General features: G+C 39.6%; 1 protein-coding gene across 2 annotated transcripts; it reads right to left on the reverse strand.

The window, feature by feature from the left end:
* Positions 1–550: 550 nt before the first annotated feature.
* On the reverse strand, positions 551–36,252 carry LOC148014198 (putative NADH kinase). Of its 2 annotated transcripts, none has more exons than XM_087666687.1 (5): positions 35,954–36,249; positions 22,543–22,788; positions 1,696–1,776; positions 1,152–1,303; positions 551–1,067 (listed from the first exon to the last, which is right to left on the reverse strand). In XM_087666687.1, the coding sequence occupies exons 1-5, from the start codon at positions 36,161–36,163 to the stop codon at positions 695–697; spliced, it is 1,062 nt and encodes a 353-aa protein (XP_087522813.1). In that variant the 5' UTR covers positions 36,164–36,249; the 3' UTR covers positions 551–694. The 2 variants fall into 2 exon arrangements, 1 of the variants encoding a protein (XP_087522813.1); XR_015688634.1 differs by having other exon boundaries at positions 932–1,067; positions 1,152–1,253; positions 35,954–36,252.
* Positions 36,253–72,089: the final 35,837 nt, after the last annotated feature.

The following is a 72,089-nucleotide window of genomic DNA, read 5'->3' on the forward strand; positions in this document are numbered from 1 at the left end:
GTGCGAAGCACCTAACCAATTTTATGCATGTTTACCAGGGATATAGCAGGCCCAAATCGCCCACGCATAAACAGTGTTTCATGGATGCATAGATGCACCAGTAATTTCGTGTATGTTGTTTGGTGCAATAAACAAAATTTTAAGACACAAAGGACCCTATCATTAAGGTAAGGGGATTGATTAAGCAACAGCCACCTACAACATGACACAATATACCACTATTTAGTAGCTTTTGTGAAATGTATAATAAAATTTCATTTCTGTTGACATGTGAGATGATGCCAGAATCAATTAAAGGTTTATATAATATGATTGTGTTTATTTTTCACCTAGCATCTCTAGAGCACCCAAAACAAATGGTCCCTCGGTTCCACTAAATCACTCCCACTTTCCAGCTATTTTGTGGCCTTTGTTACTAACTATGTCTAGTTGATGCAAAACAAGCATGCCCAATATTCTGCAATATCAAATTCAATTGAAGGGATGGTAGTACAATACAATATCTATCAAGCATCCAGACGAGCTTGTGAGACAACTGAAAACCGGTCCATCCAAAAAGACCTGCAAAATTGTATAGCAGATAAACCAAAATACCAGTTCTACGTTGCCCCATATTCAAAAGTCCCAAAACTGAGTACTATACAAAATCACAGGCAGGGACAGATAATACAAGTTGAACAAACGTGATCAAATGTTATTTACAAAAAGTATCCCTCAAAAAGACTTGCACTAGTGGTGCATCTGCTGAGAACTCAATAACATCTCCAAACTTAATACCATAACATATGTGTGATCCATCAAAATAAACATTTCCTTGCCTCCCACTAAACATCATTTTAAGCATTTCATCCTGCTTTACAGAACCATGCATGAAATTTCTATGGGAAGGATGTGGCATAATGGGCTCCCTAACCATGAACTGTAAATCCACAGTTGAGGGAGACATGATGTATCCACCTGCAGATCTCATGGCACCTGTTGAACCAACCCCAGTGCATATACGCAATCCGCTTGACCGTGAGTGTATGAGAGGGGAGACCCTTGCTTGAGTTTCTTTTTTGTGAATGCTGTGCCAATGAGTATTCATACTACTAGTTAAAATCCAATGTTGCAAGCAGAATGTCAATCAATTGTCAAGAATTGCAGCTCACCTGAATGTGCATCGTGTCACAGAGGCAGGATTAGGATGCGCAAGTAAGACATCATTCAATGCAGATGTTTTGAGTAGAGCACCATTCACTCGTGAAGAAATCCTGTGCAGAAAGGTTGAGAGTCTTTTTCCGTCTAGTACTTCTTCTAAAACCTACAGAAACAAAGCATCATCTCAAAACTTAAGTAAAAAAGGAAGACAACCATTTCTATGTCACACTTAAGAGTGCATTGTTTAAATGGAATCCCTTCTGGAGTCAAACTGAATCAATTTCTGCCTAAATGTAAAGTGGAAGCAAACAGTTGTTCTATGTATACAAGACATTGGCCATTTATCTGCAGAGAGGAGTTGGTAAATGGAACTCAAAATCATTTCTTTGAGGATACTGAAGGAGGGAAAACAAAATCCAGCTTAAAATTTTGTAATATTTATCTTAAAGAGGTGGGCATAGGGATGAGATTGGCAAAGACATGATAGCTGCTCTTAAAAATGAGGACCCAAAGGGAAAGTCTGTGAATAAATCATGCAGACTCAAAAGATCTTACTTGCTCAAAATTTGCTCTGGTTGCAGCACATAGATAGCCTGCACTGCGGGTGGCGTCAAACTCTTCCAGTTTTTCTTCCACCTGTAATAGCATAAGAAGAGCCCCAATTTTGAAGACTAATCAAAGAAACAAACATGCTAAAAAGCGGCCACTCACATGAAAATACATACAATGACTGCCACAGAATGCTGACCATAGTATAATATAAACCTCATTTTTCACAGATTCTTCCTTCCAGAGTAGTTAGATGTGAAAACAACCAAACAAAATGCCAGAAACCTCTGGCGATTTGACAAAGCTGTCTGTTCAATAAACCAATGCCACATCATGTGTAGTTAAGTCATGATCAACTTCTCAAATCCTTCTTGGTTGAGCCCTCATAGACAATGCAATGCTTCTCCACAGCTCTGGAAACAAAACTTGCATTACTGCTTCGCATCAAGAATTCTTGATTCAATCAGCATTGGATTACACCACCCCATTTGGTCTAAAAATCCAAACTGCATGGGAACTTTTTACATTTCCTCCTCATGCTGGTTTGTGTGTCCTTAATTCAATACTACAAAGGTCAGCTCTCCCTGTTAATATGTGGTCAGAGGGCTATTTATATGAAAACTGTCAAAGAGGAAGATAAGAAAGATTGGAATCTGGTCACAACAAGAGTTGAAGGACTTGGGGAGATAGAGTTGGTCGATGCAACTATTCTGCAGCTCATATCTAGAACTTGTCTTCACCGTAGTTTTCTAAAGCTAAACTAAAGTGACATGCAATGTTACATTTATGGTGTAATACTTTGGGGAACAAGTGCGAGAGAAGACCGTCCGGGGGCCCTGGGCACCCGAATGGGGTCAAGGGGAGCCTAGGAAGTGAGTGAGTGCAAAAATAGTATAACTCACCTTAAGGAGACGGCTAGCGAGAGACACACGAGGAGTGAGTAGTCGAGCCAGCACTTCCTAGACATGACGGGGAGGAGAAACAGAGAACAATCTCTCGTGCTTTAATGACGGATAACAGAGGGGGCACTACGCAGAAATTCCCCGCAGCTATCATTGTATCATTGACAGGCACCTTATATTGGTATCAGAGCCGTTGGGCTATGTTTTCTTGGAAAAAGTCGAAAGGGCTTTCGTCCTCATCTGCAACCGAAGTGTGAGCGGGTCACGTCAATCGTCGCCCTTCCGGACTGAGCCTAAATCTAGCGTCTTAGACGTTTCCGTGTTGGCGGGCTTTTTCAGAAAGAGCTGTTAGGTCCTGTCTTAGCCTAGTGCGGATGCTTTTGTGTTGGCGACAGCTGCAGGATTGGCGGTGGTTATCACGCTAGTCTCACACACTAGAGGTCTCCAGTTCGAGTCCGGATTCGAATTTGCATGGGCGTCGCCTAACAAATTACGTCCGTGTTGGCGTCACGGGCAGAGTTCGTGTACTCGGCGTGGACGATAGGATGGTGCAAGTCGGGCGAAGTCCCGTTTTAAATTACAATTGTCACGAGAACAATTTGATGATCTAACTGCTCGTGTGCAAGCACAGGGGGTTCAAATGGAGTTGCTAACTCAAGCACTCACAGAAATTAAATCTCAATTAGCCTTATTACTAGAAATGGATAAAAATAAGGTAGAAACCTCAGACATTCCATCTTCATCGAAACATCTAGATGTGACTATACAAGACCCTAGGGAACCCCACCAAAAGCTGAGGGATAACCCAGTGTTAAAAGATATGAAACCCCCTCAGTTTCATGGGGAGAAAAATGATAGAAATAAAGATACTATCTTTAATTTCCTCCAAAAATAGGAAGATTTGCACAAATTAAATAATACTCCACCACATCTTCAAGTGCTGGGGGCTAGTTTAACCTTGGGGCCAAAGGCATATAAATGGTGGAGAACTTTAAAGGAGGCAAATAAAATACCTGAAACTTGGGCTCAATTTGAACTGGTCTTTCTGAAAGAATTCCTTCTTGAAAATAAAATGGAAAGAAATTGGGAAGATTGGGATTTTGTCAGACAAAAGAGAAGACCTTTGCTAACATATCTTGAGGAGTATCGTGAGATAATCCTCAAATTGAAAGAAATAGACGAATTTCAAAAGACAAGATGATTTATAAGGGGACTAGATAAGGCTTGTAAAAAGGAAGTGAAAAGAAGTTCACCCAAGACACTTGAAGAGGCAATTAAATTTGCATTAATCAATGAAGATAATACGTATCCGGGTGCACTCACTAGTCTCACTGATACGGAGCCCAAGACTAAGGAATTTGAAGCCTCAAAATTTGTAGGAAAATTTAAAAGGAAAATGCCATTCCTTAAGGGCAAGAAACAACCCTTTGAAAAGAAACAATATGTAAGGCCAAAGTTAAGCCAAGATGACTTTGATAAGGCATAAAAAGAAAGGTTGTGTTTCAATTGCCTATCCCCTAACCATGCTGTCTAGAATTGCCCTCAAAGGAAAAAGGGGGAAGATAAAGGAAAGAATAAGGACAAGGGCAAGGAAAAAGAGAAACAAATCCATGTAGTGTAGACCCTGGAATTAAAGGGGCATGAAAAGTATAAATCTTTAGCGGTCTTGCACAAGGATGTACAACACAGGTGTTATATGTCAACTTCTATGTGGCAGCCTACTTTCAGGCCACATGATTTAGTTAGAGTGCATGGATTGATAGCGGGAAAGAGGGTTAGAGTCATGATTGATGAGTCTGCCACCCACAATTTCATAAATTATGCACTTGTCAAAAAATTGAAACTTCCCCAACAAAAGAGTGAGCATCAATATGTTGTTCGTAGGATGCAAGGTCAGGATAATAAAATATGGGATACAATGGTATCCAATTTGGAAATCGAGATCCAAAGATATAAAGACAACCTTGATTTCCAAATTATGAATATGGAAAGAGCCAATATTGCTTTAGGGAGGGAGTGGCTATGGGGATTGGAACCATCCTTAAAGTGTAGTTATCATCATAATACACTGGAATTTAAAAGGGATGGTAAGACTTTTGTGATTCAAGGTGAACATGAAGTATCTGATAACCCTTTCATGTGTTCTATTGAAGTTCAGAAGCTAATAAAGAAGGAAGCTTGTGAGGTATATATATTATGGTCCCTTCCTATACAGGACACTTTTACTTTTTGTAATATAAAGCAACAATTTTCTTATGTTTGTGAGTTGAATGTAAGTAATGAATTGAGTGGTTTGTTAGATGAATTTAAAGTTGTGTTTCCTTTTGATTTACCAAGTGGCCTTCCACCAAATAGAGCCCAGGGGTGATGTAAATCACCCAATTCACATAGATAGGGATACACACCCTATTTCTAAACCACCTTATAAGTTAAGTGAAACACAGCACCAAGAAGTCGAAAGACAAATTAAGGATTATCTTGATCAAGGGTTTATATAACCCAGTAATTCACCTTGGGCTTTCCCAATTTTATTGGTAAAGAAAAAAGATGGTTCTATGCGACTTTGTGTTGATTATAGAGCACTTAATAAAGTAACGGTGAAAAATAAATTTCCTATGCCGAGAATGGAGGATCTTTTTTATCAATTACAAGGGGCAAAATCCCTCACAAAGATAGACTTAAGATCAGGCTATCACCAAGTAAGAATTAAGGCACAGGATGTTCCTAAGATAGCATTTCGTACTAGATATGGGCAGTATGATTTTTTGGTGATGCCTTTTAGCCTCACTAATGCACCAGCTACTTTTATGAAGCTGATGAATAGTGTGTTACAGCCCTATCTAGGACACTTTGTAGTAGTCTTCTTGGATGATATCTTGATCTTTAGTAAATCGAGAGAAGAACATTTGAAACATTTATGGTTAATATTCCAATCGTTAAGAACCCAATCCCTTTATGCGAAGAAAACTAAATGTGAATTTTTTGCACAATAGGTCAAATATTTGGAGCATAGTATCTCGAAAGAGGGAATCAAGATGGATCCAAAAAAAGTAAGGGCAATTATTGGAATGGCCATCTCCAAGAAACCTAGAAAAGTTACAGATCTTCCTAGGTTAATCTGGATTTTATCGAAGATTCATTCGAGATTATACGAAGTTAGCCGTTTCAATGACGGGCCAACTTAAAGGGAAAGGAAAAAGCTTTAATTGGGGAACAGACCAAAATGAAAGTTTTTAAAAACTTAAGGTAGCTATTGCTACAGCCCCAGTACTATTAATTGTGGATCCCAATAAACCATTCGGGGTTGAAGCTGATGCCAGTGATAGGGCAATAGGCGCGGTCTTATTACAAGAAGGTCAACCAATTGCTTTTGAAAGCAAGAAATTAGACCGTGCAAAACAGAATTATTCTGTTTATGAGAGGGAGCTGTATGCAATAGTACATGCAAATGAAGAAATGGAGGCACTATTTGTACAGTGCCAAACTTTTGATCTTGTCGAATCATGAAAGCATTAAGTGGCTTAATGACCAACCGGATCTACAAGGGCATAAAGCCAGATGGGCCGAACTCCTCCAAGAGTTCGTCGACTATGAGATAAGGTATAGAAAAGGAAAGTATAAGGGAAATGCTAGGTTGATCCGGCATATTCCAACATATGGAAAACAATAGAAAATGGGGATCCGAATGGAAGAGCCTCCACTAAGGAAGGAACATCTCAGGATGTTCAACAAGGAAATGGAGCATCAAGGGTTGCTCAAATGGAGTTCAAGTGGAAGAATTTTACCATTGATAATGGCTATTTACTCTACAAGGGTAGGGTATGTGTCCCGAAAGATGAAGAAATAAGGCGCCAGATACTCTTTGAGTGTCATGATACCCCTACTGCGGGACATCCAGAAGTTAATAAGACTTATAGTCTTATTAAAAGGCGGTTCTATTGGCCTCGAATGAATAAGGACGTCCTTGACTATGAGGTCAAATGTAATAAATGCCAAGTTAATAAAGCTGAAAGATTGAAAATGGGAGGACTTCTCCACCCATTAGAGATTCCTTCGGGAAAATAGGGGAGTATCTCCATGGACTTTATTGTCGCGTTACCTAAAACACAGAGGAGGCACGACTCTGTGTGGGTGATTGTGGATAGGTTAACCAAAATGGCTAGGTTTATTCCAACTTCAACTAATGTTAAAACACCAGAATTGGCTAGATTGTTCATAGAGAACATATACCGATTGTATGGTCTTCCGACAAATATAGTTTCTGATCGGGATAGAAAACTTGATAGTCAATTTTGGCATGTTGTATTTAGAAAGTTGGATACTAAACTTAGCATGAGTAAGGCGGAGCACCCACAAACTGATGGGCAAACTGAAAGGGTTAGATATGCTCAGGGCATATGTAAGTAAAAGGCAAACTAGTTGGGAAGAGTATCTACCGATAGCAGAGTTTGCATATAATAGTCCCAAGCACTCTTCCACTAGATATAGCCCATTTATGCTAATGTATGGGTTTCAGCCCAGAGCTCCTCATGGAGTAGGACAGCATAAGGAAAAGGTTCAGGCAGCCAAGGATTTTTTGGAGGATATGAATAATATGTTAAAATTTACTCAAGAAAATATTAAGAAAACTCAAAATCGAGCTAGAGCTTATGCAGATCCTTACCGAAGAGACATCTCCTTTGAAGAAGGGAAATTGGTCTATCTTAAGGTGCCTGAACAAACTAAAACCATGAAAACGGGATGATGTCCAAAGTTGTCACCCAGGTATTGTGGTCCTTTCACAATACTTTAAAGGGTGGGAGAACAGGCTTACAAGCTCCAACTACCTGCTGGTAGTAAAACAGATCCAGTTTTTCATGTAAGTAAGCTAAGAAAAAAGCTGGGTGATATGAATAATCTAATCTTAAATGATAATATTGAGGAGCTATTAGATGACCAATCTAATCCACATGAACCAGAAAGAATTTTAAATGTTTGTAACAGACGAACAAGGAATACTATTTATCAAGAATATCTGGTCAAATGGAAAGATTGTTCGGAAGAAAGCTCAACATGGGAGCAAGTAAGTACTTTATAGAAAAGGTTTCCCAATTTACAGTTGGACCTTCCAAGTATCGTTTTCGAGGACGAAACCGATTCTTAAGGGGGAGGAAATGTTACATTTATGGTCTAATACTTTGGGGAACAAGTGCGAGAGAAGACCATCCGGGGACCTTGGGCATCCAAATGGGGTCAAGGGGAGCCTAGGAAGTGAGTGAGTGCAAAAATAGTATAACTCACCTTAAGGAGACGGTTGGCGAGAGACACACGAGGAGTGAGTAGTTGAGCCAGCACTTCCTAGACGTGGCTAGGAGAAACAGAGAACAGTCTCTCGTGCTTTAATGACGGATAACATAGGGGGCACTACGCAGAAATTCCCCGCATCTATCATTGTATCATTGACGAGCACCTTATATGCAAAATTCCCCTTTAAATGATTCCAATTACATATCCATTCTAAGCAAATTACAGTTCGCAAAGTTCATGGAGAAGTGATTGGGCTCAAAAATGTGAGACTCAACATGAGAGTGATAAGTATTAAGGAGGAGGGCACCTCCCTCCAAGAAGACAGGAAGCATCTAGTATTATAACACAAAAGAAAAGACCTATTCCCCTTCGTTATAGCATCGAAAGCAAGAAGGGACCTCGCACAAGCACCTACCCTAATATGAAGATGACATAGAGTAGCAAGATCTGGCACATGTACAATAGGTGTTCATGATTGAGGGTGATTGCTCGTGCACAAAATGAAAATGGTGTGGCTGAAACCAACCTTTAGAAAACCCAAAGGGAAGTAATCATAAACTCAATTTTCAAAACACTTACCTTAATCATGAAATCAGCAATAAAACAATTCACACAAGGAGCTAGGATGCTCGTACTCAAAGACGAAAAACACAAATCGGTACCAAAGCTTGGCCCCCCTTGTGGTATATCTTTAAGAGTACTAGAGACGTTCAACTTGAGTACAAAGAACCTATCTCTACTCTAAAACCTTGCATTTCAACCACTAGCACATTCTAGCCAGTATCTTGTTCTTGTATGTCATAAGGGCATGTATTTTTGCAAGCCTCACTTAACATGTGGATTATTTTTTATAACATATTTAAATGTTACACATGTGAGGTGCAACTAAGGTTAGTGTAAATAAATGAGCTCGGAACCTGAGGAAATCAATGGTCAGATGTCAAAGGCAAAAGTTGCAATTAGTTATGCCGCACAAATTCTAGGTAGTATTTGGTGCCTCTAATTGGAGTAAGTTATTTATTTGGCCGCAAGTGTCATTTGGTGACACTAGAGATGCTAATGGTACTTAATGCCGATTCGATGGTCAAAAATGACACAGGGACAATCGGGAGATGAAGTAGCCTAGCCAATTTAATTACTGGCTGATCATACTATTTTTCTAGGCACCGAAATAATTTAGTCATGCAACTGCATCTAATAGTGCTGGTTTTCATATAAATACAGCAAATATACTCTTTTTGCAACAGTCTACTTATGATAATTTGACACCCACCCTGGCCGCCATAGGACTATGATGAAGGTGGTAAAAGTGTGAAGTTTGAGCCTTTCAATGGTGCACAAGATAGGCAAAAAGCACTTAACTTTTATTCAACAATTTGATACAGCCTATTGTGGAGGCAACTTCATAAAAGCCTTTGAGATACGCAAGGCAACCACATTCCTGAAGGGAAATACATTGCAGTGGTGGTCTACACTTCGCATTCAAGGAAAGGCAACTACCACTTGGGTCAAGTTCAAGCAAATGTTTGCTTCAAATTGGTTGACAAATACCTTTGGAGTAGACATTATGAGAGCATGGAATCAATTGGATTCCAAGGATTGCAAGAAAATGGATCAATACAATGAGAAGTTTTGGGATGCTCTGCTGCCTGTTACTTCTTATCGGTCAATACAATGAGAAGTTTTGGGATGCTTTGCTGCATGTTACTTCTTATCGGTCAATACCCCTCCATGAGCAAGTGGAGAAGCATTTTTGTGGTTTGTCAAAGGGTATACGGGATTTTTACATAAAGTCCATTGTTTCTAGCATGTCTCAACTCATAGAAACTATTACTACAATTGATGCCTTGCTACGTGGAAAAGATGCAAGGTTCCAAGACATTGAGCCCAAGTCACATGTCAAAGAGGCTAAGGCTGAGTAAATGGGCAAAAATAAAGCCTAAAAATCACGATAGATCTGAATATGGCTAGAAAGAGAAACAAATTGCAGAGAAAAATGGTGCACGACATAAGGAATTGATGGCTGTAAATAAATGCTTTATTTATGAGCAGGAAGGGCACATGTTAGGGAGATGTCCTAATAGGCAACAAGCTGAAAAAGATAACAGAAAAAAAAAAGGTAAAACCATTGCTAGTTTAGTGTTTGATATAGTAGTAGATCAGCCCAATGATGATAGTACCCCAAGGATTGCATCCAAAAAGCATCCTCATCCATGGATGTTGCACAAATATGCGAAGATAGAGCATTTCCAAGCTCTCATGTCAGCATCATTGACCTAACTCTACTCACCTCAATAACAATCCCAAAGACATGGAATCTTGAAGCTCCATTTTATCAGTATTCTTCATGATTCATTATTTCATTCACTTTCTATGTCATAGTGTTTGTCGTACACACACTATGTTCCTCTCCACAAACCCTATTGTTTCTTTAGAGAATCAAAAATAATAATGAGAATATTGGAAATCAAAGAATGAAAGAATGGGCAATGGAATCCATACCTCACAACATAAGATGTACCATATGACTGATCCAATGCAAGAGTGGAATATATATAGGCTACAATACAAGACTTGAGACAAATGGACCAGCCCTACATGAGCCACCCAACTGCCCATATAGATGCCCAATAATAAGCCTAATAAATGAGTCTTAGCACCCATGAAATGTAGACTGTTGGCAACCTCATGGACTCTATGACAATTGTATAGATGTTCACCACATCTAACTCAATCTAAAGGAGCCCCACCTATGTCTAACCAAGTGCCAACTCCCAAACTCCTATGAAGAACCAACAATAGGAAGAGAAATCTTCCTAGGTCTATAGTTGTCTTGTAATCTCTTCCAAAAGTCTACCAGAACACTAGCAAGATGCCCTACCCAATCCAATGTTGAGGAGCAACCTAATCTTGCTTATCTAAATCCTCCTCCCTAGTCCGGTAGTGTATCCAAAAATGGGGATGTCTCTAGGTCCCTATCTTGAAAGCGCTCTCTCCATACCCAAGCTAATGGATCAAATTGTAAACTCCAAAGTGATCTCCACTAATAGACATCAAAATCTCCATCCATCCAACAAACAAGTCATCAAGTCTAGGTCTAATACTAGCTCCTACCATATTGAGCCACCACTTTGGCCCTTTGATAATAGCAAAATGTGTAATTTATCTCATTCAAATCCTCTCTCATCAATCTCCCATCCTCTACAATTGAGAAGGTGAAAACACTCTTTGTGCTAGAACCAATCATGACAAGAAGGATGTCTCCTCAAGTGAATCGACCAATCCAAGACTGGGAAGTCTCTATTGCAGTTCTTTACCCAAGGAATTTGCAATAACAAAACCTTTCAACTATGTCTCTAGTACCTATGTATCAGTGCTACATGGCACACTAACCTCTGATGCCAATTGCAAGTTTATGTGCTTTACCACAAGTTTGGCACATCAATGTCCTGCTGCCCGCATATGACTTAAAGACAAAGACAAACAGCTAATGATGCTGCCAATGGTAAATTCCTCACAGCAAGCTACATTTTGCAATCACAATCAACTTCATGCTCACATCATAACCACCTTGCCAACAGCCAACACCCTCAGCAATGCAATAATCTACTGTGAATGGCCACGCTCACACATGCCATAATGGTCTGTACACATGAAACTTAATGCTACTATGGATCAAACTAGAACTATTATACCCGATCACATTGATTTTCATCTGTGTTTATGTTACACATTTTGGTCACTTACCATGCAATACACACATCTATGTGTGAACGCACTTTAAGTCACTTTCACAACCCTAAAGTCTAAGGGTTGTACTTTGTACTTATCACTTCAGATTCTATTACCCAAACTATCTTGCTATGACCATCAAAAGAAGTTATTAAGAAATATACCAAAATTTTTCTACTTCAATAAAAGCTATTTGTTTTTCAATCTTGCATGGGCATTTTTCACAAGTGACAGCCTTCCCAAATGGTTTTTTCAGCATTTTTTATAATTAAATATTAATTTTCAGGCTTTAAATACTGAAAATTAATCTAACAATTATTTTGGTGCCCTGAAAAATAATGTGACTGGCCAATAATTAAATTGGCTCAATAAGTGGCTAGTTTGGGCTACACGAAAGAGATTCAACAATCATTTATTATGATTGTTCCATCATTAGTCTCTCCCAGTCAATTGTGGCATGTTTATGCCCAACAGTATTTGAACATGTATATAAGTTTAGAAGACCCATGTAATTTACAGCCTGCCACATCAGCAGCCACACAGCTCAGAACTGGTTCTACCTGCTCTCGAATTGCCACATCAGCATATTTTCAGATCTACCCAGCTGCTACAAGTATATTTATTATTTTAATCGAAATTTCAGAGCCAAAGCAAAGGGCTTTTGCAAGAACACTTTTTGCTTCAACAAGTGCTTCAGTGCACGAAGTGAAGAAATTTGCAGATATTTGGGTCAAAAATTTTGGGGTTTTTGTACTTTTGGCACACATTGTCACATGTAACCGTCAGAGTGCAGCGATGCAGAAGCGTGGGACCAAGACTGAAAGAGAGTGAACACAGAGAGAAGAGAGAGAGAGGAGAGACATTGAAACGTAGAAAATCTGCAGTGTAGTATGCTGTATAGGAATGCAGAAATATACACAGGTGCAGAAAAAGTATCTGCGTATGTCTCCGCCTTGAGGACCTCGATCTCTCCGTCATCCTAAGTGCTGTTGGTCTCAGCAGCCTATCTCTGTCAGATCCAAGATGACCAAGTGTTGGACTGGAGTGCTATAAATAGCAGAAAATAACACGAGAAAATGGCCAGAATCAGGTCGGCTCCATTTAATGCAGCCAGCTGCACAAAAAACCTGTCCGACTGCTGCTGTGCCATGTGGCAACTGTCCGACTGCACTGCGTGGCTCCTCCTGCACTCTGCAACTGCTGGTCTGGCTCCTCCTGCGTTGTCCATACTGCCTCCTGTCCAAGGAATGACTCTCTAATAGTAACATGTTTTTAGTCTAAAATTGACTAAAACTACACACATTGGACAATTAAATTTTTGGGGCTTTTGTGTTTTTAGTGCTGCTGGGCACTCTTATTGCCTTGGACAACATGTTTTTTGCTGAAATTTGGAAAATTTCAGCACATTGAGGCAGCATTTTTAAGTGTGACATGATTTGGTGGTTCTTTTGACTAAATTTGATCAATTACAGCTTGGCATTTGCTGTAATTTCCAGGAATTTGAAGATTTCCAAGTCAGCCAACTTTTGTAATTGCTCTTTTTGCATTTGATTAAGTGACATTTATCATGGCAGCTCATGGACAGAATGATGTTTTCACTTATGTTTCGAAAGAGGATAGATTGGATGGCGACAACTATTCTCTGTGGTCCTTTATGATGAAAAATGTGCTTGTTGCAAAAGGTCTTTGGGATTATGTCAGTGGGAAAGAAGTATGTCTTGGTGATTTGGCTCCTGCAACCCCTCCACAAGCAGGTCGTGGACAAAGGCAAGAGGGTGCAGCAGCAACCTCTCAACAAGCAACGGGACGTGGACAAAGGCAAGAAGTTTTTGCATAGCCACCACCCCAAAGAATAGCTGCTCAAAAAGCTTGGGACACTAAGGATGCCCAAGCATTGTCACTTTTTTCATTGGCAATTTAGCAGTCAATAATCCCGCATATTTGTTCTGCTACTACTTCATGAGTAGCATGGCTTACACTTGAGCACATGTTCACTGGTAAGAATGAGGCACGCATTTCTTTTTTGAAGGAGCTTGAAAATGTGAAGATGGACGAAGGTGATGCTATGCAAGATCCACCTTAGTAAAATTCAGGACTTGCATGAGCAATTGATCAATGTAGATGAGTATTATTCTGATGCCCAAATGATTTCCACTACTTTGAACTCTTTGCCACCATCTTATTTGGCCTTCCACATTGCATTGTTAGCTTACTGCTAGAAGAAGAGCAAACAAAGAAGAACAGTAGTGCGGATGTAGTAGCTTTTGAACAAGCTTTTGTAACAAGGCAAAAAGGTAAGGGCCATCAGCCCAAGAATGCTCCGCAGAGTTCTAGAAATTCTGGAACTTCACAAAACAACAAGAAGCAAGGGGTACACAAACTAAGAAGGGCAAGTGTCATTATTTAAAAAGCCAAGTCATTATATCACAGAATGCAAGAAATGCATAGTCAAGGAGAAAAAGGAGTCTAGGATGTCAATTTCAAATGCACCTTCTACTTCTACTACCACACAGTCTACGTCTTTTATCATTGACCGTGACTGTTGTTTCGCACTTATGATTCTTCCTAGGCAAATAGAGCATTCAACTCTATCAAGGATGCTAGTACTAGATTTTTTAATAGTGGTGCTTCTAAACACATTATATCGAGTCAACAGCCATAATGAAGGCAAACAAGTGCACAACCTGTCAAAATAGGCTGATGTAGTTATTGCAAATAGTCCTAAAACCACTACCAAATAAAGCTGAAAACAAGGGGTACTAACCAAGTAATGAATTGTCAAATGAAGGTGACTCCTTGCATAAACAGTGTAGTAAACTACAACTACAACATGTTGAAAATGAAGTACATAAGTAGAAATCAATACCAAAGAGGGGCAATCACTAATATAAGACAAACTCCAACTACCAAGGAATAGTTCTAATTGGCAGTGAGTGAATATACAATGGAAACCAAGAATCGTCAAAGAATCAATGTGTCAAACTGTGCTCTACCAACAGGAAGATTGTATAGTAATTCTCAGCCACCTGTTGGAAGATTTCCGTCTCAATTTGGAGGTTCCATACATGGTAATCATAATCAGCCAATTTTGGGACAGCAACCCTTTCATGAATGAGAGCTTAAGGACAAAATTGTTCTAGCCAAATTTAATGGTCAGTCATCTTCACCATCTGATTTAGAGGAGTGGACCTCTAAGATGGAGTCCTACTTTGACATATTCCCTAAAACTGATGACATGAAGATTCACTTTGCTTCCTTGCATTTGGAGGGATTTGCCCATACTTGGTGGCAGTATATTAAAAAAGAAAACATACTTGTAGAGAATTGGAAAGCTTTCAAGGCACTTATGACTGAAGTATTTGTTTCTCCTCTTGAGAAAGAGAAATTAACACGGAGATGGTATGGTTTGAAACAAAGGGGCCTAAGTGTAAGACAGTACACTAACCAATTCCTCAACCTGACCATGTATGTGGAAAGCATCAATGATGAGGCTAAGCTTCACAAGTTTATGTATGGTTTGGAGCCATCTTTATCAGCTAATGTTATGGCACAAAATCCTACTTCACTCTTTAAGGCTATTGAGCTTGCGGAGCGCTATGGAAGAAAGTATAGAAAAGAATCTTCATTTCAGCCTGGTTTTGGACAGCCAAGGACTGTTTTAAAGCAGGGGCAAGTTGGTAACACTTATGGCAGTAATCATGTGCCAAATGGGAGCTTACGGATACCAACTTATCCTCCATTCAATGCTTCTAGGCCTCAAAGTAATTTCAGGACAGCAAACAGTTCAAGAGTTGATTTCAAACAGGGGGACAGCAAGCCTAAGTCCATCTCAGCTAATACAAATCCTAAATCTATTCCTATGGATCTTTATAAAGAAAGGAAGGACAAAGGCTTATGTTTCAAGTATGGGGAAAAGTATACACCTGATCATGCCTCAAAGTGTCTATACAAAAATGTCAAACCCAAGCTTCAGAGTATGTATCCAAGTGGGACTTGTGATGAGTTGCTTGCTGCCACTAATTGTTCTATCTCTATGGATCCTTGGACAGGATCTAAGAGCCCTAATACACTCCGTATGAAGGGAAGCATATGTGGAAAGCCAGTGTTCATCCTGATAGACAATGGCAGTACTCATAGTTTTGTGAATAAGTCCATCATGGACAAGATAAATTGTGTTCCCTCAGATTTACAGCAGCCCATTAGAGTTCAAGTGGCTAATGGTGAAGAGGAAATCAGTACACAGATTTGCCCACAGATTTCTTTACAGTTGGCTGAAAATTTTGAAGCCAAGGTAAACTTAATCACTCTGGAAATGGGGCCTATAGATATTGTACTCGGTTGTGATTGGTTGATGACACAAGGCAGGATCACTATGGATTTCTCACAGTTGTATATGGAGTTTATCTCCAATGGACAGCCTATCCATTTACAGGGAAGTCCTAGTAGATCAGATTTTCAACTTATCACCATTCAACAACTCAAAAGAGAGTACAAGAAGCGCTCACAAATATTTGTTTTGCATTTGAATAAAAAAACACAAGATCAGCCCAATAATTCAACAAACCATCCAGCCTTGACAGCTCTTCTGAAGGAGAATAGAGATCTGTTTGAAGTACCTACTTCATTGCCTCCTAAGAGAGCAATGGATCACTCCATTGATTTGGAGCCCAACTCAAAGACAATCAATAAGCCACCTTACAGATTATCAAAGTGTGAACGAGAGGAAGTAGCCCAGCAAATCAAGGAACTTCTTGAAATGGGATTCATTGAGCCAAGTTCTTCACCTTATGCATCCCCAATCCTGTTAGTCAAAAAGAAAGATGGATCTTTCAGAATGTGCATTGACTACAGGGATCTCAATAAGATCACAATCAAGAACAGGTATCCTATACCCAGGATTGATGATTTGCTTGATGAGCTTAAGGGGGCTCGATTTTTTACGAAGATTGATTTGAGGTCAGGGTATCATCAGATTCGCATGTGAGAGGGTGATGAAGTCAAGACTGCTTTTAGGACTGATCGTGGGCTCTATCATTTCTTAGTGATGCCATTTGGGCTTACAAATGCTCCAGCTACCTTCCAAAGCCTGATGAATAAGATTTTACAACCTTTCCTCTTTCAGTTTGTCTTGGTGTTCTTTGACGACATCTTGATCTATAGCAAGACTTCACAGGATCACTTGGCACATATGAAGAGGGTTTTTGATGTATTGAGACATCATAGGCTTTTTACTAAGGAGAAAAAGTGTTCTTTTATGCAGACTAAAGTGGAATACTTGGGACATATTGTCAGTGAAAAAGGAATACAAGCTGATCCCAAGAAGGTGCAATGCATAAGAGATTGGCCAGCGCCTACTACTACTACCTCTCTTAGAGGATTCCTTGGTTTATCTTCATTCTATCGTTGATTTATTAAGCATTATGCGGCAATTGCAGCTCCTTTGACTGACAGGTTGAAGAAGGAGGCTTTCTTTTGGGATGCTCTTGCAGATAGCAGCTTCAACCAGTTAAAGGAACTCCTTACCTCTGCTCTTATCTTAGTATGCCCGGACTTCTCCAAAGAATTTACTATACAGTGTGATGTTAGTGGATACAGTGTGATGCTAGTGGCCGTGGCATTGGAGCTGTTTTGCTTCAGGAGCATGGAGTAATTGCATTTGAGAGCCGTAAGCTTACAGATAAAGAAATGGCCATGAATGTTTATGACCAAGAGATGTTAGCTATCTTGCATGCAATCAAGATGTGACACCATTACTTATATGGCAGCCGATTCAGAGTACATAGTGATCACAGGGTACTTAAGTCTTTCCTTACTCAGTCCAATCTTACTCCAAAGCAACGTCGTTGGGTAGCTACATTACAGAATTATGATTTTGACATCACTCATACAAGGGACAAAGATAACATAGTGGTTGATTCTCTTTCTCGTATATGGGCCTGCAAAGTTTCAGCTATGACAGAATTACATAATGACTCGATTGAAGAATTACAGGAGGCCTATCTTCTAGATGAGGAATTCAGCCAAATCTTTCAGAAATTACAGCAAGGTCTTATGGAAGAAAACTCGCATTACCAGCTTAAAAATGGTATTATTTGGTTGAAAGGCAAGATTGTTATTCCCTCTACTTCTTCTTTTAAGCGGAAAATTATGGAGGAGTTACATTCTTCGCCTCCAACTCGACATTTAGGAGTTTTTAAAACCTGTGACAAGATCAATAAAAGCTTTTATTGGAAAGGACTATGGAAAGATGTCAAGGACTTTGTTATGAAGTGTATGCCTTGTCGGCAAAATAAGGACAGCACCCATAAGCCAGGAGGCTTGTTACAGCCATTGCCTATTCCTACGAGTAAATGGACTCATATTACTATGAATTTCATTATTGGCTTATCTACTACCAAGAAGGGATGGAATAGTATTTATGTGGTGGTAGACAGACTCACCAAGGCAGCCCATTTTATTCCAACCAAGATTCAGTTTACTGCTTCTCAAGTGGCTAGCCAGTTTATGAAGCAGATTTTTAGACTACATGGATTACCGCAGGTAATTGTCCATGATAGAGACTCAAAGTTTATGAGTAACTTTTGGCAAGCAGTATTTACATCTATGGGCACTAAATTGGCTCCATCTACGGCTTATCATCCTCAAACTAATGGACAGACAGAGAGAGTTAATAAATGGTTGGAGACTTATCTTCGTCATTTTTGCTATGATGTCCAAACCTCATGGGATTCTTAGTTACACTTAGCTCATTTTGCTTATAACAATTTCACTCATGCAAGCATAGGAGTTTCACCCTTTGAGGCTTTGTATGGTTATAAGGTGCCCTTACCCACAGTCATCTTTAATGAAAAGATCAATCCTCATGGGAAGGAATAATTGGAAAGAATGCAGACCCTTCTTCAGCAATGTAAGGTGAATCTAAGGAAGGCTCAAGATCAAATAAAGATGTATGCTGATGAGAAGAGGAGACTCTCAGAGTTCTAGGAAGAAGAGTTGGTTTTGTTAAAGGTGCCCAAATCCAAGTACTCTATGTTAAAAGATGGATCTAGTAATAAGCTTGCCCACAGGTTTTATGGCCCTTACCGGATCCTTAAGCGAATTGGAGATTTGGCATACAGACTAGAGCTTCCCTCTTCTACAAAGATTCATAATGTCTTCCATGTTAGTCAGCTCAAGCCTTATTATGGTGATCCAGTGGATATAGTTGATGAGCTGCCACCTATTGATGAAGACGGTCTTATTCAGTACATCCCAGAGGCTGTTATAGGTCAGCGTGAAAAGAAGCTTTAATCACGTTCTATTGTGGAATATTTGATCAAATGAAGAGGTTTACCACCTGAAGAAGCTTCTTGGAGACCTGATTCTATATTGGATGAGTATCCTTACTTGAGGGATACATTGGTGGCTGAAGCCTATTGCTTATGAAGCTAGTAATGATGCAGACTGGTTCAGGACAGCACGTTGTTTTAGAACAGTTTTTATCGTGCCTAATTTTCAGAATTAAGCTATCTACATGGGCTTCAAGTACTCTTCAAGAGCTTCGTTTTGATATATGGTACGTCCCATTTGGACACTTCTACTAGAAGTTATGGCAGATTTGGTCCAGCAGGGTCTGTTTACACAGCAAGCTGTCTACTTTGTTTCGAGATTATTTGTTGAAGACTTTATGGCTCCATATGCTTCTGAAGTATTCCAAATCATGTATATAGCTGGGACTTACTTCCGTTCTTCAATTTCAGCTCATGTAGTTAGTCATATTTCATTCATTTCCCATTTGTAAAGCTGTAACAACAAAGTAGTACTCTGTTCTATCTATCTTTTTCTAGTTGTTTCCAGGTTTGTTTTTTAGGACAAAAACTTTTGGGAAGGGATGGATTGTAAGAAGTTGGGAATAACAAATTAGTGTAAATAACATTGATATTATGCCATGTCACACTGACATTGGTATAAAAGGAGAGGAGATGTAATTTTTCACATCTTTTTGACACATTAATACAATTACAGTCTTTCTCTCCCATCTTGCTTACAACTTCTATGGCTTCCCCTTCTTTCCTGTCTTTCTCTCTCTAAATCTAGTCTTTCTCTCTCCTCGTCACTCTTCTTCTCTCTCTTCCTGCGGCCTTTCTCTCTTCTGCAGTCTTCTCTCTCCTCTTTCTCTCTCCTTAGTTCTCTCTCTGACAGAAACAGAACTTGGAGAGAATAATACTTCAAACAGAACACCTTTACTCTATTTTTGTGTCGTAAATTAAAGGCGAGTAATGAATTTGTATCATGAGATAATTCAAGGAAGCTGATTTTATATGTTGAACCTAAAGTAATTAAATAACTAAAACTACTCTCTCAAGAGAAGTGGGACGATGGACCCCCTGACGATCCAGACCTATGGGACTGGGTGGTCTCGGTAACCCAAGAGCTTTCTTAAGAAGAAATAAAAATCGCACTTGATGGATCATTAGAAACCAAAAAGATTGACTCACATCACTTTAGAATCCGCTAATATTAATTAGCTACTAGTAATAGATTTGACCAGAAAAAACTCAGATCGAGATCCTCGTTGGGAGCGGCTTAAACTTCCACTACGGGGTAGACTCAAGTGAGCCTAGTTAGCAAACTCTGAGCGAACGGTGCTTCTTAGGACATCTCTTGATGGACTACTAAGAATATACTACCGAGAAATGGCTCGGGCGGCACGTTACAAAAGATTAAAGAGGTGGATACTATAAGTAGTAGTCAAGGTAATGTGCTTTATATCTCTAGGATAGGGAATGTATTCTTAGATACTATTGATGATGAAATGTGTCAAGATTTGACTCTTGATTCAAAAGGTATCATTTTATGTTACTCCTAAGAGAGTGGTTGTAATGTGATGGACTGAGAAGCCCCCAGTGACACGATTTAGTGGCCCATCAAGAGATATTCCTAAGTGATGTCGCATAGTACTCCTTGGAATAACGTGGGGTTTGTCACCTAGGTTCTCCTGAGGTCACTCCACAATGAAAGGTTTTGACTGTGACCCACAAGAATCAATTTGAATCTGAGTTCTTAAAGTAGACTAAGGTTACCTATTGGTTCATCTAGTGTGTGTCTTTGAGTGTTTGCTTTGTGCTAGATCAGCTGTTGACCCATGTCTGTTAGTTTAAAGAGAGTGAGAAATGAGGGGGAGTGTAGTATATCAACCTCTCTTTCCATAAGGTGTAGTCTCAATCTAGTCCCCTAAAATGACACGAATTCAGGGTTCTATTTTATCTTCTAGTTGAGTCAATGCTAAGTTTCTATTTGATGCATCTGGAAGAAGGTCTAGGCTCACTAAGACCACCCAACCACCCTAAAGTCTAAGGGTTGTACTTTGTACTTACCATTTCACATTCTATTACACAAACTGTCGTGCTGTAACCACTCCCTCTCTCTATCAGTCATATTCACTTCTTTCTCCATTATAGTTTCAAATGACAACGCAAGCATCCTACTATACATAGCTAACACAACAAAACAAACAATGCCCTCCAACCAGTGTTGTGTGGAATTAGAGACTTTACAACAGCATCAATATGAAACACCATAAATTCAAGCAACCCCTCCGCACTCAAAGTGAAAGTGAAAAGATTGCCACATCAAAATGCATGTTCACATACCTTGTTACATCCCACTCATTCAGACTTTGATCTTCGATTGCAATCTCTTATACAATATTCATTGTAACATGTCATATAGTGAAAAAAGCATCGTATTTAATACATTTATAGACTACCTCATAAGTATAGGCTACCTCCTATGACAAGTTTCAATTGTGATGCTCGTTGATCTAAAGCATGGTCGCACTCTAGATATTGCCCTCAGTAATAAGGGGCATCAGTCTTTGTCATTGTAGAAAAGGCACACACAAAAAGGCACAAACAACTGCAAGCTCTTTGTCATCTACCTCATTTAAGTTAGATGATCTCTTCCCCTCCGTCCCTTGCGTTCATATGCATTTATGACTTAGATGAGCTGTTATGTAGCATAGAGGTAATTTGCAAAACACAAGCAGAGGGTGGGCAGCTGATACAGGAGAGTCTTAACAAAAGGGCAGAAATGTCAAACTTTAAATCAGCACAGAATTCAGGCTGACTACAGCCAGATTTTTTGGCTGAAATAAGAAATGAGAGACACGGTGGGCTATGGTGGATTCTATGCAAGAGGTTGAAATGCCAAATTTATAAAGAATGGTCTTGGCTACAGTGGAGATAACATATGTGGGTTGAGAAGAGAGGATGACAGTATGGGCTGTACTTAAGGTGGACAGAAGAGGGGATGTATTTTGCAGGGACACGGCAAAACAAAGAACAGGAGAATCAGAAAAAATCACAAAACAGGATGGTCCAGCAAAAGCAACTTCAAATAGATCTGCCCCTTTTTCACCCTTACAAATCTTGCATGTTTTGCCTGGTGACCATCTACTGAAAGCTGATCAGCACAACATCTATTCCTTTGCTGATAGTTGACCGTATTTACAAGGCAGAAGCAAAAAGAGAGTCTTTAGTAGGCACAATACCACCCAACCAGACTAAGTTTAGCAGTAGAAGGTTTGTGTTTACTGTTTTCTCACAGCATAATCTGCATTTTATTCTACCAAACAGCATTTTAAATGTCTCCCACTGCCCATCAGGGTTGCATTCATGCATATCACACAAAATCTCTCCTCTCTTCAACCATTCAAGCATATTTGGTCGGTTTTTGTTGAGTTCATGAGCTAATGTTGCTGCGACAAAGTCTGTGACCTTTTTCAGTACGTTTTTTACTGGATTTCGGTGTCATCATAATAGTACATGTCATTTGATAATACACATGCAATGTAGGCATACAGTTTTGAAAATTTTGTAGATAAACTTACAAAGTGAAGTACATAGAGACTCGTAAAATATATGGGATTGTAGAAGACCTTATTTTTACTTACCTCATCAGCTTGGGTTGGATCTGAGTTGACACCAAGAAGAGGAATAGTACTATCAAGAAAATGACTAGCTTGCAATAAAGTTCCATCACCACCCACAGTAATGACTAGATCAACATTGCGAATAGGTTCTGTAAGCTCATCCCTGTATAATAATTTCCAGCATATTCTCTTGTCACTGAGGACACCTTTACAACCCTCAATTGTAGCTTCATGAACCTTATGGCGATCTTCTAGATTGCCAGCATCCTGAAAAGAATGTCAACATCATCTTTGGCAATATATGCTTAAATAAGTGCAATATTAATGCCTATTGAAGCCACAAAACTTCATGCATTGAGAAAAAACCATTTCAAATGAGCTTACTTAGCCCTTGCATGTGTTGAGAATAAGACATACAAACCTTCATAATCATAGGTATGATACTTAAACTTCAACATCTTAGAGCCCTCAAAAACTCACACATTACCTTCATACACAATGTTGGTTCCTTTTAGTTCACCAAACCAACAACACATTCAAGTGCCGTAATTTAAGGAAGCATTAAAACTTTATGTTTTCTAGGGTTCTAGCCTGGTGAATGAACTAGTAATTGTGTTTGTAAAACATGCTTTCCCCCTTAGAGACCATCATGAAATATGAATTAGAACAGCTGCTTATTGTTACCCATGGAGTTAGAAGGCCCTTAAAACTGCTTGAAAAGGTGTTGGATGGATTCCACATTGCATGTGCTTTTTTAGAACTCAATTTGGACCACGTTAGAATTATTTTAGAATCAGCTTAGTGTTGGGTGTAAAGGCCCTTACGCTACTCCCGTGTGTATATTACTTTACACATGTAAATTCACCCTTGCGGGTGTAAGTGTACCATACCCTAAGTATAAATACATTCTCTTATTCTTTGTGTGTACCACACTGGTACACACCTATCAGCCGACTCTCACTCACTGTTCACTCAACCACTGCTGCACCTCGATCGACGAGCATACTCTGTTTTGCTTCTACTCGTACTCTTCAAACTGGTATCAGAGCACAAGAATCAGTGCAGTCAAGAAGTTGTAACCAGCAGTCAAGTAAACGTGACAGGCCGGTAGGTCTGTCGACGGGGCAGTTCGCGTGCAGCCAGACAGGTCAATGTCAATGGCTGCGATAATGCCTGCAACAGGCCTCTGATAGGCTAGCAGGCCTGTCGAAGGCTGGTCAACTCGACGACTACATGGACCAGGAGGACTGCAACGGCCAAGCCGATTGCGATATGTCAGGCGGACAGCAACAACTAGGCGAACTGTGGGGACCAGGCAGACTGCAAGCGACGAGCCAAGACTGCAGCAACGAGCCAAAAAGGTCAACGTTTTTACATTTTTTTCATATATATTTAATTTCTTGAAGAATCAGGCCCCTTATCTTAGCGGGTGATTGCGGCACAAGCACAGAAAGCAGATCTGTGCGAATTTACACTTGAAATTTTGGGGCTTTTCCCAGATTAAGTGCCAAACAAGCATAACAGTGACTGTGACCCATATATTGCAGACATTGGGTGCACATGCCTCAAAAAAATTTGGGGTTTTTCATGTATAAGTGAAATTTTGCTCGGTTGAGCCAATTTCATTGAAATTTGTGAACTCTTGGACCCCGAAATTTGGGGCTTTTGCAGAATTCGTAAAATTTATGCAACATTTGCCCGTATTTGATGCTCGGGAAGATGTATTGATGCAATTGGGGTAGATTCACTACAAAAATTTTGGGGCTTTTCGCATCAGTAATGCACTTTGAGTCAAATTGAGCCTTGACAGTGAAATTTGCAGCAGATTCACTGCTGAGTGGGAGAAATTTGAACTCGGGATGTTTCAAATGTTGTAAAACGGCAGCTTCTCTTGGCACATGTATTGCTGAATGCTCATTATGTAGTGAAACAGTGGTATATACAGCACTTGGGTTATTGCATTTGGGCATTATGGTGATGTATTACTGAAGTGGGAGCTGTCATTCATGCAAATGTATCAGATTTGATTTGTGTACATGATGTAATCAGTAGTTGAGACTGAAATTGCAGCAAAACATTTCCTTCTTGGACATCTTGGAAGTACAAGTGTGTGTAATTGCTGTTACCCTCAGCGACTTTGCCAATTGGCTAAAAGTATTCAACACTTTATTGCAGTTTTTATTGTTGAAGATGGCTGGCGATGCATCTACATCTGACACAAAGATTCTCTTTGAGATTCGTGAATTTGATGGCAATGGCTTTGATCTTTGGAACGATCATATGCAGGGTATACTCTTTCTGAAGAATTGTGATGATGCCTTGGAAGAACATAAGCCTGTTGCTTTGTCAGATGAGGATTGGGCTAAAATGAATAAAAAGGAAATTACTTACATTAAAATGGCTATCACAGATGATAGCTTGGTTGATATCAAGGGACTTGCTACTGCCTATGCAGTTTGGGAGAAACTCAAGGCTATGTATGAGAATACAACTCTTGTCAATCAAGTACATCTCATGCGAAAGTTGGTCAACTTGAAGCTTAATGAGTCTAAGCCTACCTCAGAGCATCTGAATGCTTTCACTGGTATTTTGAGTCACTTACAAGATGCAAGCTTGCTAGCTTTTGATCCTAAATTGAGGACTGTCTTCTTGCTCATGACTTTACCTAATTCATGGGAAGTACTAGTTGTGTCATTGAGCAACAATCCCAACTTGACATTTGATGGTGTGCATGGTTATATTCTCAATGAAGAGATTAGACGCAAGGCAAGTGGGGAAAACAATGGATCAGCCTACATGTAAGAGAAAGAACTAAAAAAAGATCAAATGTTGCAAATAAGAACAAAAATTGCAGCAAAAGCAAGGAGAAACAACAAGATATCACTTGTTATCAATGTGGCTACAAAGGGCATAAAAAGTCCAATTATAGGTACTTTAGAAAGTAACAAGAATGTAAGAAGCAGGCTAATGCAAAAGGCAAAAAGAATGAAAAAGATGGCAGCTCTACCCCTAAAGAAACAGAAATAGCAAATGCGGTATCTAATGTTGTTATATAGGAGATAGAAGATAAAGATGTTGATTTGCTAGTGGCATCGTCAAATCCACATGCTATGATAGTAGAGGACATGTATATCACTAAAAGGGATATGATAGATGCTTTGTTGTCAGCTCATGATGGTAGGTCACAATTGTGGATTGTTGACAATGGTACTTCATTTCATGTAACTCTATCTTTGGAGTGTTTCTCTTCTTATGCAAAAGGTAATCTTGGGAAAGTCTATCTAGGCAACAACCATGCATGTGATATTGAAGGAATGGGCACCATACACCTGGCTCTTGAAAATGGTCAGGAATCGATCCTTTATGATGTTAGGTATCTACTTGGCTTCAAGAAGAGTTTGCTTTCTATTAGGCAACTAAACAACAAAAGTTACTTCACTACTTTTGGTGGTGGAATGTAGAAGATACAGAAAGGGTCTATGCTAGTCGCTAGAGGTGGTAAAAAGGGCACTTTATACTATCTCTACCACAAGGCACTTCTTAGAAAGTTTGTTACAGTTGCTAAAGTGCAGTCACACATGGAGTTATGGCACAAGTATCTTGGACACATGAGCCAAAAGGATTTGCAGGCACTTTCTTCACTTGGAAGAGTTGATGTAAAAAACTCAAAGCTTGACTTTTGTGATGATTGTGTTTTGGGAAAATGTGTAAAGAGTCCATACTCTCATGGAGCCTCTAGGAAGGCACGTATCTTGGATTTAGTTCATTCTGATGTATGTACCATGCCAATAAAAACTCTTGGTGGTTTTCATTATTTTGTGTCTTTTATTAATGACCATTCTAGATAGCTATGGGTTTACTTGCTTAAGCAAAAGAGCGAGGCATTGGATGCCTTCAAAAAGTTTTATGCATTTGTTAGTACTCAAAAGGATTTAAAATAAAAATGCATAAGAACAGACAACAGGGGAGAGTATGTATTTAAAAAATTTAGTAAGTTTTGTGATGTCAATGGGATTAAACGGGAGCTTGCAGCTCCTTATAATCCATCATCTAATGATGTGGTTGAGCGAATGAATCGTACATTATGTGAGAAGTGCATGCTGTCCACGCCTAATCTCTCGCAATCCATCTAGGGAGAGGCACTTAAAACCGCGATGCATATTTGCAACCAATCTCCACATCGTGCACTTGAAAGTAGCATCCCTGAAGAGATTTGATCTAGCAAACTTGCTTCATATGACCACTTAAGAGTGTTTGACTGCGAATGCTATGTACATGTACCCGTTGATAGCAGAACCAAGCTTGATATAAAATCTCATAAAGACATCTTCATGGGTTATGGAGATAAAGGTGAAATGGGCTATAGAGTTTGGGTTCCAAGCATACAAAAGGTGCTATGCAGCCGGGATGTGGTATTTAATGAGTCAAAGCTGCTAAAAAATGTCACATCTAATGACTTAAATTTAAAAAAAGTGAAATTTCAGCATGATCAACCAAGTAGCACGTGGCATCACTCTGATCTTGCTCATTTTGAATCTCCCTCCCCAACCTAGTGATATATAAAGAGTGAGAATCCAAAGAATAAGATGTTGATAGACCAATCAAAAAAATACCTCTCACCCACTCCACTAGATTTCACTATAACCTTTGGAGAGATCTTCTTTGATAACCCCAATAAATCTGTTCATCCATTATGCAATTAACGGAGTTAGAATCTATGCACCATCTCTTATCACAATGAGTCATTACTTTGATCTTCTGAAAGAAGCAACTTGTAACCTCAACTTATTCGAATCCCCAAAACCCTTGTCATGGCACAATAAAAAAAGAATTTGTATCCTTTTCATTATTTTGCATATTTAATTATTTATTAGATTTGTTTCCTTTGCACTTAGTAGATGTAAAGAAAAGTATATTAGAGCTAGCTATCAATGAGTGGTCACAAGTTATGGCAGACCCATGCAGTGAGTTTTAAAAAAAGATAGTACATACTTCCACCTGTATGGACTGATTAAGCGTCTGTGACTGGAAATCAAGCATATCAAGGTTAAGCTTACATACAAAAAGAATTGATACCTTGAAGTGTGGGCTAGACCCACCAGAATAACAATTACAGTCAACAAGCTAGCACAATAATGAAATGTTTATACAATGTGCATGTACAGACTGAAAGCTTAAAATGCACATATCTTTACATAAGAAAATAATATGAAGATTTTAACATTGTCTTTATAATATATTCATAAAGATCTTTCACATGACACCCATGTTAGAAGATTCCTAAACTTCGGGAGGTCACTAAATTTTAGGAGCCTTAGATTGATCTAAAAATGCTAGTCCTAAACAAACATTTTTTTAAAAATGAGTTTTGTGTTGTAGTAGTCCTTACTAAATTTTGTTATTTCTATTCTTGATAATACTCAACCCAAAAAGGAAGGCCATAAAGAAGAGACAAATATCAAGACATATTACATAAGCTTCCAAGTGTCCTACCACTTGTCACACCTCATGACATATGGCTAGACACTTGTCTTTGTGTTACTCCACTTTCCTTTTTTGCATTAGCTCTCCCATTTCCCCTATAAAGAGAGCTCCTTTACCATATTCTACATCATCTTTCTTGGTTATAGACTTAAAGTGGGCCCCATCCATCTACATCATCATCCTCTACTCCTCCATCTTCAAATCCCTCCAAATTCCCTCTTCTTCTGCTATTGTTTCATGGGATAGTAGACTTGTAAATTCCTTACAACCCCTTCTTCTCAAGCTCTTCTTCCATTTCAAAAACAAAAACCAAGCCAATTCTAGAATGAAATGGTCATCAAAATCCAAACCAGAAAAGAGAATAAGGCTAAGAGTTGATGATGACCATAATCATATGGATGGATCTAGAAATAACTATAATTATTTCAATCAAGATAATAAATAAATCTAAAAGCACTTGGATTATAAGTGGATCGTAGATAGCAAAGGCATGATAGAATAATTATAAAATAATCACAAGGTGAGAAATAAAGTCTACCTATAATACTGTAAGTATATTCATCTCATAGCATCCAATGACTTGAAAGTGATAACGACATATCTAGGGCAGTATCCGTCACGAACAAAGTAAAAAACTCCATGGGTAGTCCATAAGCAAGGTGATAGCTCTTCTAGCTTAGTATGAAAGGATAATGTGTGGATCGATGTAATATATTTGAGAATTGCCATGGTTATTGATAGTAACTATGATGCATTCCAAAGCTATCATGGTTGTTGAAACAATGATGTCAATAGCTGCGAAGTGGTCTTGATTGTGACTATGGCTGGACATGATCGTCGTGACAATTTTGAGTATGACAATCTTGATAGAAAAGAAGTATGAAATCTTACTCCTTAAGCAGCAAAGAGCCAAATGTGTAAGGAAGAGAACTTAATCGCACTACATCAACTCTCTTGAAAAAACTTACCATTTTGGAGGGTATGTGAGGCTTTGATCTCAAATACTTCTTGTAAAAAAGTGACTACCTTAGCTTCTCTTCAACAATAACAAAGTCTAGTTCATGTAGGTCAAAAAAAATTATCTTCAATCACAATTACCAGCGGTTGCAAATCTAAGCTCAAATCCCCTCTCTAGATCTTTGGCTTTGATCTATTGAAAATGAAGTGGATGCTAGATTACCATTGCCCTCTAAGAATTGATGCAATGACCTCTAATCTCCTTAACTAAAGTTCTTCCTTCACCAATAAAGCTTTGCTCTAGCAATCTAAAACAATGACCCCCAAACCACCTTTGATTTTGGGCTAAATGATGACATTCCAAGCTACATTTACTTTGGCCTCCCATCTCCTAACATATAAATTGCTTTGGCCTACTCAAATCCCCTCCCTTGGTCTTTGGCTTTGATCTATTGGAGATGAAGTGGATGCTCAATTACAATTGCCCTCCAAGAATTGATGCAATGACCTCAAATCTCCTTGACTAAAGTTCTTCCTCAATTCTTTGCTTTGCAAGCGTCACCAATAAAGCTCTACTCTAGCAATTTAGACCAATGATCCCCAAACCACCTTTGATTTTGGGCCAAAAGATGACATTCCAAGCTACCTTTGCTTTGGCCTCCCATCTCCTGATGAGATAAATTTCTTGAATAAGATGCTTCACATGGGAAATACATCATCTCATAAACCACATGGTCGCTACTACTCCCTCATTAGATACCATGACCCTTCCTACTAAAGAGAGCCTAATTGCACTCTAATAAACGAGCCTATACTCGATGCTCAAAAGAAATGCAGCCTACTACTACTTTTCAATGATGTCCATAACCCACATGAGATCCAAAATACCTCACTAAGGTTCCATGAGAAACACATGTGAAGTCCTCATAAGGTCTCCAAACTCTCTACCAATATCAGAACCCCAAAGTCCATATGCCATATCTCGTTTAGTTATCATTGACTCCTCATAAAAGGAATATGTGTCATAGTACACCCGATAAATCTCTAAAGATCAAAATGTATTCTTCATGTAGTATTCAATCAAGCTCTCAAAAGTTCGACCACATTCTCCCCTTAAGAATGACCCACATCCGAACATTAACCATCCATTCTTATATCTTTTTTTTCCAGTATGTACTTGAAAAGGAATCTTTATATGATTATTGCTCATCCATTTGAAGTCTTCGAGCAATAATATGACTTTTTTTCCAATTTGTCATCAAATAAAATGTTGGTCACAAGTTCCCCCTCCCCCCCAAATAGTTACCATATTAATCATGTGATTTTATAAATGAAATGTTTGTAATATAATCTTGTGAGAGTGAGAATCACTCCTCATTCTTTGGTTGATTGTAACTAAGCAAGGGAAAGGGGCATACCCATCTCCATGTTAGCAATCATGTTTGTCGTGCCTTGTTATCTCTTGGTTGTGAGCCTCAATCTGAGTCAGACAAGGACTTTAGGAGCTCTGACTTGTCTATCACTTGTTTTGACGAAGGAGGTAGCTCATTCTAGAGCAATTGGAATAAATGAGTGCATTTCAATGCATTTTATCCTCCAGTTGGGATTTTATGTGCATTTCCTAGGGCAATTTCTGCATTCTTCAGTCTGCCTCACCTATTAAACATTGCCCACCCTTTCCAAGATTTTTCTAAGCATTTCTAGCATTTTCACCAGCATTAAATGTTGGTCGGCCATATTTTTTGCCCTGAGTTTCAAGTCGGCCAATTTTTGGGATATTTGGCTATTTATAGCCATTTCCCACTTGGCAATCATATAGATTATTCTTCTTCCCTCCTTCCTTGGCAGGTGCACACTCCAACTCCGTCATCTTTCTCCGTCTCCAATGTTGCCGTCATCATCAGCCTAATCTAGTGCCCTCACTAACGCTGTGGGCTACATGCACAGATTGATCAGTCCTCCTATATTCAGCATTTGTTCCTTGTTCAATGCAAGTTTCTTTTCTTCTTTTCTTGCAGGTTGTCTCTCTCTCTCTTCCTTTGTGTTCGAGTTCCATCTTCTGTTGCGCACTCACATGGTATCATTGTCTAAGAGAGACAAAGAGCTGACTTCTCACAAGGGAGACCACCCCAGATTGCCACGCGGCCTTGCCACATCAACATTTTGCTGAAAACGCAACTTTGCTTAGAAGCATCCGCTTTTCTTGTGCCAGGTACCCGTTTTGCTGCCCACTTCCTCTCCTACTGGAGGCGACAGGCTTTCTCAATCAGGTGACAGCATTCTACTGCAAACGCAGTGATCCTTGGTCAAGCAACAACTCTCCTTAGCAAATGCACATAGTCCTTGTGCATGCAACAATCTATCTCCCCCATGCGGACCCTCTACATCAACTTCCTTGTGATCCTATAGCTATTTCCTCTTGTTACGAGATTGTCTACCACCAAAATGTTTGTAGGGTGTTGTCACCCATCACCTTGTCTATGCTTACTCACGAAGGACGAGGTCATCACTTCATGGATTTAGGCAAATGGATCCATCCATCCATCCATCCACACACCCACTCTCTCTCCAGCAAATTCTCAAAAACAAAAAGAAGCCTTCCTTTATAAGCCTCTCATATGATCATGACACTTGATACAGTGTGACTTCCTCCGCCCGTCTTTGCCCAAAGAAGACTAGCTTAATGGTTCCAACTACTTGCTTTGGTCGTGTAAGGTGGAGTGTATCCTTGATACCTTCGATCTTTAGGAGTTTATCCACCCTATTTCCTATCTAGTGGAGGATCCCACCATTGGATCATCAATGGATCATGCGACCTTATGGGATCGGCTCAACTCTAGAGCCCAATCTTTCCGCTTTATGAGCTTACAAGATTCTATCCTAGTGCATGTGCGCTAATTGCGAAAAGCAATATAAGTGTGGACAAAGCTTGCTTCTTTGTACCATCAGAAGACATTTGCCCATCAGATTACTCTGGAGAAGAAGTTACGGATGCTTGTTGTTGATGACTAATCCTTCCACGAAATATCATATCAACAAATTGGAGGATATGAGGATGAGCTTGCATCCCTTGGTAGGATGATCTCTTCAGAGGATATGGCTATGATTCTTTTGACTCAGCTACCATCTCCGCAGTTTGATGTCTTCTACACTAGCCTTTTTATATCAAGAACCCGTAACAAGCTTCTACGGGAGGAACTTACCCTACTTGTTTTGGAGCATGACGAGTGTGCCAAAGAAGTAGCCAATGGATCCACCTCCACCAAAGCTTTTGTTGCAGGTTCGGAAGGGGGGAAGTCAAAGGCTAATAGACAAGAGAGTTTTTCCGGCTCTGACTCCGACTCGGAGAAACCTAAATGCCCATACTGTGGAAAGGGGACACATCCACAGGAGAAATGTTGGAAGAAGAAGAAAGGGAAGTCAAAGGCTAATAGACAAGAGAGTTTTTCCGGCTCTGACTCCGACTCGGAGAAACCTAAATGCCCATACTGTGGAAAGGGGACACATCCACAGGAGAAATGTTGGAAGAAGTATCCTCACCTTCGACCATGAGCGAAGGATGAAGCTAAAACATCTGAGCCATCTACCTCTACTCCAGCGGTTACCCATGAGTCCGTATTCCTTCATATTGTTGACTTGGAGAAGCCTTCTTTAGTGGTTTCTCATCTTCTGAGAGGCCTTTGCTAGTTAATAGTGGAGTCTCTAGTCATATGACTCCACAAGGTGATTTGTTGCAAGATCTATGCCCTTCTAAGGGTTCTGTCACTGTTGGTGGCATTGTTTCGATGCCTATTTGTGGTGTTGACACTTTGCCTTTATTTCTCAACCGCACGTCAAGCTCCCTTTCACAGGCCCTTTATGCTCTAGACTTGGGCTTTCCACTCCTCGTTTTGTGGCCTTACTAGGCTTGGTACCCAAGTTGTCTTCATCGAGCAAGCCGTTTATATTGAAGATTCTTCTACAGGGGCTATTATCACGATGGGTTGGCAAGAGAGCAGGCTTTATATGCTCCATTCCCCTTCTTTTATGCAAGGTCCTCCAAGGCAGTTGTCTATTGCTACACCCGTTCCTGCTTGTGCACCCTCTTTTCCACAAGTTCCTCCCCATCCCCCACCCTCTCCTTCGGTGGTTACCTCCCATCCCTTTCAAAGGAAAATGATCTCAATGATGCCGTTGTGGATTACCTAGCCCCTAGTGTTTTAGAGGGAATTTCCCAGGATCCTTAGGAGCTTCTTCATCAACAATCTTCATCGACGAACTTCATCAACATTAGCATTCCTCTTGCCACCCCAGGATCCATTTTTCCCTTGGCCTTCTGCCACATCCAGGATCTAAGAGAGGGTGTTAGCAGTCATGTTTGTCATGCCTATGAGCCTCAATCTGAGTTAGATGAGGACTTTAGGAGCTTTGCCCTATCTATCACTTGTTTTAACAGAGAAGGTAGCTCATTCTACAACACTCACTTTATTACATTTCAGTGCGTTTTCTCCTCCAGTTGGAATTTATGTGCATTTACCAAGGCAAATTCTGCATTCTTCTGCCTACCTCACCTACAGAAGATTGTCCGCCCTTTCTGAGATTTTTCTGAGCATTTCTAGTATTTTTACCAACATTAAATGTTGGTCGGCCATATTTTTTGCCCCAAATTTCAAGTCGGCCAGTTTTTGGGATATTTGGCTATTTATAACAATTTTCCACTTGGCAATCATATAGATTATTACCTTCCCTTCTTCCTTGGCAAGTGTACACTACGACTCCATCATCTTCCTTTGTCTCCAGTGTTGCCATCATCATTAGCCTGATCTAGTGCCCTCACTAACGTTGTGGGCTACCTACAAGGACTAATCAATCCTTCTATATTCAACATTTGTTCCTTGTTCAGTGCAGGTTTTTTTTCTTCTTTTCTTGCAGATTGTCTCTCTCTCTTCCTCTCTGTTTGAGTTCCTTCTTCTATCACGCACTCTCACACTCTAACCCTCAATCTTGCCTCCATTACTTTTGCACTTCCATGGCTATAATTTTCTGAATAGTTGTCATATTCAACTTTAACTATTTGTTCTCTCCATTTCTTGAAATACTAAGTCTTGAAAACAAACAAATATCATGATTGTTGAGCATATTAGGTTGTTCAGAGTGTTTACACTTCCCCCTACCATTGCAACAACCTATATGGAAAACCTCTTCAAAGAGAGATGGATCCTCCACCTCAAGGTGTGTTAGACTTTGATCTCAAATACTTGTTGAAGAGAAGTGACTACATCAACATCTCTTCAACAATAACAAAGTCTAGTTGATAAAGGTCAAAAATTTTATCTTCGATCACAATTACCAACTGTTGCAAATCTAAGCTTAAAACCCCTCCCTAGACCTTTGGCTTTGATCTATTGAAAGAAATGGATGCTCGATTACCATTGCACTCCAAGAATTGATGCCATGACCTCTAATCTCTTTAACTAAAGTTCTTCCTCAATTCTTTACTTGGCAAGCTTCACCAACAAAACTCTGCTCTAGCAATCTAGACCAATGATCCCCAAACCACCTTTGATTTTGGGCTAAAGGATGACATTCCAAGCTACCTTTGCTTTGGCCTCCCATCTCCTGACGAAATAAATTTCTTGAATAAAATACTTCACATGAGCAATGCTACTATTCCCTCATTAGCAATCATGACCCTCCATACTAAAGAGAGTCTAATTACACTCCAATAAACGAGCCTATACTCAATGCTCAAAAGAAATGCAACCTACTACTACTCTACAGTGATGTCCATAACCCACATGAGATCTAAAATACCTCGATGAGGTTCCATGAGAAACACACATGAAGTACTCATAAGGTCTCCAAACTCTCTACCAATATCTCAATCCTAAAGTCCATATGCCATATATCGTTTGATTGCCATTGACTCCTCACAAAAGCAATATGTGCCATAGTACACCCAACAAATCTCTAAAGATCAAAATGCATTCTTCATGTAATATTCAATCAAGCTCTCAAAAGTTTGACCACATTTCCCCTCCTTACTGTCACACAACCAAAAAAATATCACCTTGCAACTTACTGTAAGACAAGGTATAAGGATTAGGCCTTGCAAGTATGTTTGGCTGCTACCAAACCTATCTGAAGTTCGAGATCAGAATTCAAGCTAATCTTACTTAGCTTCCTTGAACAGGACCCAGTTGACAGCCCCGTGTTATATTTCATGCTGATGGGCCACTGTCCAGTCTAGAATCCCTATGCAGGCCAATCAGGTGCAGGAATCAGGATTCATCATTAGTTCGGTATTCTACTGGATTTGCTTTTCCCAATGTGCATGGGCCCTAAAACCCAAGCTAAGCTAGGGGTTTCTATGAGCACTTCTGTCCGGACGGAAGCCAGCTGTACCATGTACATCATACGAGAAATTTTCTTCTAGGTAGATGGATATCTCACAGACATGCCGCACACCAACAGTTGCATGAACAAAGGTTACAAAACTGAACTAGCAGTTTTCGCAAGACCCTCACCAAACTGTGCATGGTTACCGTATTAATACAGAAGGATAATCTCGCTAAATAGTTTCAATCTGCAATACAGCTCTTTCCATTCCAGCACAGCTGTTAGTAGCTGCATGCGAACAGAAAGATGCACGTCCCAGGTTTTATGCCTTCACAGTCTGTATTCACTTCTCATTTCAACTAAAGGGATGAGAGGTGTGACATGGGATCCTGGCACTTTCTTCCCTTTCCAGACCCTGTATTCATTCTTCCTCTTCTTACACGATTTTAATGTGGAAGTCCCCTACAGACTGACTGCCTTGTATTTTGCACGTTGTCTTGGAATATACTGTTCCGAGGAGTCTTGCTAACACTATTGGGGACAAAATCTTCAAAGTACGTGAAGAATAGCTCTATCATTCTAGCAATAACGCTAAAAACCATGTTAGGGTTTGGAATACAGGACAGATGCATGTTCACGCTAAGGACGAAATAGAAAGTTGGAGTAAGCTGACCTGATGCAAAGCTGTGATGGAGGCCTCCTGGTGTCGCTTGACATAGAGCTCATATGCACTTCGCTTGAGCACGAGAAGAGCCCGACGCATGACAGCTTCTTCTTCTGTTTTATTGTAGAAACGATGGAGCTGGCAGGCATGGCGGCGGCGGGGCGGCTGCTGGTGCGCCTCTGAAGTTGGCAGTGCTGCCACTTCAAATTTGGAGCCCATCTAGTTTAAAGTTGAATGCCTTGTGTCTCCATCTCTTGGGACCGCCTGGCCAGATTTAGGGTAGAGGCCAACACTATTGAGAGACCAAAATCATGGTAGAGACCAACATTGTAGCGGTCCCAAGACAATTTTGATTTCCGGTAGGGTAAAGGCACGAGTTTAAAAAACATGCGTTTACTAGACACATTTTAGGTACTGTTGGGATCTAACAATATAATAAGATGGCCAACACAGTCATAGCCTAGTGGTTTGAGTGTGAGTTGAGTATGGTGGGTACATGAGTTCAAGCCCTAGGTTCCACATGCCCAACCATACAAATCATTTCTCATCTACCAATATAATAAGATAAGACCAATAAGTTTCCACCAAGCCACTGCCTTAGTGATGTGAGTGATGTGGAAGAGCAAGAAGGCCATTTGCTAGCAAGGAGTCATCAAGATGCAAATGTTCATTAAAAATTTTCCACGAATCGTTGCATCTATGCATCGAGCAATGTATGCAAAGCTGGGTGTCATTTTACTAGCTCCTCTACCCTACTTTTGGATCGAGGTAATTAGTTCTAGTAGGAATTTCAGGTCCATCCAGTTTGTCAACGTTACTTGTTGATCCATATGCTTATACAATCATAGAGTGGTATGGTGAGCTATTAGTGAAATCTTTATTCTTAGGAGGAGGAAAAGCAACCCTTGCTTTTGGGCCTTAAAGTAGTGATATGATCTCTTCTAAGAAGCTAAAGGGCAAATGCTCTAACACATGCGAGTGCACGATTGTTTGCTTAATAAATGGTATAATCCAAGGGTGGGATAATGCATTCTCAGTCAAGCATCAATTAATTGGAGTTTTTCTACCACATGGGGGTTTTTTGCACAAGGATAAGTGGGAGTGTGTAACCACCCTCTAGTTGTTTTTTGCACAAGGATAAGTGGGAGTAACAACAATGGCAACTCATGCACCCACATGAGCTTATAATTAATTTTACATGGCAAACTACTACTGACTTGGTGAGGCAACCAGTGGCTAGTTCCTTGCGTAATGGAACAAAAACTAAGAAAAGGCCCCTCTCATCAATGGTGCAACCATGGCAAAAGCCCACATCTTCACCAATTTTGTACCCAATGTGAGCATTTGCAAGTCTCTTGATCATATTGGCATACCCGAACTAGACCTTAATTAGCTCAATTAATTGAACTACTCCATGAAGAGTATACTTGGTGTTGCCCTTTCTTTGGTTGGGCTAAGAGAGAAGGGTCTCATTAGTAATTTTGGTATGACCAATATGAGCATTAAGGCACTCTCAAAAATCACCAATGTTGGGGTTCCACTAGTTTGCAACCATGTCTAACTTACCATTTTCTTTGCTTGACAAAAGGCCCCTTACTCATGCTTACATATTACAAAGAAAGAAGCATCATGCTCTCACTATATGCCGCTGTAGTTGGGGGTGCATTGATGAGTTGATATTAAATTATACCCTTTTTTTTTAAGACTTCCAACTTGATGATATACTCTAGGGGCCTAAATTATACCCTTGTTTTTTAAGACTTCCAACTTGATGATATACTCTAGGGGCCTAAAAGAGGTTTGAGTCAAACATTATGGGTAGAAATTGTTAGATATCCCATTGGAGATTGCAAACAATAAGTCAACAACTATAGCAATTATAGCTTTGAGATAGGTAATGTAGCAAGATCTAATGTATGCCATTGTGGGATTGGCAAAATCATCATCTAGAGAACCTTACAATGTTTGATATCTCACTAGATAATCATAACCTAGAAAATATTGAGGATATCTTGAGAGAGTTCATGTCCTCAAGGAGATCTATATGAGATGAAAAGAAGTTTGCCCTAAGTGGATAAACCACCTAGTAGTAAGCTCCATATTTATAGAAGTTTATTTGTTATTTGTGTGAAAGTGTTGTATATAAGGACAATATTTCACAATACTAAAAATGTGCCTATTGTACTAACATGAGTTGTGCTCTCCTCTCTGAGATCTATTGCTAAACAATCCATACTCAAAATAGGCACCATTATAGATTAGATCTACAGCCATACTAATCATGCCTACTACATCCACATGAGTTGTCTACATCACTCCCATTAGCTATCCTGAATCTACAATAAATGTGAGTTGAATCAAATATTGGATACTATGGTCATTGTGTCAAGAATGAGCTCTTTGTTCTACTCTTGATTCATGCCTCGATGCAATTGCTAGACAAATTTACTATTTTTAGACTAAAATGCTACTCTAGATATGCGGAATATTTAGTCATTTCTTGTTGGTTATTGGTGTTAATGCTCTCCTAATTTGAAGAAAATGCACCTAAAAGCACACCATTTTCTATTGTTAGTGGTTGCTATCATCATGCTTTATCAAATCTAGGATATGAGTTGCTTCTTCACTATTATTGCTATCATCATGGTTTGTTAGTGGTTGTTATCATCATGGGTGAAAAATGCATTTTCTTGTGAGGATAAATTTAAGTGATACTCTACTAGCTCTAATACCCTACAACCCATTCTCTAACCTTACATTGCATTTAGAATGACCCCATACTCTCTCTTATAAAGGCACCAATCAAGCCATGGGTGTTAATACTATAGCATCTTTTTAGTACTTAGCCCCAATAGCATGATAACAATCATTGCATTGGTAGTTTGCAAAATTTTTATATTCATCAATGTAGTTTCAAAAGCTATCATCCATTTGAAGAATCATTATGAAAATTCATGGGCCCTTGTTGTCACATACTAGCATCCCTTTTTTCCCCAATGTTTCTCCAAATCAACAAGTTGCACCAACACCACCCTTCAACTATGTATTGTTAACATATTTGAAAGAGAGATGAGAGGAAAAGGAAGTACTCAAGTACAGTGAAGATGACTAAAAGTACAATGACAAAAAGGGATATGATTATTCATGTAGAAAGGGTGCCTTTATATAGGTTTACAACCAAGTGGTTTAGGCTAGTGGATTTGGATAGTAGTTTTAGTAGGTACATTTCTACTAGTTATTTCTAGGTGGATAAGGTTGGCAGCTAAAGGTGGATTCACACAATTCAGCGGGGGTAGCGAGACTCTCCCTTTATTGATGCATACGAAGCATAGGACAAATCAATCAACCTAGGTAGTATGACCCTTGGCAATCCCCTACATACATATCTTGTGTTTGTGATTTTAAGACCCCCTTTCAAACTCATAATTGTACATAGCTTTGTGCATGACCTTCTTCTCAATAGCTTGGTCACCACATGACTTACCAAGGATATGCACACCCTTAAGCAACTCAGAGGCACATTAGCTTGTCTCCTCAAGATGATCATAGCCATTCTTTGCTCGACCACTTATGGCTCAAAGGTTTGGATGGTTTAGGGGACTTGGGCTTTTAGGAAAGATGATTTTAACAAAGGCTGATACAAGTCACACTTATAGGGGTTTCATGGCATGACTTGAGAGAATTACAAGAGAGAATCCATGCTTTCTGAAGCAATCCTTCATAAGTTGAAACATAAAAAAGGAGCCTCCTTAACTCCCTTTTTCTTATTGAAGGTCATGGAAAGGGCTTCATTTTGGTTTTCTTCTTTTGGTTATGCTTCCCTATCTTCTTCCCCTTCTTCATTACTCTCTTGAACCAACTTCATAGGAAGTGCCTTTTGGGCTCTCTTCCTGTGATAATAGGCCTTCTCCTTGTGGCCAAGTTTGTGAGAAGAAGTTGCATTGATCTCTTTCTTGAACTTTAGTCTTTTCTCTACTTCTATAAGAAAGGCTTCAACTTCAATTAGCCCAAAACAAGGCATGTTGAAGAGTAGTGACTACATGGTCATATTCTTCAGGCAAGGATTTAAGCAAGACACCAATAGCAATGTCATCTTCAACCTTAAGTTCAATTCTTGCAAGTTGAGCTAACAATACTTTCATGTGATTCAAATGAGATGTAAGAGAAGATTGAGACTTCATTTCTAAATGGAAAAACTCAATTAGTAGGCCAAATGTAGAACTCTTGGACGGAGCTGTAAATAACTTTTTGAGTTGATCCCAAGTATCTTTTGTAGTGTCACATCCATCCATGTGATGAATGTAAGTATCATCTAGCTTTAGTTTGATGGTAACTTGGCCCTTGTCATCCTGTACTTCCCATGTAGCTACTTGGCCTACTTCTCAAGGTTTCTTCTCCTTTCCAACTGCAATACTCCATAAGCCTTTCTTCATAAGAATCAGTTTGATTATTGTGTGCCAAGTATGAAATGCATGACCTTTAAACTTAGTGGATCCATTTTCACCACTAGAAGCTATGATGATGTGTTTAGAAACATAGGATCTGAGTAAGGATATGGATAGCTCACTATATCTTAGGATAGGAGAGAGATGAACTGACTGATGCTCAGGTCTAAATACAATATGTAATGATAGCAATGGTTCCTATAGATCAATATAAACAATAGTGAAGAAGTAGCTCAGCTCATATCCTAGATGCAATAAACCATGATGATAACAGCCACTGATAGACCATGATGATAGCAACAATAGTGCGATGGTTAGGGAAAACAAGGTCAAAATGAATAGATTTGATGGACCAACCAAAAGTTTATAGCAGAATGAGAGGAAGGAGTATGCCATGAAAACTTCATCCTTACTAGAGATACTTCAATTTTTTTGCTTTACACTACAATGTCATGCTACTCTTCTAGATTCTAAGAGATAAATCTAAGGCCCAAGACTGTCATACACATTATGTACAAAGCAAGTGCACATCCACATCGGTAATTGCTTTTTGATCTCATTTTTTAAACACTCATATGTAGCCATAACAAATAAATTTAAGGCCTAGGGTAAATGAAATACATGTAACACACAAAGTTTGTGTTGAATATTGCAATACAAATTTAAATAGTAACCTACACCTTTCTTAATAATAACCACATTTATCATTAAAAATATCATGTGAGTATTACCCTTGTGAGCTTTTTCCCTTATAGAAAGTTTTGCTTTTTGGTAGTTATTGTTTGCTTCTAGTTGTTGCTTGGACATCATTTTCTAAGGATATCTGGTTATTGTTGTGATTGCTAGTCTTGACTTTGTCCTAGTTGAGTTATATTAAAAATTACTTGTCGATTACATCTTAGGTGCTAATATGAAGGTTCACTAGATATCTTTTATTAAGATTGTTACATATTTGAGACTAGATAGGAAAAAGCTAAATTAGTAAAATATAACAATTTTTAGCATGGGTTATAATATCAAGGTGTAGGCTACACCACATCTTGCTATTAAACACAAACCAACCAAATGATGACAACTTGTAGCACGTTGTGGAAGGGGGTTTTTGTCAAAAGGTTGTATCCACCGGGGATCAGAGATAGAAGGAAGTAGAGATAGGAGATGGAAGAGAATAAAAAGAATAGACAAGAGGTAAACACGATAAATACAAAGCACAATGAATCAAATCAATATGTATTGATAGAACTTGGAATCCCTTATCTGGCTCTACTTAGAAGCAATCTCCAAGCATTAGATCTCTTGGAGCTCCTTCGTAGACCAAAAACGTGGATCAAACAATTGCTTCCTCTTTATTGCTCGGAACTCGAATCTGATGGCTCTGTTGGCTTCGAAAGAGGGGTAAAACCTCAGGACACCTGCTCCAGGATCTCCCAGTTCACTCCTTCTTCCAGTTCAAAGTGCAGTTTTCAACCTATCAATTGCGATCGTGACACGCACAATTTCACCCATCTTTCCTTTTTTTATGAAAAATCCCAAAACTCCCTGAAAAAGCAACTTGCTTTTTGCATGCCACCCTAATCTAGAAGCTTTCCTAACTTTTTAGGATTTTTACAACAAATAACATCAAAAATAAACTAAAATTGTCCAAAAATCTAGTATTTTTGGACCATCCATGCCACAGACACTAGCACTAATGACTCAGATCACATTGACTCTCTACATCAATAAGAAAGTTGGATGATGATGCACTCCAGAGTTTTTCACACTGTGTCCGCATAGTGGCATGACAATGTAGCATAAAAACATAGTATAGTGCACAATATATCATGGTACTAGATACAAGCAATACAAGATGTAGTTTGACCATTTATGGTTCCTTGAAGCAACTTTTATAAAATAGCTAACATTAACTACCACTAGCAAATATAAAAGTCAATAGATATGATGGTTCACTAGAGATAAAAGTCAATAGATATAATGGTTCACTAGAGAGGGTGACATACTCATGCACTGAACATGTACATACATTCATGTAGTATGATCAATAGGAGGTATCCATAGTAGATAACTCCAACAAAGAGGGTAGCCATTAACATCAACTTCAAACCAACTACAATGGCAGTGAGCATAGTGATAGAAGTAAATGAGAAGGGGTGGGCATCAACAACAAGAGTTGAAGGATCCATACCTATCATTGCTCTAAGGTACTATGTTGAAATGTTTGAAAGAAAGATGAGAAGGAAAGGAAATACTCAAATACAACAGAGTAGAATGAAAGTATAATGACAAAAAGAAAGATGAAAGGGAAAGAAAGTGATGGACAAGGCTCCCACTTATATCTTTTAAAGAGAGCAAGTTAATGGCTTTGGCTTTATCTCTTTTAATGTATGCATCAATTGTGTGTTTCCTTAAATCATTCAATATATATGTAAAGTTGCGTCCAATAAATACAATTCAAAATATAGTTCCCACTACTAAGTTGCACAATGGGAGTGATTTATAAACACTAGCACTACTTTTTCAAAAGCTAATGATGGTTTCAAGGAAACACTAACTAGCCTGAATATAAGCCTTAGTATGGGCCTTAGAATGAGTCTCGATTCTTTTCAAGCACATGTTGGGCCTTTCTTTTCTTTTAAATCTTGATATAGGATGTTGATGCATATTTCAAAGACTATACCAAGGGCTCTTAAATATAACATAGCAGTGAAACTCTCCCTTGTTGTTATTTCATGCATAGTCTACACAAAGGGAGTTGTAGATGCTCAAGCTGTCACAAACCTAAATCACATAACACAAGTGTCCAAACACACATACATGGCCTTCTAGCCAACCAAGCACACGGAAAGATGGGTAGAAGACAACACATGGAGCCAAAAGGCTGCAAAAAGTGCAAGGCTACAAGACTAGAAGGGATCATGAAGTGAGCACAACCAAGGTGATATTCGTCCACGGAGTAGCCACCTCTCTAAGGATCACACTAGTCAAAACTATGCGAATAACTTTCTAGAATAACAATCCTCAAACTTGGCACACATGATCACAAATAGTTGAGGCCAAAAACCTTACATGTCCACCATATATGCCAAAGAGCAATCCAATGCAAAAATGAGAAAGATAAGGATGTTATAGTTGTAAAGTGGCCATGGAAGGCATCTTGCACAAAACCCAAGAATGGGTGATTGTTTGTTGATGTGTCATTGAAGTTTGTCTAACAAAAAGGCAAGAGATAAAAAGACGAATAGGAGTACCATCACATGTAGCATAGTTGACACATTTACCACTGAAAATCTTGTGACCATGCAACATATCCCTTGTGGGAACACACCTGATAAGAAGCCTCTATATAAAAACTTTCTTGTAATAAGGAAGCTTAGACCTTCAAAATTGAAACAAATGATCACACCACCTAGATTTACTATCCCAAGTAGACCAAACTTTATTTGCTTTCTCAATCACCCATCCCCTCAAGCATTTTATGATAAATTAGATTGGTTGATTATTTTTATAGATGGCTTTCATACTTTCCTTAATAAATTACATTTCTTCACTTTATAAGTCTGATCGTGCTAATACTCTTTCTAGCATAACATCTCTTGATGTCTTTTTTCAGCATACTACTTCCAAGATAATAAAGTGCCGCCCCTCCCAAACATACACCCATTCATGAAGTCTTTCGAATAATTTGAATGTGCTTTCTGCTTCGACACTCTAACAAACTGATTAGATTTTCTATAATAATTGTCAAATCATGACCTCTAATTAATTGCTCGTAATCCTTGGGCCTCCACCCTAAAAATGCCTTGTAATGGCCAAAGTTATGATGGCCTTTAGTGTGCTTTTTTGTTCAAAGAACTTCTTTCCTCCTATAAATATGGAAACCATACAAGATATCTTATGCTTCCAAGGTGCTCCTCCAACGACAGTTTATTCACTACTATCTTATTGTTGCAATCCCTCAGCTTGTGCTTCAGTTTATGTGTCAGGGATGCCACTAACATATAATGGCATAAGAGTTGACATGGATAATAACTAGGTGGTTCTATGACACCTATAAAATGCACTAAAAGTCATGGTTCTCACTCACTTTTTTGTATAGATACAAGTACCAAGCTTCACCTCTACATATTATATTAGACTAGTTGGTTCTACAATTTTGTAAATTGTTGCAAACTATTATTAATTTTGAAAAAAATCTTTTTGTAAAGACTCTCCTTTAGTATTGTTGAGATTATTGTGGGCTCAATTATATTAAAGATGTTGTCCTTGGCCCCCTCCCCCTTTTTTTGATTGGATTATTTAAAACAATAGCTCAAATCTAAAAATGCTATGTTATTCCTCCTTGTGGTAACACATACATAAGCATTTTCGAATAAAATCAGGTAAATGCACAAATTCTTTTTAAATAACAATTATGAAAACATGTGTGCCAACACCACACACACACGTGCGCATGCATAGAGAGAGAGAGAGAGAGAGAGAGAGAGAGAGAGAGAGAGAGAGAGAGAGAGAGAGAGAGAGAGAGAGAGAGAGAGAGAGAGAGAGAGAGAGAGAGAGAGAGAGAGAGAGAGAGAGAGAGAGAGAGAGAGAGAGAGAGAGAGAGAGAGAGAGAGAGACTTAAAATTGATATTCTTTTGTCATGTTAAAGATTTTTTTTTTGTTGGAAGAGCTAACCAGAGTTAAGTTCGACAGACTCATTATTACAGTACAGAAGATGGTAATATCTAGCTACAATTGTACACTTATAAGTGTACACACACGCAATCAAATTGATATTCTTTTGCCATGTAAAAGATGTTTTTTTGGTTGGAAGAGCTAACCAAAGTTAAGTTCGACAGACTCATTATGACAGTATAGAAGACGATAATATCTAGCTACAATTGTACAACTAAGTCAATGTAGATAGTGAGCTTGAATGTAGATACTAAGTAGGTAACCCTAAAAGTAAGGGTTATTCTTAACTTCTCTTCCCCATCCCTCCCTAAATGAGTTGCTACTCATGGATGAAGCAAGAACCCATAGTCATCATTGCTTGTGCAAGATAACTATCCACTTGCTCCTAAACGGTTCTCGGGCAAGAATAACACAATGCTCTTGCTTTCATAGCTTTTCTTTTTACATACTCACTACATGGAGACTATTGTTGGCATAGACTAATAATGATGTATCTATCTTGTTGAAGGCCATACTCATAGCTCTAAAATGCCTCTCTAGCAAGAAAAATAATTGTGATATTACATTTACAATTTCAACACATTCATTACATGGACTACTATTGGTGTGTGGTTTTGATGTTTCATCTATCCTATTAAAGGCCATGCTCACAACATGTGAGCACCTTGCATACATATACCTATGCTCATACATTTTTTAATGCAAGTAAGAAAAAAAGTCTTTAGACAAAGACAATGAGTTACTTATTATAATGAGACTCATGGAGTATAGCATGTATATTACATTTTATGCTAATTCCATCAATCCCACAATAAAACATGATAGCAGCATTATGATTTTCATGTACTAACTTTTGCAAGAAATGTAAAAATGAACATTTGTATATTTGACATATAAGACAAAACTATTTAAATTGGTAGGACTTCTATATAATGTGCACTCTGCCATGTGTGGCACCCTACCCATCCTCTTTCAAACTTCCTATCATCTCTTACTTACTTCCGTGGCTATCAATGCATCTAGCGAGATGAGCATGTCCTCTTTATCTATTCCTTAGGTTTGGTAGCAAGATTTATGTGATGGAATGACAACTAGTGTTGAACTATCAATGTTGATATTCCATAATGGTGTATTTGTTCTTACTTAACAATTATTATGTGGATGGTTTTGGAGGTACTAGGTTCAACTCGTCATGAAAATTGGTTTTTCCTTACTTGTTTGTAGAAGATGGGAGAGATTATTTGTCTTGAGATCTTTCTATTTGTAGCTTATGATAATGCACGATAGGGAAACACAAAATGAATATTGTAAATTTTAATATTTTATAGCATCTTTTGAAGATTTGAAAATATATACATGGTATTTATAGCACCATAATACTTATGGTTCCTTTAAGCATCTCCATATCTTAAATCTTGACATTTGATAAGTTGATTACTTTTTTATTAGAGTTTGATCACACACACACACACACACACACACACACACACACACACACACACACACACACACACACACACACACACACACACACACACACACACACACACACACACACACACACACACACACACACACACACACACACACACACACACACACACACACACACACACACACACACACACACACACACACACACACACACACACACACACACACGGACATGCACTTATAAGAAAGATGCAAGTACTTAGTCTTTCCCAAGTAATGCAAAAAGAGAAAATGAGCAAACAACCCCATTCAAGTGCTTAGTCTTTCCCAAGTAATGCAAAAAGAGAAAATGAGCAAACAACCCCATTCAAGTGCTTAGTCTTTCCCAAGTACTGCTCTTACTCAAAGGACAAAATGGAAATGCTATGGTATAGCCAAGGGTTTTAGTCATTTATCCTTTGATGAAACCAATATCTTTTATATTTTGAGTATAACTAACAACTTACTTTTGGCCAATGCACACAATCCAACCATCTTCTCTAGAGAAAATACATTGTCTTTATTCTCATCTAGAAGGACGTTCCACTCAAAATTTATTTCACAAACAATTTCTTGTTCTTCTTTGAAATAAGGTATCTCATCTCAATTCCCACACACTTCTTAAACGTGGAGTCATCATGCCAACCACAAAATCTTATCATCCAAACTTACTAGAAATGTCCTATTTGATTGTGTTAGATTTATTAATAGGCAAAGCAATTGACCCTTGAATTGGGTGCAAAAAGCTATTCTCCAATAAGTTGGATCAATGCTATACTTCAACAATCAAGTGTAGTATCCTAGCATAAAGATCTGCATACTTGTGAGAGGATTCATGAAGAATGGATTTGATAAGGCATGACTATGAGTATTAATAATGTCCTATTGTGATTCTCATAAACCATTTTTGAAATTGAATCTCCCACATCTTAGATAATTGATTTAGAAATAGGAATAGTGTATACCACAAGACCACTATTACACTCCAAGATACAGGCCTCATATCGACATTCAAAGCAATGAATTAGCGTCTCCATGAAACGATCGCTATTGGTGTTGGTATGGGCACCAATATTTGCATCGCTATGTGCGTCGCAAAGGCGATGCCAATACCAACACAAATATCAATGCCAATAGCGACGGTTTGCAACGCGTATTGCAACGCCAATAGCGACGCGTGTAGTAAATCTGCGACACTAATAGTGATGGTTATAGAGAAAAAAAAATTATGGCATCCCTATGTGCTGTATTTATATTCTACAAATGGATTACATGTTAACTGTACAATGTTTGTCAAAATGAGCACAAAATGCACTTGAACCCACAAGATTGATACATAGAATAAATACAAGATCGTTGATGAAAACTCATGGAATCATGGCAAGATACAAAGGATGATAATAACATAGTAAATAGAAGATGCCAGCATAAATCACAAGACCAAAAAGGAAGAGGATGTGCGCTCCATGAATCCAAGCACGAGCTATAGATCCTTGCCATCCGAAAGCTCATCTTGACGTAAAGGAGCATCAAACGGAGTCTGTTAAAAAAAAAAACTACACATCAGTCCACCATACATAATGCATTTAATAAAAATAATAACTACTGACAAGAAAGATGAGTGACTTATTGAGCCACTGCATGCATATCGAGTCTCTAGGTCACTGGGATTGTGGTTTGTAATGGAGTGTTGCAAAGAAAACAAAATACAACTATTAGAAACATGATTATGAGTACAAGCAATATTGCAAAAAAGAAAGCGAGAAGAACAAAAGAAAAACTTACAAAGTTCTCCAAATAAGTCCTGTGGCCGCCACTCCCAAGATGATGGACCATCCCTACCTCTAATCGTGCCCTCACTGCCTCCCGCTTTGCTGTCTTCAACATCCTAGAGAATTTGTAGCCTCCTCCCTAAGTCTCTGCCAGTCATGTATGTCTAGCCACTCGGGCTTTGAGGCGCCACTCTTGAGTGCCTTGCATGCATCGAATTGTCTGTGTCACATGTACACATGCATGCACTCCATCATCTAGCTTGTGGAAAACCTCTCTACCGTGATGGGTACCGGAAACTCCTCATGAAAGGATGCTACTATGTAGACCTTGCTCCCCTCAGGTATGTTCTTCCAATGGTCCAAGACGTGCTGAAAAACTTGTTGGCACAACTGTCTCATACGAGACATCACTCTCCTCCCATCATCATTCATGATCACGGCTCCTGTCCTATCATCAACAAGGTATCCATGCCTCTTTGGGGTATGTCTAATATGTGCCCTCTCCCACCTATGACTGCGCTAACAAGGAGATCCCTGTACATCTAGTGTACCCACAGGGGTGGTATCTCTTAGAGTAGCACCCATAGGGGTGCCACTTGCGAAATGGCTGAGTAAAAACTGGAGTCACTAGAGTAGACACCCCCACAGGTGTGACAAATCCTATAGGTGATGCAACAACCACTTGAGCCACCCTCTCTCAAACCTGCATGAGAGCGAGGAGTAGCACTTGTGTCTTGAGTCGACCATGGGCTCACCATATCCACGTCTCCGCAGCATCCCCCAGAGCCACTCCCTCAGTTGGGGCCCAGTCTGTAGCATCAATCTCGTCTATTGGAAACCAAAGCTTTAGATCATGTCAAAGTAGATCTAACGGAACGGCTTGATGGTATCTGAGACAGCTCCTAGTCTACCATATCTCTGAATTGAGTCATTTGATCTAGAGACATAAGTGTGAATATCTCCTGCAACTCCTCGTTGCTCGTCCCTCGACTCATCATGCTCTCCAAATATCGTCAAAGGTCACCTGCATAGACAGAAAGTGATGTTAGCATAATCAATATAAAGATTCAAGCAAAGCACAGTAATATAACTCTGAAAAAAATGATGTTACTTAAAATGCATATTCTAGAGTACCCTTATAAGCGATTCATCAACAAATTGAGTAGGCGGATGCTTCAAGTATGACGTAGCCTATGGTCCCATGTCAATCTCCTGGCACACCTTTGCATACAATGGAAGGTTGATAGACAGGTCACCACAAAAAAGGATGACTCCACCTCGATCTCAAAGAATTCATGGCCTCCTGTCTTTCCATCATCATTACCCGATTCCGCCTTCTCTACATGCTCCAAGCCATCTTTGACCTCCACCTCTTGCAATATCGACCTCTCTATCTACATACTGTCCTCATCTATGCTGGGAAAATTGCTTTCATCATACACTCTCGCAGTTCAGGGAGTTGAAGGCACAACATATCACCATTGAGGTTGTTGGGGGTTTGGATAGAAAATTACGTGTTTAAAATCACATATAAGAGAGATTCAACATTTGTGACATATCTGTGTCGTAATAAAATAAAATAAAAAATAGTTCATGCACCTCTTCACGATGGGCCAGCAAGACAGACGTGTCGCACAGTTCCGTCCATCTTTTTTCGGAATCTATTTCAAGAAATCTAGATGGACCTCGTCGAACGGTTGCCCCGACTCCTTTTAAACCACTTTGAACCATTGCACATCGAATATGATCATGGAGAAGCTACAATAATCCACTGAGATAACACTTTGCAAGTTCCCAAAATAGTCCATCTCATCTTTAATGGTGTTTGGATTTGTTGCTCGCCGTCGGCTCTCTTGCTCGAACTTTGCCATTACACCACAATCCATTGTGGAGCGCATTTTGTCGATGCGCTCAATGTGGAAATGTCGCCTGCACGACCATGTCGCATTGTATTTTTTGTACTGTACATTGAAATGGTTAGATTAGTTTTCATATAAAATCTAGATACGACATCCTATAAAACATGTGGTCACCTTTGGATTATATCCCCTTGAGAATTCCCACTCCTTAGTAGAGACCTCCACCCCTTTGCGAGAGGCTGCGATAAAAGCTCCATGTAACCATCGCATAGACATAAACCACTGCATCTCCTCCATGTCCTCATGATATCAAATCGATTGATGGTGCATACTACGTTGAAATTCCGATCGTGCTTCTTTCCGATCTTTCCTGGCTTGCTCATATCTAGTGAGCCACGTCTCCATGGATGCATGGTGCAACATACAAAAACAATTCACTCTCTCCTCCATTACAACATCCATCATTTTTTCTACCCCATTTGTAACCACCACATCTTCGGTCAAAAGTCTATCATCATCCTTCAACGACCATGACATACTGTGTTGTTTGAATCCACCATTGCAGTAGCCACTATGAAATATGCACTAACGCCTCCGACACCAACCAACCTTCAGCCATGCTACCTTCTAGCCGAGCTCGTTGTCACACAAAGCCTTTTAGGGTTTTCTTGAAGTACTCCAAGAAGAACATCCATCTTGTATGGACGTCCCACAATCTCCACTTCATCTACAAGATGCACCAGAAGGTGGATTTGTATTGTGAGCATGTTGGTGGGCAGGTACTTCTGAAAGAGATAGACCATCTCCACTACTCTTCGCCTTGCAGATTCAATAGAAGATGTCTTGATCTCCTTCTGTGAGATCCATTGCACTAAATTTGACAACCTGTAAATCACCCCACATACTTCTAGAGTGAGGCATCATGCGATTGTGATTAGTAGTAGAAACTGCCACAAATGAAGAAGCATTACAAACATCTACTAGACTCCAAATAGCAAAATACGCAGGCCCATGGTTTGCCCTTGCAAGTCCAATTGATACTTGTGAGAACCACACTTTGGACATGTCTTCATAGTCCCATATTCTCCTCGAAACAACATGCAATCCTTGACACATGCATGGATGTTGTTGTAGTCCATGCCAAGCTTTTGTAAAACATGTCGCGCATCATCACAAGACTCAAGCATGGTATTTTCAAGTGGTAATATATGATATTTTAGTAGCTTGAAAAGAAATCATAAAATACCTTGAAAAAGTACAATTATTTTTTATAATGGTGCTGAAAAGAGAAGTATACGTAGAATATACTTGAACAACTCAGTCACACTCGCAGCGCTCCATTCGTATTTTGCTTGCACACTTAGGAGTGCAAGTAGCGTCTTCAAGCGAGATACTCAGCACCCATCATACTAGCCGATAGCATCAGGATGCCATCAACATTATCATGAGACACCTAAAGAGCACAAGGATATGTGCATCTATTACGGTGGCCATGATACATGAGTTGTGGGGTACAGTGACTCTGATTATGCAAGACATAGAGACAGTAGGAAGTCCAGCTCTAGTTATGTCTTCACCTTTGCTGGAGGTGTTGTTTTTTGGATGTCCAAGGTACAAAGATGCATGACTCTATCTACTACAGAGGCACGACTCTCTAGTTAGGCCATCTAGTGGTAGAACTTGGTATTACTAAGATGAGGTACCTACAGTGCATTCGGATCCTATGAGTGCTATTTAGTTGGCCAAGAATTTGATCTTCCATGCAAATACGAAGTTCATTGAGGTTTGTTACCACTTTATTCAAGAGGCCATTTAGGACAAGTCCATTGAGTTTGTCAAGATCTCAACTGACCAAAATCTTGCAGATTTTCCCATGAGTCTCTTAGTGGAGCATTTTTCCTTCCTTAGGAAGTTGATGGATGTTGGATGAGGTGATGTCTTTTCTCATCCTATTGTACTTATATACAATTGTAGTTTATCACGTTTTTCTTATTCTCTTCTCATTAGGGACACATTCACTTTTAACTGGGAGGTTTGTTGGGGGTAAAGGCTCCTATGTTTAGATGCCCATGTATTAGTTACACTGATAATACCCATATTGTGTATTAGTTACCCACACACTTGTACATTGCATGTGGCAGGTGCCCATCACTATTTCTTCATTCTTTATTCTTTCAGTGACATTTGAATAAACGGAAGACCCGTTGCACATTATGACTGTTGGAGTTTCCACATCCTCTCTCTCTCTCTCTCTCTCTCTCTCTCTCTCTCCTTCCACCAATTGCTTCCATTCCATGCTTCCACTTTAGGGCTCACTCCCTTCATGCCCCTCCTCTCCAATTTTTCTTTCTCTATCGCTAGTCTCTTTGATCCAGTGACCATTGGTTCTTTTGATCTACTTCTTGAGACCAGCAAATATATTTCATCTAGCCAACGTGCTACCAAGTGGCCTAGTTGCTTTGTTCTCCTACAAGGGTGAATGATAGGGGTGGTAAGTTCAAGGGTGGTGTGGCTTTTTCTGCCTATTGGCATGGTGGTGGGAATAGTGGTAATGGTCCTGGTTGCATTAGCTCTTTCCCCTTTCCTTCAGCCCCATGATATCCCCCACTCACTATAATTCCTACTTTCTATGTGTGCTTTTCCTTGATCTTGCTCTAGCTTGGGGTGGGTTGCGTGAAGCATCCATGTCTACTCTTCGTTCCCCTCCCATCTACTCCACAAAGTTTCATACAAACTAATGATAGTCCTCATTCTCATGTCTTTCCTTGGCTTGGCATTTCTCTTCTGCCTTTCAGGATTCTTCCATGGCCATTTCTAGTGCATCCTTTTCTTTTGAGGGCGTTTTTTTCTCTTTACCCTAGTTCTTGGTGGCATCTTTCTTCTTCTACCCTTTTGCAAAACCCTTATACTTACTTTTTTCTTGGTCATCTTTCAGTGTATTTTCTCTATTTTTGGCTTTCTTCCCTTTTTGCTTTCCGATGGCTTCAAGCTCTACTTACTGTGCATCTTCTACCGCTTTTCTTCTCTCTTCTTTGATATTTTTGTTCCTCGGCATCTAAACTCCCCTTCTTGGATTTGACTTTGCTTCTCCTATGTTTTGGATCTTACTTTGCTTGTGGCCTTTTCCTTTGAGGTTTTACTCCTTCTATTTAGGAGGTTAATGTGTCCTCCTATGTGCTTGTTACCCACTACCTGACTGCATTTGGGTCATTTAGAGCTTCCTCCACAATGGCAACTAGTATACCACCAAAAGCCACCATGGCAGCTCTTCCTATAACTTTTCTTCTAATTGGTTTCTAGCTTCCCTCATTGACTTTCTCAGACTCCACAGCCTTCATAAGTAACTTTTTCGGTGCATGTATTGTGTTTCTTATGTATGCAATTAGGTCCATGTCCTTCAAGTGCCCTGTGGACCAAGTCTTCAAACATGGTCAAGCGGATCATATTCATTGTGGCATTGTGGTGAGCACCAGAGAACAATATGTGTATAAACTTGGCATGTAGTTGTAAATCAAGATCGGGGATTGCCTCTAGCTTGATGTTGCCATTACCGGCTTCTACTTTGTAATAAATTTGAATTGAGCCATGACATCTTTTCTTTCTTTTGGTTTGAAAGGGTGATGTGATAGGCCTAGAGCCCAACGTACCATTCTACTAAGAGAGGAATCTCCACCATCTATAGTCCCTCTACTATTTTCACCGTGATAGTCCCTACTCTTTTGTCTACATCATAATTTGTCAAGAACGCTCAATACATATTGGATGGTTAACTCTGCTCCCAAACTTCTCCACATACTTAGCCAAGGAACACACTTCCACCAGTTCTTTGGCTTTCTGCTCTTCGTCAACAACTTATCTAAGGTTTTGGATTTATCTATATCTCAGATCTCCATTTCTCAATATGTCTACATTCATGTTATATTTTTTCTTGTTCTATGTCTATTTGCTTGCAATTTTTTACTAGTACTTCATTTATTTTGTATTATGTATGCCATTGCTAACTTTAGCTAAAAGCATTATTTCTATTGGACAATTAGATGATGTTGAATATCATGTCTTGTTTGGTGATTCTATATGGAAGATCACTCGAGGCCAATCTCATTTTGGCTAAAGATGCCAAGACTACCAATCTTTCTCCTTACTTGTATCTAGCACTATTAATCATGTTTTAATTGTGACTGATCTTCCACATGTATCTCTTTGGCATTATTGTCTTGGGCATATGTTGCTCAAAGAAATGAAAGACTTGATTCATTTGCAATATCTTTTGTCCTTGTATTTTTCATGTTTTGATTCATGTGATCATTGTTTATATGGTAGGCAAACTTGTAACATGCAGAGAAAGTCTGGCTCTACATACGGAAGTGAGGCTTTGAGTTCGAATTTTTATGCCCTTGCCCTAATAGTCCTTGGGTAGTGCTATGTATTTGTTACAATCATTGGTGATTATTCATATGAAGTTTAGGCCTATTCCAAAAAGTAGAAGTCAAAAGTTTTACCTACTTTTCAGCACTTTCTTACTATGGTTGAGAACCAATCTCGATATAGTCTAAAATACCTAAGATTTGAAAATGGAGATGAATATGTCTCATGTACTTTTGAGGAGTCTTGTAATGAGAAGGCTATTAAGCATTAGTTGACAACCCCTTACATCCCACCCCCGAATGGTATGATAAAGTATATAAGTAGGAAATTCATTAAGAAAGAGCCTATAGTATGCTTAGTCAAGTAGGCTTACCACATACATTTTGGGCTGAGGAAATTACTACTACAATTTACTTGATTGATAGATCCCGATGCAATGCTCTTGGTAGTAGAGTTATAGAGGAGATATGGTCCAGTAAATCTCCCACATATACTCATTTAAGAGTCTTTGGATGTGAGGAATTCTACCATATTCCCAAGGACAAATGCAACAAACTAGATCAAAAGTTCATCAAATGCATCTTTCTTGGATATGGTGATGCAAGTGAGATGGGCTATCACCTTTGGGATTTGCAGGCTCATAAGGTTATCTACAACCATAATGCTATGTCTCATGTTGAGGACAAGATGCATAAGCAATCAAAGCAAGTGATTGAGGTGTGCAAGGTAACCTTTCAAGAGTAGCTTCTTGTTATTATACAACTAGCCCCAATTAGACAACATGAAATATTAGTAGGCTGATAATGATATAGTGGCCCAGGAACTACCTGCTATGCAAGATCATGATGTTGGATAGAGAGGATAGGATGTATATGCTCCCTAGTCAGTCTTGAGACACTCTACTAGAGGCTCAAATCCCCTTGATCATTATGAGATCTCTATGCATTATGTCATGGTAAAAAATTCTACTGAGCCACTTACTTATGAGGAGGCTATGCATAAAGGTGATAGTCACTCTTGGGAGAGGGCTATATAGTCTAAGTTTGATTCACTACAGAAGAATCATATGTGGGATTTGTTTCCATTGCCTAGTAAAAAATATGCATTGCCACGCAAGTGGGTATGAAAGTTGAAGAGCACCCCTAGTCACCCTAAGCCAACATATAATTCTATCCATTTTAAGTGGACACAAAGCAAGTTGCAAAAGCCATGGATAACTATGGCAACTTGAGCATCTCTGTATTTTGGGCATAAATTTTGCATAGGATATTGGATTGAGGTGTTCTAAATATCAAAGCAAAGAATATAACAAGAGCTATATGTTTGAATAATCACATAGTTGTTTTTGTACAGTTTTCAATTCTCTATTTTACACAAAACAGAGTAGTTCTACTTTGACTGGCACTTTTGGACAACAAGTTACATTGGGAGGCTCCTAGACTACTTCTAGCTTGGGATTGTACATAGATTTCCATGGATTTGTTATCTTTAAGAATTTACCATGTTAGTTTATACTCACCTTGTAGAGATAATATGGGGTGAAATCACTTTATGAAGTATGTTTGCAAAAACTTGGTCTCAAGTGATTGTTTTATGCTCAAACAATAGCCAGAATACTTGGAAAAGTTTGTGAAAATTTCGTATGCCTTTCCGAGTACTAAAATATCATTTTTGTATCATTTTTATGTTGATTTAATATTTGGATAACTGTTGCCTAGCTTTGCAAAGCACTTTGTTTGCAGTCTTTTGGTCTATTTTAAGCTTGCATTTGAGTACTCCTTGCTATTTTTTGTATATAAACATATTTTTATCATTATGGATTCTTCATCAAGTTCAAAGAATGCATTTTTCAATATTGAAAAGCTTGATGATACCTAAGGCTTAACCTCATCATATTTCTTCGGCTTTACCTACTTCTTTTGGACCAATATATTGTATATTTATGATCAAGCATTTCATAAGCAGGTAAAGTTGAAGAAATATGATGAGATTAAGCCTTAAGACATGGATTTAGATATGTGGGAGGATTTGGATGAGTTGTGGTGCTCTTCTATTATGTTGACACTCTCAAAGTCCCTATATTTAATGTAAAAGACACAGTATGTGCATATGGTCTATGAAAAAAGCTTGGTGACTTGTATAAAAAAGAAAGTGCGGCTTAGCAAGTTTTTTGACTAAAAAAACTCATTGATCTCAACATGGAGAAGGGGGCTTCAATATTTAATCACTTGAATGAGTTCAAAACCATTTTCAACCAATTTTCATCTCAAAATATTGTCTTTCATGATTCAATGAAGGCTGGTTTCTTGACAGTCACCTTGCCTAAGAATTGGGATACTTTCAGGACTACCATTAGTAACTCCACACATGTAGGTGGTCTTACATTAGTGTGTAGAGTAATTTTCTCATTAAGGAGGTAAATAGAAAGAATAATGCAAGGTGAAAGAGCTCCAGTGCACTTATGGTGAGAGGAAGGTCAAATGCCAGGGGGAAACTCTTGTGAGAGAGGTAAATCAAGAAGCAAGTCACATAGTAAAAAGGATGTAGAATGCTACTTCTATAATAAGAAGGGACACATAAAAAGGATTGCTACAAGTGGAAGAATAAGAAAAAATGCAAGAATATAAATTAGGATGATGACAAAGAGAAAAGCAAGGTAAAGATTGAGGAGATTAATGCATGTGGCAATGATGATGGTAATGTCTTCTTTGTATCCTCTTTTGGTGATGCATTCTTGTTGCCATGGATAATGGCATATCTTAAAAATGGCGTGTGGATTTTTGAGCATAGTTTCATATCACTCCACATAGAAAGCGATTCTCTACTTATGATGCTAGAAAAAACAAATGTGTCCATCTTGGAAACAACTATGTATATAGCATTATTAGCATTGGGAATATACACTTGTCATTGCCAAATGGTTCTTCTTTCATATTGTGGAATGTATGGTATGTTTCAAGCTTGACAAGGTGTTTCTTAATAGAGAACAACTTGATGATTATGTGTACATAGTCATCTTTGGTGATCATGTGTGAAAATTTTGCAAGGAATCTCTTGTTGTGGCTAAAGAGCCAAATTTTGATAATGTATCCTTTGCATTTTTCTGATATTAAAGACCATATTGTAGCTATCACACTAAACAACCATGTGTCTCTTTATGACATCATTGTTTGGGGCATATGTCAATCACCAAAATGAAAGCTTTGTATCATTTGAACTATCTTAATTGTCTAAATTTTCTGCTTTTGGCTTTTGTGAGCATTGTCTCTTTCGAAAGCAAACAAAAATGTCACATAAGAGAGGTAGTAGAAGTGGAAGATCAAAATGTCTTGATTTGGTTTATAGTGATTTGTGTGGATAAGTACCCATTATTTCATTGGGTGGAGCATTGTACTTTGTCACCTTTATAGATAATGCCACAATGAATATTTGGGCTTATCCTCTTCACAAGCAGAGTAGTGTATCAAATGCATTTCAAAAGTTCTTAGCATTTGTAGAAAATTGATCAGGCAAGAAGATTAAGTGCTTAAGGGTTGATAATGGTGAAGAGTATACCTTACATGTCTTGGTATCAAGAGCTCATCAACAGAGAGCTAATAGCTCCTGAGAATCCTATCAAAATGGTGTGCTTGAGAAGATAAACATGACCATTCAGAAAAGGGTCCATAATATGCTCTCTAATGTGAGTCCTACTAATGGATTTTGGGATAAAGCTATAAAGATAATTGTGCATTTGATTAGCAAGTTTCCCAATAAGCTATTGGATGATAAGATACAAAAGGAGTTACGGTTTGGCAAAAGACCTAGTTATGAACACATGTGTTTTGTTGGGAGTCACTTATGCATATGCCTAGGGAAAATCGAAGTAAGCTTCATCCTAAGTCTAAGAAATGTGTTTCTCTTGGCTAAAAGAGTGAGGTGAAATCGGTTATCACTTGTGGAATATTAAATAAAAGATGGTGATAAAGCAATGATGTCATCTTTAATGAGGATAAGATGCATAAGCAGCATATCAGAACAGTTGAGATCCACATAGTGATATTTCAAGGTGATGGGTAGCTAGCACATGAGCAGATTGTACGACTTTTTTCACATGATGTAGGGCTTGGATAGCCAGCAGATTCTGAGATGAGATTGCCACAAGATGGTGGAAAACCTCGTTTTTTTAATAGGATAAATAGATGGGACAAGCAGAGGCTCTAGTTGAGCCAATTTTATGTAAGTCTACAAGGGTTTCTAGACCACTAAATAGATATATTATGTCTCTAGACTATGTCATGGTCATGAATTGTGGCTAGTCTTCTTGTTATGAAAATGCTATGACTCGGGATAACAGTCTTAAGTGGAAGAGGACTATGCACTCAAAGATGGATTCTTCGGTAGAGAATGCTACATGGGAGTTAGTTTATTTAAGGGTAAACATGGATTCTCACCATTAGTCAAGATAACCACCCTTCGTACAATTATTGCTTTGGCTACTAGAGAATAAATGGAGTGATATTGATTATTATATATAAAAGGAAGGCTAGAGATGGTAGATATTGATTCTTTGTGTGGATGACATGCTGATTGTTGGAAAGTTTGTGGATGCTTTAAAGAAAATGTTGCACGAGACATTTGATTAAAGGACTTGGGGGATGCCATTGGTCATTTGATGACTTAGCATTATCTTACACGTTTCCTTTGGCTTTATCATGCCTATCTTAGAACATATTTGGCACTATGGTTGTATGTGCCTTTATTGCCCACAATAATGACACATAAGAGAAGATTTAGGATTGTCAGATTTACTACGACCCCACCCATGAGATCTAGAATTATATCTATTCTACTATGGGTCTCTATCATGGTGATTATAACTGCCTCTTGTATCATTTTTACCTCTAATTATAAGAGCATGAGAGAGGCAAGCTGCATTAGCATTCTTCCTCTTAAAGCTCCCTCTACATCTAAGCATTTAAAACCATTCTCGAGAATTAGTGCTAATGGTAGTATAGAATGTATCCCATGACTCAAGAAGAGTGATAAGCAAAAACATAGACCTAATATTATAATCAAAGGTGATCTTTTGCAATGTAAGCTAGATGTTGTAAATAGAGTGAGACATTCAAATGAGTAGACATAGGAGTGCCTTCCTTCATATGAAGGTCCACAAGCTTCTTAAGTCAGTACAATTGTGAAGCAGTGCTATGCTTATCATAACGTTCACATATTTTCTCCCATTAATTCCATGCACTACCAGTAGTCTCAATGACATTAACGTATACTTGCTTAGACAAAGATAAAATGATAGTGGACTTACATAACTCATCAACCTCCTCTGAAACATCAACATTCATATCTTCTAGCTTTATGTCTTTGCATTTCAATGGCTTGACTTGCTTCTTTTACTACAAAAATTGCCAAATTTGGGTCTTCCAATAGTTCAAGTTATTGCCATCCAACTTGTCAATGTTAAGGATGAGATTATCGCTAGAAGCACTAAGCATTATAACTACAAAATAAAGAGAGAACGTCTTGCTATAATTTTAGTAAAATACTCCCAAAACTAAGCCAAAAATATATGCAACAAGAGGAATGCAAATTAATATGTTTCTATCCACAACTTAGAAGCACTAGAGTGTCTAAAACAAGTGTCTACTCTCAATAAAATAGCTCAAAGTTGGATAATAATAGTGATGCCCATAAAACTATAGTAAATAATGATGCAAATGTCCAAGATAAAATGCTCCCACTACCAAGGAAGCCGAGATGGCAATAGGACTTACAATGCAACTAATAGTGTCCAAGGAAAGAGCATTCAACTCTAATTGCCAAATACTATCAAAGAATACAAAAGTTCAGACACATCCTAAACAAAGGGATAACCAAGTATAGAAGCTAATTGTGCATAAGAGATCTCTAATAAATGATGAGATCTACCAAGCTATAACCAACTTAGTGCTTAGAAATAGTGAAGATCAAAATCATATATCCATGAGACTAACAACCCATCTAATAAGAGGAAGTATTGGATAACCAATGCAAAGAAAAAAAAGAGAAGACCATGAAGGAAAGAATAAAACTATGAAGGAGAGGTTCAAGGGAGTGAGCGCATATATCTTCAAGCCTCGAGGTAAGCCCTTTCCTCTTTCCCTTTCCCTTTTCTTTCTACATTGTGTGTGTGTGTGTCTGTGTGTACTATGAAGGAGAGGTTCAGGGGAGCGAGCATAACTTCAAGCCTCAAGGTAAGCCCTTTCTTCTTTCCCTTCCCCTTTTCTTTCTACATTGCCTATGCATGTGCGTGTGCGTGTGCGCGTGCACGTGCACGTGCACATGTGCATGCGTGCATGTATGCCTGTGTGTGTGCATGCATGCGCACGTGTGTGTGGAATATGGGAAGGAAAATGTTGTAAGAAAAGGTAAAATTTTGAAAAATAGAGAGAGGAATAAGGAAATTAAGAGGAGAGGGAATAGAAATAGAGAGGGAAAGAGAGAAAGAGAGAAAGAAAAAAAAGAGAGAGAGGGATATGGAGATAGGGAAAGAGGGAGATAGAAAAATTTGGCATTTTGGAAAGTAGAGAGAGGAAGAGCAAAAAGAAAAGAGAGGGAGAGGGGAGATAAAGAGAGGGAAAGAGGAGGGAGAGAGGGGGAGGGAGAGGGAGAGGGAGTTGGAAAGAGAGAGATAGATAGGGATAGAGCAAATGGTAAAAATAGAGGAAAAGAAAGAAAGGGGGTAGAGATGGGGAGAGATGTGAATGGAGAATGAGTGAGAGAGAGAATTATATATATGTAATAATAAATCTAAAATATTACTTTCAATTTGAAAAGTAAGTAGTTGATTGAAGTATTCATTTGTTTAATATAGGAGATAAAAAAAGGTTATGCATATTTTCACGCATATATTTATACATGAGAGAGAAAGAGAAGTGGAGAAAGGGAGAGTCTACAAGATAGAGAGAGAGAAAGAGTATAAAAGATAAAGTAAAGGAGAGAGAGAAAGTGATGGAAAGAGAGAGAGAGGGACAGAGGGAGGGAGTTGAGATAAAGAGAAAGTGAGAAAATTAGTGAGTGAGGAAGAAGAGACAAAGAAGGAGAGGGAGTAAGAGAGAAGCGGAGAAAGAGAGAGAGGGAAAGAGAGAGAGGGATAGAGATAGAGAAAGTAAAGAAGAGAGAGAGAAAGCATAAAATGGCATCATGGAACTACATAAAAAATAAACAGCAACGATAACTGAGATACTAGAGATCAAGAGGCATATCTCAATTAGTGTATCCCATGTCCTTGCACTCAATGCAAGTGAGCAATTTGCCAAAAATATTGTTTGTCCATAGACCATGTATAATGCTATGACAAGTTCTAGCTAGAAATCATTGACCAAGTGATCTTAAACTATGAGTTAGTGGTGAGTAAAGTATGCACATATGTGCACTAACTGTGGTGCATAGAGACAAGATCTCATTGTAATATTTTGTATATATTATTTGTCTATGAAAATTGCTAACCTCAGCATGAGAAAAAGTGGAAAAGCGCAGGTCGAGAGCTGAAAGAGGCGGCCTAGAAGGAAATCAGACCCGAATGAGCCCAAAAACACATGCATGGACCAAATGAGGCCAAAAACACATGCATGGCCACAAGAAGTCCAAGGCATAGCCCTCGAAGCCCAAAAAGTGCTAAAAAAGAAAAGGTGCACCTTTAAATGTAAAGGCATAGCCAAAATCCTTGTAAAAGAGCATAGGCTCCCTCTTGTGCAAATCGTAAGGGTAGACAGGTGGTAGAAAGGGAGCTAAGAAGATAGGAGGACAATAGGAAAGAGGGCCTAGGCCACAGCCGGCCATGTAAAAAAGGGCATGACTGCCCAAAAGGGATAAGAGTTTTGTATATAAACTCAAAAAGTGAATGAGAAGCTCATTCTTTGGTGTGTGGCTAAAGTGGAATCTTCTTCTTCCCTTCTTCTCTCCTTCTTGCTGCTTGTGTGTGCTTGAGAGAGGGAGTGTGAGAGTGTGAGGGAGTGAGTGTGTGAGGGTGAGGGATCTTGGAGGAGAAGCTCTCCATCATCTCCTCTCGTCTTCTTCTCTTCTCCTCTCTTCTCTTGTCTCACACATGGCTATGGAGGATGGAGCTTGGAGGTAGAGGCTCGAGGATACTTGAGCTCACATTGCGAATCGTGGAGCTACCAGTGTGCATGAGGGAGGAGGGTACTCAATCGGGTATCGAGGTAAGCTCACTACACTCATAGAGAGGGATAGCACGACAGCTATATGAGAGGTAACCATTAGTGCTCGACTTGAAACACTTGAAAGAATAAGTGGTCCATGGTTCTTGGCGGTCGAGCATGAGCTCCCATCATTTTGGTTTCGTTACCAGGACGACCAACGGATTCAAGCCTTGAGTGCTTGCACAAGTGCTTGCACACTGCGAATCAAACATTGAAGTAGGGTTTCACCGCTAAATCAATGCTTGATATAGGTAGGAGATTTAGGTGCTTTGATCTTCAAAACAAGTATTTGGAGACTTTTGATCAATAGACAAGTAGATTACTTCAGCCTAGGGATTACTTTGTGATTTTTTGTTGTTTTTAGGTAGATTAGGACAAGAACTTGCAAGGAAATAGTAGGGTTTTGCTACTATGAAACAGGCAGAATAGGGAGAAGAAAAGGGAAAAATGAGTTTTGGGGTTTAATGCATGCAAGACATGGAGTCGAAAGGTTAAAGATGGTTGGACATGACCCTAAAAGCCCAAAACCAATAGGGGAGAGCTCATTTCTATACTTCATTGTGAGAGAGAGAGCTTGAGAGAGAGAGAGAGAGAGAGGTGCAAGTACAGAACGAATCAAGTGTGTTGATTTTGAGTCCATCTTCCATTCCAAGTACCTGCAAACCTTCCTAGGGCTCTATTTTCTTGTTTTGGAAGGTTACAGGTTATGCCATAAACCCTAGGGACCCCTAGCATTGATCAGACTAGCATTTGCATTTGCGCCTACCGCAATCGAACTGCCCCATTAGTGTCCCACTCCCAAAGTCGGACCAATCTGATTGTTCGACTGGTAGAATCGGACCCACCAATAACAAGGAACTCACTTAGAGTTAAGAGACTAAGCGAACCCACCAATAGGAGAAGACCCTGAAACTTAGACGGGTAATTGAGAACCCCAAATGGTAGGACCAAGAGGAAGACATGACACATGAGCTAGATGAATCAAAGGTTTGACATCATTGCAAGCGTGAATCTACCCGATTTAATCAACCTCATTGACACCTTAGCTAAACAATAGACCACAGATATGGTAGAGACCAAGATGAACCACAAACACAATGAAGAGCTCGATCTAGGGGATTTCTCGGATGATATCCAACAAATGGTGAGCAAGTACGACTTGCAGGCCATCTCAAGACATTGTAACGAACCTCGAAGAGGAGAGGAAACTAGCATGGAAAGCTTTGCAAGGCATGGTGGAATACAATCAGGAACAACAAGCTAGAAGCTTGCGACAAGATGTAGAAATATAGGAGATCCAACGAGTGTTAGCCTTAGCAAACAAAATTCGAATAGGACCTGACGTAGAGAGAGAGAGAGCGCGTGTGCTAGAAGGAGACCTTATGCTAAGTGAGCTTCTCATGAAGCGACTATTAGACAACATGTCCGTAGGGCAAAGTGCAGCAGTACTTGTGACCTCATTGCTTGGGTTGCAGGATTAGGAGTCAACTAGGGCTCCAAGAGTGAGTCAAAAATCCATGTTGTTGCTAAGCAGCTAGACAAGTACCATTCGAACAATGATCCATATAGCTTTGTAGAGCAATTCAAGTAGGTCCATGAGGCCAATGGCCTCAACGGTCTCACCCAACACTTGCAAACCTTCGGCCTATGCTTAGGCAATAAGGGAAGGACTTGGTACACCACCTTAGATGCCACAGAACGTAACAATTTCAACCATCTCAAGAACCTCTTCATTAAGATATTCTCGGAGGCTGGGTAATCAGACAATCTGATCGTATGGCTCATGAACGTGAAGCAAAGAGATAAGGAAGATATCAAGGATTATGTGACCCATGTGAGGAGTCTCTTTAAGAGAATCTCGACAAACGAATGACTCACAGAAAGAGCATTGTCCATGATCTTTATCAACGGAATACGAAGTGAGGAACTCTACAAGGCCTTGGCAGGCAACTCAAGCTTGTAGCAAAATGCGCTGACTAGGGTTTTTGAAGAGGCCATCCGAGTGGATGACCAGCTCAAATTGTGGCGGAAACCACCTGTTAGAGCTGAGTGTTAGGATCCTAGGTCTCGAGCATGCGCCAATTGCAATAGGTTCGGCCATGATGCCATGCATTGCACACCAACAAGGAGACTCCTATACTCACAACCTTACAACCAGCCTTACCTAGGGAATAGGCTGCCAAACTTCGTCGAGATGGAAGCCCCATTGGCTCTCCCAACACCTAATGATGTGAAACCAGTCATTCCTAGGATGGAGATAAATCCCGTAGGCATACCCCGGTCAGCTGGACCTTTTGTAACCCATCCACCGAGCGACACTCTAGCCCACTATGTGGATGAGCCGAATGACGACGAGCCCTATGTGAACCCTTATGTCTCATATGACGAAGAGGGCAATCAAAACCTCATGGATTATCAACCAATACTACCGGTGATGGTGCTAGGTAGAGGTAGAGGTAGAGGCTTAGGAGGGCAGACCCAAGAGCCGAGACTTGTGGTCACCCACACAAGGACACATCTCCTCATGCTATCCTGAAAGGGAACAAGCTCGTTGAGATCTTAGATGCGTTGTGTGGAATCACACATCTATTTGCCGATTGCCCTAGATGGAAACCATCCTCTAGTTTAGCAATTGTGCCATCAGTCCCATTGGGGTTGTTTGGTGTCAAAACACTTGACAGTGAGGCCACGCCCATCCTGTTGCATGTCATGGCCTGAGCCCAGACAAAGCAGACTGGCATATCACTGCCAAGGCCTAGCAACTTAGACACAGCCTCAATCAGAAAGAAGAGGCGTAGGCGAAGGAAAAAGAAAACCGATGCAAAGGTCATACTTAAAACCGAGAGTGCCACAACACTAATGGCTGGAAAGAAGATCATAGACACAGAGGCAGAGACATCCGCTCCAAAGACTGCTGAGAAAGGGATGCTAAGGTAGGGGAGTACCCTAACCCAAAACACTAGCTAGAAGCCATGGTAAAAGTGGAGTGGGTGAAAGAAGCCCAATAGCACCTTAAGAACACTGAGCCTATCTTGGAGGACGAGATCGATGATCTCTCAAGTATAAGCACACAAATTTTGCCTCCACGATCAAAATCGAGAGATGCAACTGCACCATAAGTAGTGTCGCTTAGATTGAGTTTAAATGCTACGGGTCAAGAAACCAGTCAAGGCCATTAGCCAATGAGCATAGGACCAGGAAAAAAGCAAGCAGTTAGCAATCTTCTTACAACTCCAGTGACTACCCCAGTGCTCTAAGCTTAGGAGATCTACTTAGGTATCATCCAACGCTATGGAAAGAACTAAATGGGAGTTGATTTTTGAGCCCAAGATGTGCTAGAAAATTGCCAAAAAACCTGAATTTCAAGGGAAAATTTACTCCCATCGAAGGTGGCGGATGCAGCTGGGTCGATTTTAAGCGGCAAGTAAAAGGCGATTTTCAAAAGCGCCTTGAAGGCTGCCCGAGCATCAGTTCTAGATTTTTAGTAATTTTTTCGAGTGCCTGGGTGAGTTAGAGCAGCTACCTGACAGTGCTAGACATCGAGACGGACACATAAGATTTTTTGGATCGCAAATTGAATGCCGGACACGGCCAAAGACCGGGCAAATGGCCAAAATTGGTGTGAAGGGGGCCCAAAATAAGAATTGAAAGGGGGTGACCCTTGGGGCCACCCCCCAAAATTGATTTCATGGGGGGGGTGGGATGGGGGGGGGGAGAGCCGTTCGTTTTTTGCTGCGTGTAGCAAAACAACGACCATTCTCCCCTCCTCCATGGAAAAATGAGGGGTGGAGCTGAAGAACAACCCCCCCACCAATTGCATCAGGGATATGCATTATTTCTCAGCTCCGTCGCCGCCCTCCACTCCTCCAATGGCTGCTCGGATGGTCTACTATGAATCTAGTATTTCTCTCTCCTGCAAGGGGCAGTTCCTGCGTGTGAAGGGAGATGAAGCCCGGGTGGTGAATGCTTATCTAGCGTGGTATCGGATCACTTTCAAGTCAACTTGGGGACTGGAGATGGATGTTTGGAGATGGGCTGAGTATTAATGATGGACTATTTTTATGTCCCGAATCTGGTTTTAAAAACTCGCAACCATAAAAAACCTGGTAACTCTATTTTATAAAGGAAAAATGCTTCTTTTTTAGGTTTGCTTGGCCAAATGATGTTCATATTGGATGAAAACTAGTAGGAATGTTGTTTGTTGTATGTTTGATGATTCTATGTTAGAAAAATCAAAATACATAATGCCATAATGTTGAAAATAATTTTCTAAAACTCGAAAACCGCATTTTACAAAGGAAAAAATGGGATTTTGCATGTTTTGGGTGGGAAAAAGTGTGCACATGGGCTGGAAATTTGTTTGAACCTTGCTTGCATCATGTTTGAGGGCTGCACATGGAAAAAAACGCAGAACCCATAATAATTTATGGTCATAATTAATTAGTTAAATCCCAAAAAACACGCATTTTACAAAGAAAATGGGGGTTTTTGTCATTTCGGGTTTGATAAAAATGATGCATGAGGGATGAAATGTGGAAGATGAGTGACTCTCAGTTGTCATAATAAAAAAAACCAATAAATGCTCTATTTTCTTGATAAATAAATATGAAAATAGCTAAAATGGAAAAAAATAGGATTTTCACTTTATAAAAATCCAAAAAATTATGATTTATGTGTGTGATTGTGTGACAAAGCTGAGGCATGGGGATTAGCCTCAGATCAACTTTGTTTATGTGTTATAGTTTGTGTTTTTACCACTTTATGTTAAAAACGACACACTAAATGAATTAATACACCTATGCAACGCAACAACACATAAATGGTAGGGGAAAAAGAGGGTTTATGGAAGTGTTTGAGTGCTGAAAATAATGCAAAGGCTGATATTTTGTTTATGCACAACATATAGCATGAGTCAAAACTGAAATTCAAGAGGCTAGTAGCATGAGGAAACTCAGTGCTAGTCTCTAGCAACACAGCAACAATGTATAGATTGAAAATCATTGAAGGGCTGGTTTTTACACTCCACTTTGCTAATTTGTTTTAAAATAAAATGCTTGTGCACAATAGGCATCCACATTCGCATTTTGCATGGCACATGGTATAAAATCCTGGATGCATAGCACTTGTATGCTAAACATTGACCAACGCTAAGAGTGTAAGGAACTCCTTGCTGTAGATTAGACGAGCAGTTCCTTGGGTAAGTTTAGTGAGGAAATATCAACTCCTGGATCATTCGATAAATCAAAGAGTGGAGCTTGTATGCTTGTTCTTTATGTTGAGGTAGCGCATCAAGGGGCCAATCCCCGAGATGTAGGAGAGTTGCGGTGAGGCCACGGTGTTTCAGTTAAGAGCTTGCCTCCTGTGTATGCATTATGATGTATTATACCTGTACGTTATGGGATCTCCCTCAGAGGAGTAGGGGAAGGCAAACGTTTGACTGTGTCCTATTACAAATGCAAAATCGATATTAGAGTTTAGTGTAGTGTGAGCCTTAGACGCTCCTGGCCGCGAGGCCGTGTGGGGTGTCTTGTGTGGTCCGTGCGGCTAGCGCTAGAGAGCCAGTGTTGGGCCCATTTTTGGTCCCGACAGGTGGTGTGATTGCCGGGAGTTGCCTATAAGTGGCGCTTTCTGAATCTTGGTCATATAAGGGACCTTTTATCTTTATTCTATAGTCAAGAGCCGCCTTGAAGCAGTGGATGTTAAACTAGACTGATTAAAGTCTCGGCCATGAGCATGATGATGAAACCAAGGAACCCCTGTAACCCTAAAGATACTTTGTCTATTTTAAATGGTTTAGTGGGATCTTTGACTAGAAATGTGGCCAATTACTTTACCTTTGCCCTAAAAGTGACACCACGCTTGAGTTTGGGTCATTGTGGGGAAACCCATGGAGTTACTTTCGGTAATAGTCCATGGGAGCTAGAGGAAAGATTAGGGAGCAAAAGTGATGTTGGGATGGCACAATCTTTTGTGATCCTAAAAAATGATAAGTTTTTAAAGGAAAAGATAGTGATGCCACTAGTCAAAGCAATATATGCCTATGAGTAGGAGATACCTCCGATGTTAGGGCCTGATGCAATTGGGTTCCAAAGCGCAATTTTGCAAATCCATAAAGCATTGGATGATATCTATATATGTGAGAAACCCTTGTTAGAGAGGAAGGTTCTATTGGGACCTACCTCTGATTCTAGGGAAACAGTAGCAAATGAGGATAGAATTATTAAAACACTGTCGGTAGGAGATGGGGTAAACTCCCTATTGCGTAGCATAGGACCCCCTAGACCACTCTATGAGTTGGTAGAAAGGGATGGCAAGGATGATATTAACCTTCCTACACCAATAAAGGTGGAAACATAAGAGGTTAGGGACCCTAAGACATTGGAGCCAGGTCATGTTGAATATTAAGATTTTAATGACCAAGTATTGATCCCAAAGGAGAGGACTAAATGCCCCCCTTCTTATAGGGATCTCCCAATGTTTTATGGGATGGTAAATGAGGACCCAATGTTGCACTTAAAGGAATACAGCCTAACGTGCCTTGCAAGTGGGTTTGATGACACACATCGGATACTTGTGTTCTCTAGTACCCTAAAGGGAGAGGCTAGAAAATGGTATTGGAGCATCCCACGGGGGTTGATTAAATCATTCGAGGAGCTACACGATAAATTTTTGGATGAATATGAAAAGAAGGTGCCTATGACCCAGGTCTTTGGGTAGCTTATGCAGATAAGACAAGAGTCTTACCCTTCTGCTAAAGAATATGCTAGAGCCTTTGATGATATCTTGAGACTTTGGCCAAGAAGAGCTACTATGTTGCCTAAGGATGTGCTATGTGAGCTTTTTATAAGCAGCTTAGAGATTAATATGCAAATCCAAGTGAGGATGTGAGATCGTAAGTCATTAAATGAGGCCAAGAGGCATGCAATTAACTATGAGCAGTATATTCGAAGATGTTGGGAAAACTTTTGTGGGAAAACTTTTGGCCGCTCATTGCAAGTGCATCCAAATATCCGCCAATTTTGCAAAGAGAAAATCCTTTCGCTAATACCAAGACAACCTTAGCGGGAGATCTTGGTGGTCGAAATCTCCAAGTACAAAGTGGCAATCCTATGAGCAGTGATAAGATGCCTCTTGGGGATAAAAAGATTCCACGCCCAGCAAGTCCCATCAAGGCTTGCAAGAGGTAGTTGCGATGGCAACATTGATAGGACCATCGAGCATATGAGTATGGATAAGCGTGCTATGTGTGGCCCCAGTTATGCTCCTCGTAAGGCTCTTGAAAGACCTTTCCAATTTATGGATGAATCATGCTTTCGAGTAGAGGCTATTCCTTTTAGTAAAAGCATGGTTCCTATGGCTAAGCAATTGTTGCGGAGTGGACAAAGGCAAGTAAAGGCATCTCGTATGAGGAAGATGCATGATGCCAAAGGTTCCCATGTGCTCGATAATAGTCTCAAGGATGTGAAGCTATTTGGCTATAGCAATAAGTCCGCTTTGAGTCCATTAGACCAATGCGGCAAAATGAGGCAGTTGAGGGATATAAAAAGGAATATGAGATGGGTTTGGAGACCCAAAATTTCTAAATGTGTGGTTGGTGTGCCAAATGAAAGGCCAAGAATTCCATGTGGATATGCCTTGATGATTTCCCAAGCGGATGAGATCACCGGCCATAAGGACACATCTGACAATAGGGACCGCCGCCCTGAGATGCATCGTCCAGTAGGTCGAAAATGCTCAAATACATCCAAAGACGAAGCTCCAAGTGGCTGTCATGCATGGGCAAACCAAGTGGCATCCATATCTGACCAAAGCATAAATGCAAGAGGCCTAAATGTCAAGCAGTGGCAATAGGCATAAACCGGTCCAAAGCATGCCAACTCAATCCAAATGCCAGTGAATGACGACCAAGATGGAGCCTAATCCAAGCTCAAAAGCATTCCAGAACCAAAAAGAAGCATTTAACAATCTCAAAATATATCGATATGATCACTCAAATCGCCGGTAAGAACCCCTTATCCAAGAACCAATGCATACACCAAGTAAATGAGCTTCAGCCCACTGTATTAGAGCAGCATATTCACTATCAAATGAAGCTCAATCGGTGTCCAAATTTGCTCCAAATTAGTCCCAAAGCATAAACATAGCATCCCATAACATTCGATCATCACCGGGCATCAATAGGCATCGAACGGGCAATGCCAAGAAGCATCAAACATCAAATGTCAAGTGTTACTCTGATTGCCGGGAGCCAAGGACCAATGCCGGGGAGTCTGAAGATGATCGAGAAGCTTGCATACAATGCCGGGAAGTCGGGGAAGGAGCTGGAAATGCCAGGAGAGTGGATTAGTCCAGCCCCCTAAAAATGCACCGCATTTTGCGTTGGCTGCTCCTGGGGGCTGGGGAGTCTTCAACAGTGCTATTGAGCACTTGACAATGATCAGGGGGCTCCAATGTAGCCCTGCAAGGTACCAAATGAAGGACGGGAAGATCAGGGAGGAGGCGGGAGATCAAAACATACCTGCAAATGAAGGTGCCATGGCTGCCATTGAAGCTCAAGTTGAAGCTCTTCAAATCCGGGCTGAAGAGAATGCCGGGCAAGCTCCAATGCCTTTGCTTTGATACCACTTGAAAGGGAAGTAGAACCCAAGAGGAAGAAGCTTGGCGGTGAGAGCTATGGCGGATGGAGGGCAAGAGCAAGAGAGAGAGGGAGACTCAAAAGTGGGAACTCCAACAACCACAATGTGTGGCTGCGGGCCTTCCTTTATTCAAACTGTCACTAAAAGAATAAAGAATAAGTGACTGTGATGGGTGCCCGCCACCTGTAGTGTGCAGTGGCGGGTACTGTCAGTGTAGTAATACACGGGCAGTTAGGTGGAGGTGCCTTTACCCCGAACAACTCCTTGATGACACTGTCCTTATCCTCTAAATGGTAGCAAAAGCATGTAATCTATGTACCGTAGTATGGTAACTAATTGATATCATCTAGTCTCTTAGTGGTGGAGGCTAATGTGGTGTCATTTGTTGATATTTTTTGTAGATACTCCACCTTTCCAATAGCCTGTTGCTTCAAATATTACTTCTTGGATCTATAGGAAGTCAAAGATGAGGCATGGCATACATGAATGATATCATTTCCTTGATTTCTTTTTCTTTTTGGGCCTTCTTGCACTTGTTATTGCTTATTTTTGGGTCCATTCTAGCCATTCTTCAAACTCTTACTACATGGAGGTTCTTTGCTTGTCTCATGTGCTTTATAAGGTACTCCAATTCTCCTCTCATAGTCATCTTACTCTTTTTGTCTTTGGGCTTATGTAGCTCCTTGTTCCTTTCTAGTTGCTCTAGTGTTGTCCTCAATTCCATTTCTT

Source organism: Lygodium microphyllum, chromosome 25 (assembly GCF_053477565.2).
Source record: "Lygodium microphyllum isolate KBCC chromosome 25, Lygodium_microphyllum_v1.1.10, whole genome shotgun sequence".
NCBI lineage: Eukaryota > Viridiplantae > Streptophyta > Polypodiopsida > Schizaeales > Lygodiaceae > Lygodium > Lygodium microphyllum.

Bases quoted from the DNA above. Each gene is read 5' to 3' on its own strand.
- LOC148014198 (XM_087666687.1), bottom strand. From the start codon at position 36,163: ATGGGCTCCAAATTTGAAGTGGCAGCACTGCCAACTTCAGAGGCGCAC. The intron at 22,789-35,953 runs GTCAGCTTACTC...CATTCTTTTCAG, and splicing joins CCATCACAGCTTTGCATCAG to GATGCTGGCAATCTAGAAGA. The intron at 1,304-1,695 runs GTAAGATCTTTT...TTGTTTCTGTAG, and splicing joins CCAGAGCAAATTTTGAGCAA to GTTTTAGAAGAAGTACTAGA.